The sequence below is a fragment of the Heterodontus francisci genome, chromosome 18 (genome assembly GCF_036365525.1).
Source record: "Heterodontus francisci isolate sHetFra1 chromosome 18, sHetFra1.hap1, whole genome shotgun sequence".
Taxonomy (NCBI): Eukaryota; Metazoa; Chordata; class Chondrichthyes; order Heterodontiformes; family Heterodontidae; genus Heterodontus; species Heterodontus francisci.
The window spans coordinates 70,452,318-70,524,406 of record NC_090388.1 but is presented as its reverse complement, the minus strand read 5'-3'; the positions used below and the strand labels follow the sequence as shown (position 1 = coordinate 70,524,406).

The 72,089-nt window shown below is 43.6% G+C and overlaps 1 protein-coding gene across 1 annotated transcript; it reads left to right on the top strand.

Moving 5' to 3' along the window:
- The first annotated feature begins 38,875 nt into the window (after window positions 1–38,875).
- Window positions 38,876–67,341, top strand: htatsf1 (HIV-1 Tat specific factor 1). The gene is made up of 9 exons (XM_068050950.1): window positions 38,876–39,178; window positions 41,380–41,572; window positions 47,140–47,187; window positions 49,066–49,220; window positions 52,037–52,200; window positions 53,400–53,499; window positions 54,094–54,183; window positions 54,303–54,440; window positions 66,702–67,341. The coding sequence occupies exons 1-9, from the start codon at window positions 38,999–39,001 to the stop codon at window positions 67,110–67,112; spliced, it is 1,479 nt and encodes a 492-aa protein (XP_067907051.1). The 5' UTR covers window positions 38,876–38,998; the 3' UTR covers window positions 67,113–67,341.
- Window positions 67,342–72,089: the final 4,748 nt, after the last annotated feature.

Here is a 72,089-nt window from a genome sequence, read left to right as displayed (position 1 = left end):
GGAACACGTTTTGGCATGTATAATTGGCATGGCACACCAACTTCACGTTAAGGGAGTGAAATTCTTAACTGTTGACATAGTTTATTATATTCTGTGTTAAGCCATGTATGAAAGTGTGCATCATTACCTGTTTTATCTAGCCCATAGACTTTCCTTTTATTATGCCTATTGATTAATATGGCACATGTGTGGCACAAGAACCAGAGGGGAGATGAGAAATGTTTTTACCCAGCAAGTTCTGATTTCGAATACATTGCCTGAAAGGGTTATCAAGAAAACATGCTATGCCAAATGAAGATTTTTAATTTATCCTTTGGAAAGTTACATTAAACTTAAAAAGAGAAGGAAAGCTGGAATATTACAGACAACGTTTACAAAGACTTTGCCACTAAAAACGGCCTCCACCATTTGCATTTGAAAGCCTTTCACATTCCAAGGCATCAAAGTGGAGACACATGTCTGATTAGCCTGGACCCAAAATAATGCTTGCCCTATTGATCGGACTATCTGAGATTGTTTTCATTAGCAAGACATTCAAAGCCATCCTGGGACGTTAGCATCGAAAGGCTGAACCCCTCCAAGGGAGAACATTGGCACCATGAGGCTTGAGAGATGAAATTCCTAAACTTGAATTTCATTAGAAGGTACCAGAGAATACACTGAGGCAGTCATGTGATCATCTGTCCATCTCTGTGAAAGCAGGGCGTTTCCCTTGGACAAGCAGACACGCCAGTGACTCATTCTGTGCAGAAGCCAGAAGAGCTGTCTTTTTCTCTTTCTCGCTCCAGAAGGGCTGGTGGGGCATATGAAGCCTAGCTGCCAGCTGCTAGATCCAAGACAAAGAAGGAAGCCCTCTGCTCAACTGTCTCCAAGAACAACTATCAACACAGAACTTCAGGACCACAAATTCAACCGGAAGACCACTAAAGCTGTCAGACCACAGACTTCATTATTTTTATTTGTTCTGGATTCTAATCCAACACAAAGCTATTCCTCATCACTCTGTAATCTATTTGTGTGTGTGATTCTCGTGTGTGTGTCTGTGAAAGTGGCATAATTTTATTATTTTATCTAGATCGGTTTTAGTTTTTTTTAAGTACAATAAACTCACCTCTTGTTTAAACTCAAGAAAACCTGTCCAATTATGATCACAACAAAGGGAAAAGGTAAAATACTCACTGAAGTGGTAGGCACATCCACTGTTTAAAAAGGAAAAAACCCTGTTGCAGTCAAACAAGAGAAAGGGCAAGAGTGAAGCCTTGCAACCCCTCCTCACCTGATCATAACAGGTGACTTTCAAAGGGGAATTGGATATATATTTGAAAAGGAAACATTTGCTGTGCTATGGGGAAAATCAGGGGAGTGGGTATAATTGGATAGCTCTTTCAGCAAGCTGGCATGGGTACAATGGGCCTAATGGCCACCTTCTGTGTCTTATGATGCTGTTCCATGATTCTGTGTCATCCCCCAATGTTCCCAAAAAGGAAACTACAGAGGAGATGTGGAGTGCCATTGTGATTTGCACTGCTACTGGCAGTGCAGTTGCTTGGGTTGGTGGAGACTCCAGGCCCAGGGCAAAAAGCTGGCAAAACTTTATGATAGCCTGTAGTGTGAAGCAGAGACTTTGAAGGCCATGCCATCCTGAGGAGTTCAGATAGCAATGTCTGGGTCATTGGGAAGGCTCAGTGGGCATTTGTGGGTGGGTGGGTGCCAATTGGTACCTGTACTACCAGTCTTGTCTCCCTCAGTTCTTCCTCTGACCAGTCCCATCAAAACAGTGATAAAGGGAAAGGTCACAGGGGAACAGGGTAATTAATGGCTGCAAAGTTTCAAAAATCAGGGTTTCAATCCTCCAAGTCATGCACCATCCAGACTTTGACATATATCCCTATCATTTCATCATTGCTGGGCCAATATTCTGGAATTCCTTACCTAGCACCATTGTGGGAACACCATCACCAGGATAATATAGGGGCTTAACAAGTTAAATTATGAAGGCATGTTGTACAAACTTGGTTTGTATTCCTTTGAATTTAATCGAGGTGATAAAGTGATTCGATGGGGAAGATACAGAAAAACTATTTCCTCTGGAGGGGGAATCCAAAACAAGGGGCTGTAATGAAATTAGAGCCAGGCCATTTAGGAGTGAAATCAGAAAGCACTTCTTCAGACAAAAGCTAATGGAAATCTGGAGCTCTCTCCCCAAAAGCCTGTAGATCTGGGGCAATTGAAATTTTCAATACTGAGACTGATAAATGTTCATTCAGTGAGGGATTCAGAAATATGAAGCAAAGGCACTTTAAATGGAGTTGAGCTACCTATCAGCCATGATCTAATAATGAGGCAGAAAAGGCTCAATGAGTTATCCCTGTTCCTATGTCCCTATGTGCTACAAGGGTTGCAATGGCTCAAGAGGAAGGACCACAATAAGGGATAGGAAATATGAGACCTTTTCAGCATCACTCACATCTCAAGAACAAATAAAAAAGAGAGCAAGGATCCATCTGTATTATTAGGGAAACAAAGCTGAGGGTCAAAAAGCAAACTGCAGCAACACTTCAGCAGTGGGCCCCAGACAACTGAGTGCTACACATGATGTACTCATTGCATGGGTGGTCTTCTGGTGGATACTGAGGATCACCAGTATCGAGGGAGAGGGTGGGTGGGGATATTGGGGGGATAGAGTGGTGATGGTCTTCAAAACTAGTAGAAAGTTGAATCTAGGCTGCTGCTCCACCTTTTCCTCACTCTACCACCCCGAATCCACTCAAAACATGGCTTAAATCTGAAGAAGATCTAGCCAATGGCTCCCATATTTACTCGAGGCTAGGAAGAGATCTGAGGGGGAGGATTTTCCGATGGGAAATCCAGGAGGTATGGGCTTCCTCCATGTTCTGCAGAAATTAACTGCAGGGCATCTTTTCGATTTTCTTCAAGAGGTTTCCCACCCAATGGCCAGCCTAATTTATAGGCTGGCTGTCTGCCAGGCAGGAAGGCAGCCGGGGAGCTTGAGGCCGGGTGCAATTGGGACACAGGATGGACATTGTATTGGGGGCAGAGGAGCGAATAGGACATTGCCGAGGGAGAGATGGACATCATGGGGGGGGGTGGGGGTTGGTCCATTAGAGGGGTCAGCTGCTCACGTGGAGGGAAGCTTGTTTGGCCTGGGGAAAACAATCCTACTCCTCCTGACCTACAGACAGTGCAGAAAAGGCACTTACTTAATGGATCTGGCCCTTCTCACTTCATTTTACCTGCCAGGATTCCTGAGGCCCAGGAATCCCTGTCTCCATGTTAAAAATAAAATTCCTGTTAAAATGGAGACACGTGGCCTCTTTAAAACATTTCAGTAACTGACCTGCCTCCTGAGAGAGGATGGATCACCCGTTACCTCCCCTCCCACCACCCGCCCTCGACCCACCTCTGTTAAAATTATAAGTGGCAGGCTGGAGTCGGGTTTGAAATTTAAAACATTTTAAACATTTTTACCTTCGCAACTGTCCTTGGGGGTTAAAATAATCCCTACTGACTTTCCTTTTTGCTTCTGTCTTGTTAAATATTGCTGGAGCATCACTGTGCCGTATGCATTGATGAAAGCTGGCATTTTCAGTCCTGTGTTATTGTTGGCATGGTGCCAGAATGGCTCCACCATCCTCGTGGTTCAAAAGGGATTAAAAAGGAGAATGACAACACAGTAGTTATCTGCTATGTGTTTAAAAGCAGCCGCTACATAAAAATAAAGCCAAAGAAATGCATTGCCTTTGTGCAGTTGACAATGGCTTGAGTTGTCTTTTGTAACGTCATCTTGGCACAGGATTTGTGATTAACAGCCTGAGAAGGTTATGGCTGTGGGCTCCTTGTTAGACTTACTGCCTTAGAACAAAGCCATCATTCTACTTGACAGTTCCATAAGCTGTAATGAACTGAACTACAGCAGCGTGCTAAAGTGGTGAGATACAGGCACTCTGCTGGAAGCTGAAGCCATAAAAATAATGAGTACCTTTTCCAACCCATTCCTTTCCATTAAATTTTATCTTTGTTTTGCATCACAACAACTTCCCATCCATGCTCTTTGCTTGGTTTTTGCAGAGACCTTGCATGCATTGTAAAGGGTTTATTCAGCGTTATTTGTCTTCTTTCCTTTTGTTTTGCAGTTTCCAAGAATTTTTATTAAAATGGTCTTTCAGGCCTACCTTACAATTTCAACAGTTAGATATCAGGTGTTCCCTTCTGGGGGACAGGATTGCACAGCGGGTGCAAGCAGACATTATTGATTGTAAAATCAGCCCAGTCCTCAATTTTCTCCCCTTATCCCTCACCCCAAGAAAAGTGCTTATGGTATTAAATTCTAAAGGGCAGAAATTTGATTGCAGTCAGAAATCCAAGTTGGCTACAAATTTCCAGCAGACGACTTTGACAGTGATTTCAAATGAAGTACAATTAAATACAATGAATTAGGGACAGCTTTAATTGATAAAAATGTACATTATAAGGTGTATTTTCTGATCTTCATGATGTTGGTGTGGGAATCGAGCACTGTAGGCTTCATCAGCTTTGTACCAGACCTTCCGCGATTCAGTGAGTAAGAAAGTGCCAGGCCTTCACCGGGCCTCCTTTTGGAAGCACACTCCTTGAGCTTGAAATTTCCAGTGCTGCTGCAGCTTTTGAAAGTTTGCAGTTGGCATTTCAAGGATGATTTTTTCTGAAGGCAAAATTGTTCATTGTCTGGAAATATGAGGAAACAATGACATAGCACCTGAAAAAAGAGGCACCGTTCATTGCTACAGCATAGGGATTGTTCCTTGATATATTGGGTGAAAGGAGAATTGCTCAGTGTGAGATGACAGCAGGAATCAAGATGGTGCCCAGCCTTCAGCCTACCTGAGAGAAGATGAGGGAGACGTTTGTCAGTCTCAGAAATGAGTACCTAGCTATTCCCTAAACCAAGTGCATCGGCAAAGTACAAGGACTACAAAGTGAATCTTCTCCACCTACTGAATGAGGGCACATACAAAGCAATTGGACAATTTTACAGCTGTTTCTTAGCTTCCCAAACATGCCCATACACCAGGTTGAAAATGGTGACATTAGCATCTTTAGAGGTGATCCCACAAAGTAAGCTTCCTACGAGACCTGAGTGCATGACATACACTCGTTTACTCATCCCCATGTTGGAATGCGAAGTGCATGCTTCAATGTCACGGTATGTTCTCTTCAAACTTCAAATCTCAACACTGCTTCTCTGCTCACAAAACAAGATGGCCCTTAATAGGGGAGAACAAAGCTGTTTAAGATGAGAGCCTCATAACTTTAAGCCCTTGAAAAGAGCATTCTCCAAATCCTGAGGGCTGAGATTGTAGAAGGATCATGGAAGGGTGAAACTGGTGGTCTACCACAAGCTCAGGGCTAGAACCATCATTTTCCTTCTGCTTCTCCTCCCTTAATAATTTTCTCCAAAAAACTGAGGGATGTGGAGGCGGGAAAGCAACTCATGGATGCACTCTGTATGGACCTGAGCTGCTCACTGCTTTCCTCTGGCCAGTTTAATGGAGGGGAAGGAAGCTCAATATGGGGATGAGGAGGAGGGAAGGGGTGGGCCATTGAGGGGAAGGGGAGGAGAGGAACGTGAAGTGGGGAGGGTTCCTTGTGGAATTCTTTCCAAAAATCCCTCCACCTCTCCACTTTTCTTTCTACCTTCAAAAACCTTCTCTCAAGTTCATCTTTTCCACCTAGTTTTCGCTTGGCCCTCTTAACTTGCACCATGGTGTCCCATTTCTTATTTGACTTATTTCAACTTCTGCCTCTTTAAGGTATTTGGGACATTTTCTTTGTTAAAAGTGCTCTATATAAATGCAAGTCATTGCTGTTACTGAACTTGCTACATAAAGTGCTTGGTTCTGAAGACCACTATTATAATGATGGGTGGTGTGTATGATGATTAGAAGATGAAAGATAAGAAATGAATGGGCTTGTTCAAGAGCATTGCAGGCAATAGCACGAGGAAACCTTTAAAATGCTCCCTTGAGTTCTGATAACTTCCCCATAGAGTCTGTAACTCTTGAAAGGTTATTAAAATTGAAGACAAATTACCTGTAACTTAATGGCAGTAATGAAGTCAAGAGTGTGTGTTTACTTAGGTTGGAATATCCCAAGGTCTACTTTAGAACTCTGCACTACCTTATGTCAAAATGGTCCTTATTGTGCTTAACATAATCCCCTTGATAGATGCAAAACTTCTGATTCATTAATCATTATTGTGTAATTGAAGTAAAAATAAACCTACAGAATAATAGTGAATGAACTAAAATGCCACTGGTAATTATGTCTTTTTCAAAGGTGTTAGTGTGGCTGTGAATGGAAACTATTTTGCCTGCTTCCTACATCACATTGCCACAGAGTGATTGCATGTGAGTTTGCATATCCGGTTCCCCAAATTGCAAATTTTAAATCTAGTTTGGGTCATTGGGAGGCAAGGGAGTGTTGTACGCAGACTGGGTGCTTCCATATGGAGATGAAGGAAAAATAAGAGAATGATTCATCCAGGACACATCTCTCAAACCCCCAATTATAAAGTACTATTGACACATTCCTGGGAACAGGTAATCTGACTGCCCCTCATATATATAATAAGGTTCGGGGATGCCAAAGAACGGGAAAGTTCCTACATCTGTGCTGAAATTTCTAATGTCAGCTGTGTTGATGGTGACAATTGGCCTTAGCACATTGGATTAAAGAGTGGAAAAAGCAGCCTGGATTCAAGTGCAAAATTGGGATACCTCCCAAACCAACATTAATCAGTTTGGTTTCCACATGAAAGAAGACCACTTAGGTGAAATGCATTGTTTTGTCCATTTCTAAGAGTGCCGGGTTGGGGTTTGGGGACTGCGGGGAACATTCTTTGCATCTGAATGTTGAGGCCTGGGACACCCCTGACATTGGGTCTTGGGCCTCATTTCCACGAAGGTGGCAAACTGCTGAGATTTACATGCAACTGGATGACAAAATGGGTTTGAAAATTGGGCCTCTGTGATGCTAGCAACGGCCCTCAGGTAAGCAAAGAAGCAGGGCCACCAGGTCAGGGGATAGTGGTGTCTGTGAATGGGGAGGTCAGTAGTTGGTGGGGGCAGGGGGAGGGTCTTCATATCGCTGGTTGGGAAGGCATCACAGCTAGTGGGGATGATCAACAGCTGGGGAATTGGTAGCTGGTGAGGGGGTGGGATTGGAATTGGAAGCCTGGAGAAAGGGAATGGGGGGGGAGGGAGGGTGATTGGTAGCTAAGAAGGGAGGTTGGTAGCTTGGAGGTGGGAGTTGGTAACTGGGAGGGAGTATCGGTGGTTGGAAGTGTCAGTAGCTGGGAGGGGGTATCGCTAGCTGGTGAGGGCGGATCAGTAGCTAGGAGAGGGAATTGGTATCTGGTGAGGGGCGATCATTAGCTTGGAGGGGGGATTAGTAGCTATTCAGGGTGTATCATTAGCTGGGGTGGGGGTCAGTAGCTGGAAGATCAGTAGCTGGGAAGGGGGGGTTGGTAGCTGGTGGGAGGGGGCATGCCAGTAGCTGGTTAGGGGAGGGGGGTCGGTTGCTGGAGGATTGGTAGTTGGGAAGGGGGATCGTCGGCTGGTGGAGTGGGGGGATGTCAGTAGCTGGTGAGGGGAGGAATCAGTTGCTGGAGGATCGGTAGCTGGGAAGGGGGATCGGTGGCTGGTGGGGTGGGGGGGTTGGTAGCTGGTGAGGGGGGGTTGGTTACTGGTGAGGAATGGGGGGGGTTGAATTGGTAGCCAAGATCTTATTTAAACATTCCTAGTGACTGCATCTTGGGCACTGAATGGAGGAAATAGGGTGAAAAAAGTGGCACAGACATACTGCTGGCAGGTCTCCCCCGCTGACCCTCCCCCCACCCAAAAAACAGTGCAGCTCAGCAAGTATTTAGACCACCTTGTAAGAGAGCCAATCAAAAAATATGACACCAGCAATTCTGGAATCGTTCAGGCCATGACCTTGGCTCTAAAATGATCCAGCTGCCTGTTTCTTCCTGGTTTCCAGAATACTGGACAAAAAGAAACAGGAAGCAGTGGGAATTCCAGCAGCAGAAACTCTTCTGCTGGTCCGCCTCCTTGTGACATCAGGGACCTTATATGGGCACCCTTGTACCTCACTGGAAACTGTCTATAGAAGCATTTCTAGGTGGATACCTTGTGCTTCTGAGACTCCTGCTGGGCCTGTTGTGGCTGCTTTAACCCTCCCAACTCCCCTCTGCTTCTCAGGACCTGAGATGATTTGGGGCCTGAGTATCTTTTCCCTGTATTACAATAATCATAGCAGTGCCTGAACTAAAAGCTACCTACTCAGGATGTATTCCTTTATGGAGCCAAGGCATTCTGCCTTTACTGGAAATTCCATCCATCAGCTTATGCAGGATCTTGTGCGTTACATCAGCTCTGTGCTTCCTTCCTTCCTAAATGCATCAACAAGGGTCGTTGATGCATTGAGCATCTTTCATCAGCACTTACACAGCAGCCTGAGATTTCCACTGCAATTGACAGTTTTTCAGTTAACATTTTTCATACAGTCTTACATGGGAATCATTAAATAATCAGAGCATTTAATCATTTTAATTTCCTGTGAGTGGTGTTGGAGGAACATGAAACAGGAGCTCTCTCCTTTTTCCCTGTCCTTAAAAATGATCTTTCTTCCCTGAGCCAAGACTTGGAGGCAAGTGCCATCCTTGGCTCAGTGATAGTACTCTTGTCTTAGAATCAGAAGGTTGTGGGTTTAAGTCCCACTCCAGTGACTTGAGCACACAATCCAGACTGACACTCCAAACCAGTATAGAGGGAGTGCTGCAGTACTGGAGGTGCTGCCTTTTGGGGACGCATTAAACTGATGTCATGTTCACACTCTTAGATGGATGTAAAAGATCCCATGGCATAATTTACAGACTAGGGGAGCTTTCTCTATGTCCCGGCCAAAATTTATCACTCAATCAACACCACTAAAAACAGATTATCTGGTCATTTATCCGATTGCTGTTTGTGGGATCTTCCTGTGTGCAAATTGGTTGCTGCATTTTCTTATATTACAACAATAACTGCACTTCAACTGTATTTAATTAGTTGTAAAGTCTTTTGGGATGCCCTGAAGACATGAAATGCACTAGAGAAATGCAAGCCCTTTCTTCTTTCTTCCCAGTTTATAACAACTATGCCATACCTCATTGCTCCAGTAAGTGAGGAGGTAATGAACCTGTTTACAAGGTTTACTAAACTCATTCTACACCAGCCTTTAAAAGTCTCTGACTTAGTGTTGCTTTCATCACGATGATCCCAGTGGCATGCTGATAGCACCTTGCCACTGGTGAGGGCTGTAATATGAGGAGTTTATGAGAGCTGTGGTACATTTTGTGGATGATTTTGAGTATTTGTTTCATTATATGCTGCTAAGGTCAATGTTGCTTTCTTTTCTCCGTTCTTTTCTCAGATCTTGTTTTCAGTCTTGTTTGAGGCCTTTTAAGCTCTCTGCTGCCATAAAATAACTTCTCTTTTGCTTTCTTTCCAATTTTCTCCCTTCCTCTCCTGAAAACACATGAAAAGTGGGCCCTTTGGTCCCAAGAGCTACCTCTAGTTCCTCAGACAGGACTATATGCTCCGCATGTGAGCATAGACAGCGATGAGGGTAACTTCACTTGGGAATTCTCCCCATCGGCTGCTATAACGCAACAGAAGATCAATGGAAACCCCGTTAAAGGTGTAAACAGGTCTCCAATTACTTTTTGTTGAAGTTACAGGAGAAACCTCAAGGAAAATCCCCATGCGAGTGCCAGCAGGCTTAATAAGATGTTAAACCAAGGCCCTGTCTGCTCTCTCAGGTGGATGTAAAAGATCCTGTAGCACTATTTCAAAGAAGATCAGGGGAGCACTGCCCAGTATCCTGATTAATATTTATTCCTCACTCCTGGCGAGGCTGACAATGGGCACTGAATGCAGCTGCTGGATGTTAAAATGGCATCAGGACTGAGTTACAGCTTCAGACCCTAACTTTCGAATGCCAATGATGTGCCCACCTGCCTGGGGCGAGGGTCTCACTGACTGCCCATACCAGGCCTGTTACAATGGTGACGGGTGCAAAGACAATGTGAATGAGATTGACTGGCTCATTGCTAGGATTTCAACTCCATGCAGGTCCATTCTTATCAGTTGCTGGAGGTTAAAACTGGATCTTAATTGGCGGAAGGCTGCTCAATCACGAAGGGAGGACATAACAGATGAGCTCGAATCCTATCTTCAGCAGAGATCAACACATTCCAGTAGAAATCATTAGACAGCAATCATGTACAGAAACCCACTCACTCTAGCCTCAGCAAACTAATGCTAACTATAGTTTTCTTACCTAGCTCTTGCCTAGTAACTCTAGCTAATAGCTGGTCCCTGCTGCAAGCCAGGGTGCTGAGGGTTGGATTTAGTTATGTTGTGGATATAGTTGATGGTCCTCTTGGTTTCCTATAGTTCTGCCACTGTGAACAACTGAGCAGATGCTTTCTTATGAGTACATAGGGCCAATTCCATGTGTGGCATTCCCAGCGAGGAGCGCTGCTTGTAAAAAGCCTGAATGCCCAATCCGCATGCCCTGCAAATGCCGTTCCTTGCTGAGAGACTCCATTATGCAAGAACTCTCAGAAGCACACATTCATCTGTGCACTGTATTGTCACTACATGCACTATTACCGGTTGGTACATAAGTACTATCATATAATGTATAATTACATCAGTCTACACTCAATCATTGGCAAAGTGAAGGAAGGTGTCATTGACAGTGCAATCAAGCAGCACCTACTCAGCAATAACCTGCTCACCGATGCTCAGGCTGCATTCCAACAGGACCACTCGGCTCCAGACCTCATCACAGCCTTGGTCCAAATATGGAAAAGAAGAGCTGAATTTCAGAGGTGAGGTGAGGTAAGATTTTTTTTTTATTTGTTCAATGGATGTGGGCATCGCTGGCTGGGCCAGCATTTATGGCCCATCCATAATTGCCATTGAGAAGGTTGTGGTGAGCTGCCTTCTTGAATGCTGCAATCCTTGGATTGTAGGTATACCTACAGTGCTGTTAGGATTTTGACTCAGTGACAGTGACGGAACGGCAATACAGTTCCAAGTCAGGATGGTGTGCATGAGAGCACCATCACCTGCAAGTTCCACTCCAAGCCACACATCATCCTGACTTGGAACTAGATTACTGCTCCTTCACTGTCATTGGGTCACAATCCTGGAACTCACTCCCTAGCAGCACTGTGGGTGTAGCCATTCTGGTAAATCTCCTCTACACCCTCTCTAGGACCCTCACATCCTCCCTGGTGCTTTTTTAACTACTCCGAATGAAATCACATTTTACACAGTCAGGACTTAGAAATGCTATGCTTTCAATAATGTTTTATTAAAGAAAAGTAAGGTTTAATGTCTACTTTCTTTGCAAATCAGTGAACTGGAACTGCAAAATTATTAAAATTACATTTGTAGCATCATGGTCACCAGGAAATGGCTTATATAATATGACACGGAAATGAAGCATAATGGGTTGGGATCTGACAGAGAGCAATGATTATTTTTCGATAAGAAGAGGTTTTGGACCAACTTTAGCTGGTCTTAGGGCTTGGATTGCAGACTAGATCTGATCTTTGCATAACCCTCAATATCAGTAAGGCTTTAGAACATAGTTCTCCACCACAACTAAGAGAACACGAATGAGTGTCCACTTTTACTTATAAAGGTTGTGGGGGAGGAAGAGGAACTGGAAATTGTAACAATAAAAGCAAAATACTGCAGATGCTGGAAATCTGAAATAAAAACAAGAAATGCTGGAAATACCCAGCAGGTCTGGTGGCATCTGTGGAGAGAGAAGCAGAGTTAATGTTTCAGGTCAGTGACCCTTCAGCAGAACTGGCAGATATTAGAAATGTAAAAGGCTTTAAGTAAGTAAAGCAGGGGGTGGGGCAAGAGATAACAAAAGAGAAGGTGTTGCTGGGACAAGGTCACAGAGAATAACTGACCAGAAGGTTATGGAACAAAGGCAAACGGTATGTTAATGGTGTGCTGAAAGACAAAGTGTTAGTACAGAGAGGGTGTGAATAGACTGTAAAGTACTCCAAGCACAACATTAAAATAACAGAAACAGTGGGTAGACACAGTAGAAACAAACTAAACAAACTAAAAAAAGAACGAAAATAAAATAAACAAATAAAAAAGAAAAAATAACTAAACATAAAAAGGGGGGCCTGTCCTGCTCTGAAATTATTGAACTCAATGTTCAGTCCGGCAGGCTGTAGTGCGCCTAATCGGTAAATGAGATGCTGTTCCTTGAGCTTGCGTTGATGTTCACTGGAACACTGCAGCAATCCCAGGACAGAGATGTGAGCATGAGAGTGGTGGTGGATGGTGGGGGGCGTGGTTGGGGGGGGTGTCGAAATGGCCAGCAAGTGGAAGGTCGGGGTCATGCTTACGGACTGAGCGGAGGTGTTCCGCAAAGGGGTCACCCAATCGGCGTTTGGTCTCCCCAGTGTAGAGGAAACCACATTGTGAGCAGTGAATACAGTATACTGTACAACTGCAAATTGTGTTGGGGCTTAGATTAGGTGCCTCAACGTATTTCAAAACTCAGTCATACAGTAGTGGTGATGGTCTTTGAAACCGACTTTTGTCATTGAGACCTTGGACTTGTCATTTTTCCGAAATCAGTTATATGCCTAACATGAAGCAAAAGAATTCAAGCTTACACTTGTTTCAACTCCATCTATGCTGATAATCCTGGATCTGATATAAACACTTACTTTTTATGTTTTGAGAGATCTTTTTTCCTTCAAAAAATGTAATAAAGCATAACCTCCAAGACATTCCATGAAGATATGCACTCTACATTTACAAAATAAATAGAAGATTGTGATCTGCTTACTGTTGTCCTGGTACTTTAGAAAAAGTCTGAAGATAATGAGCTTTGAAGTATGAAAAATATAATTGCTGCACCTACAATTTTCCAGTCAAATGTCAGTCCTTGAAATCTTCTAAAGCATCTAAACATGTTGAGAGAGTCTCTTATAAAGTGCATTGTTGTTCAAATATGATTATGCAACATGGAGATATGGGCACCCACAGCTGAAACAAATCTAACCCTCATCCCCTGAGACAAATATAGAGAATGATGCAAAAGCATCAAGTGAAGACTTGTAAAACACAGTTTAAGCTTTGCAGAAGATACTTTGGCAATGATTTGCAACTAGTCCTCTATAATTCCCTCTGAAAGAACAAGTACAAAATACTTTTCAGTAACAAGTATGTGGAATGTGGGCGACATTTTATTGCACATTTTTCCATAACTCTTGAAATTAACAATAATTTAGTACTTAACTTCTGTCTTCGCCCACCTCCCGAAAGGCAGGATGTAAAATGATCTCCTTTTATTATTTTAGTAGGGTTTATTGAGATCTATCTCATGATTATAGGCTCTGGACTTCTCCTAAGGCAGATCTGCAGGATTCATCTGACGCTTAAAGAATACACCATCCCAATTTAAGAAGCAATAAGCTCAATCTTCATGATATATCCTAGAAATCATGAGATTGTTGGAAGTGCTATCAGTATTCGAGAACTCAAGTAACAAAGAACAAAGAAAATTACAGCACAGGAACAGGCCCTTCGGCCCTCCAAGCCTGCGCCGATCCAGATCCTCTATCTAAACATGTCGCCTATTTTCTAAGGGTCTGTATCTCTTTGCTTCCTGCCCATTCATGTATCTGTCTAGATACATCTTAAAAGACGCTATCGTGCCTGTGTCTACCACCTCCGCTGGCAACGCGTTCCAGGCATCCACCACCCTCTGCGTAAACAACTTTCCACGCATATCCCCCCTAAACTTTTCCCCTCTCACTTTGAACTCGTGACCCCTAGTAATTGAATCCCCCACTCTGGGAAAAAGCTTCTTGCTATCCACCCTGTCAAGACCTCTCATGATTTTGTACACCTCAATCAGGTCCCCCCTCAACCTCCGTCTTTCTAATGAAAATAATCCTAATCTACTCAACCTCTCTTCATAGCTAGCGCCCTCCATACCAGGCAACATTCTGGTGAACCTCCTCTGCACCCTCTCCAAAGCATCCACATCCTTTTGGTAATGTGGCGACCAGAACTGCACGCAGTATTCCAAATGTGGCCGAACCAAAGTCTTATACAACTGTAACATGACCTGCCAACCCTTGTACTCAATACCCCGTCCGATGAAGGAAGGCATGCCGTATGCCTTCTTGACCACTCTATTGACTTGCGTTGCCACCTTCAGGGAACAATGGACCTGAACACCCAAATCTCTCTTTACATCAATTTTCCCCAGGATTTTTCCATTTACTGTATAGTTCACTCTTGAATTGGATCTTCCAAAGTGCGTCACCTCGCATTTGCCCTGATTGAACTCCATCTGCCATTTCTCTGCCCAACTCTCCAATCTATCTATATTCTGCTGTATTCTCTGACAGTCCCCTTCACTATCTGCTACTCCACCAATCTTAATGTAGTCTGCAAACTTGCTAATCAGACCACCTATACTTTCCTCCAAATCATTTATGTATATCACAAACAACAGTGGTCCCAGCACGGATCCCTGTGGAACACCACTGGTCACACGTCTCCATTTTGAGAAACTCCCTTCCACTGCTACTCTCTGTCTCTAGTTGCCCAGCCAGTTCTTTATCCATCTAGCTAGTACACCCTGGACCCCATGAGACTTCACTTTCTCCATCAGCCTACAATAGTGTTGATTTCAGTTTTTCCAGCAGAGTTGCCCTGCATTCTCTTGCACATGGAGGCCAGAATTTTACAGCCCCCTCACAGAAGTGGACTAGTGGTGGTGAGGTCGTATAATTGAGTGGGAGGCAGTGGAGGGGAGAGGGTGCCATTCCTGATGCCTTCCCACCCCTACTGCAATTTTACCGGGGGTGGCGACGGCGTGAAACGGCCAGCCCACCCCAGGCCAATCAAGACCCTTAAGTGGCCAATTAACTGCCACTTAAGGGTCTCCTCCCTCCTCCACTGGTATTTTACCAGCACCCTGTGCCCCACCGTCGGCCCTCCCCATGACACAATAGCTCCCACTGCACAACAATCCCCTCCCCACCCAACTGATTCCCCCCCCCTTGCCTCACTGAGGCCGAGCGATTGTCCCCAGCAAGACCCCAAAAGGTACCTCTCTTCCAGGGCCAACGTCCACGATCTTGCTGGTGGCTGGGTGCAGACCAAGCAGTGACCATCGCTCCTGGTTGTGCTGCTGGGACTGAGAGCTGCCGGCCCTCTGATTGGCTGCCAGCTCCATTAGTCGGGACTTCCTGCCTCAGAGAGGTGGAAGTCCCGCCCAAGTCCAATTAAGGGCCTGGGCCATGTAAAATTGCAGTGTGGCTCCCAGGCCTGGTGCAGGCTGGCTCGCCCCTGGCTTTTTGGCCAGTGGGTGGGGCCTCCTGCCCAGCGTACAATTCCGGCCATGGACTTTCAAAAGGCATTTGCTGAAGCAACCCATAACAGATTTATTTGGAAATTAAGAGCACAAGGTATTAAAGAGATGGTGCTAATGTGGGTATGCTACAGGCTAAGGGATAGGAGGCAAAGAGTAGCGATGAATGAATATTTTCCTGATTGTGGAGTGTGGTCATCCAGGGGTCAGTATTAGGACCATTTTTTAAAATTTGGATAAATGCCATGGTCCTGGATATAGAGAGTACAATTTCGAAGTTTGAGGAGGTTATAAAATTTGCCAATGTAATAAATACTGAGCATAGTAGCAGACTTCAGAAGGACATAGAAAGATTGGTAAAATGAGCAGACACATGATTTAGATTAGATTAGATTAGAGATACAGCACTGAAACGGGCCCTTCGGCCCACCGAGTCTGTGCCGAACATCAACCACCCATTTATACTAATCCTACACTAATCCCATATTCCTACCAAACATCCCCACCTGTCCCTATATTTCCCTACCACCTACCTATACTAGTGACAATTTATAATGGCCAATTTACCTATCAACCTGCAAGTCTATTGAACTGTGGGAGGAAACCGGAGCACCCGGAGAAAACCCACACAGACACAGGGAGAACTTGCAAACTCCACACAGGCAGTACCCAGAATCGAACCTGGGTCCCTGGAGCTGTGAGGCTGCAGTGCTAACCACTGCGCCACTGTGGATAAGTGTGAAATGATGCACTTTGTGAGAAACAACATAGAGACAGAGTGTAATCTAAATGGTACTATTTTGAAGGGTTGGCAAGAGTAGAGGGACCTGGAGTGCATGTTCACAAATCTTGAATGTAGAAGGACAAGTTGATAAGGCAGTTAAGAAAGCATATGGGGTACTTGGCTTTGTAAATTCAGGCATTGAATACAGAGACAAGGAAGTCATGCTAAATCTTAACAAATCATTGATTTGGCCTCAGCTGGAATATCTGGACATCCCACTTAAGGAAGGATGTCAAAGCCTTGTAGAGAGTACGAGGAGGTTTACCAGGATGATACCAGGTTTGGTGGACATCAGTTATGTGGAAAATAGGAAATAGGTGCAGGAATAGGCCATTCAGCCCCTCGAGCCTGCTCCGATTGGGGAAGCTGTGATTGTTCTCCTTATAGCAGTTAAGGGGAGACCAAATAGAGGTATTCAGAATTATAAGGGGTTTTTATAGAGCAAATAGAGAGAAACTGTTTCCTCAGGTAAGTGGGCCGATAATCAGAAATAATAGGTTTAAAATAATTGGTAAAAGAACTCGAGGGGAGATTATTTCACACAGATGGTTGATATGATCTGGAATGCACTACCTGAAAAGGTTGTGGAATCAGATTCAAAAGATAATTGGACATGGATTTGAAGAGAACTAATTTGCAGAGTGATGGTGAGAAAGCTGGGGTGTGAGACTAAATTGGGCAGGTCTTTCAAAGAGCCGGCACAGGCACTAAGGGCCAGAAGACCTCCTTTTGTGCTATAAGATTCTATGATTCTGTTATTGCATTAAACTTGAGGGTGAGAATTTTTTCCAACAATTGATTTTAATTATGACTGCTGATATAAGATGCTTTAAAGTAACCCTCAACTTTGAGTCAGAAGGTTGTGGTCAAGCCTGACTCAAGAGACTTGACACATAATCCAGCTGACACTTCAGTGCAATGCTCCGAGTACTGGTGCCGTCTTTCAGATAAAAAGTTAAACTGAGGCCCTGTCTAACCTCTCATTTGGATATAAAAGATCCCACAATACGATTCAAAGAAGAGTAGGGGAATTCTCCCCAGTGTCCTGGCCAATATTTCTCCCTCAACCAATATCACTAAAACAGATTATCTAGTCATTATTTCATTGCTGCTTGTGGGAGCTTGCTGTGCACAAATTGGCTCCTACTTTTCCCATATTATAACAGTGACTAGACTTCAAAAGTACTTCATTGATTGCAAAGTGTTTTGCAATGTCCTGAGGTCATGAAAGGCACCATGTAAATACAAGTCTTATTTTCTGATTTCAGCCTTCAGTTTCAAAAACATGTGATGATGATTCTCCAGATACACTGAGCATCCAACAGGTAATGGGTAGCGAGGTAAGAATTTGGTCTGAAGGAATTGCCTAGTGCTTGCTGAGCTGTTATATTAACAGTGATAGCTCAGTGTGATGCTAAATGGAATTGTTCCACCACTGCCGCTATAAACCACTTTACAACCTCAGCTCTAATGCTCTGGAGCTTGCTTGTGCTATTGTGTGGTCAGCTGTTCTCTGAAAGTCAACCTTTTTTTTAAAAAAAATATGAGATGAACGACAAAATACTGTCACACTAAACAAATCAGCAGAATCATTGCTGGAGTTTTACACCCCCTATTGGTAAAAGGCAAAGCCACATTCCTCTTTTAAATTCCAAGTAATTATTTAAAACAGTTAAATCAAGGTGAACATTGCAAGGGAAAAATTATATGTTATATTTTTCAGGAGAAAAATTAGAGAGGAAAATTCAATGTTCCAGAAACGATTCCGAAACAATTTCTATACATTCTTCTTTGGTCTCCTTGTCTCGAGAGACAATGGGTAAGCGCCTGCAGGTAGTCAAGTGGTTTGTGAAGCAGCACCTGGAGTGGCTATAAAGGCCAATTCTAGAGTGACAGACTCTTCCACAGGTGCTGCAGATAAAATTGGTTGTCGGGGCTGTTACACAGTTGGCTCTCCCCTTGTGCTTCTGTCTTTTTTCCTGCCAACAGCTAAGTCTCTTCGACTCGCCACTCTTTAGCCCTGCCTTTATGGCTGTCCGCCAGCTCTGGCGATCGCTGGCAACTGACTCCCACAACTTGTGATCAATGTCACAGGACTTCATGTCGCGTTTGCAGACGTCTTTAAAGCGGAGACATGGACGGCCGGTAGGTCTGATGCCACTGACTAGCTCGCTGTACAATGTGTCCTTGGGGATCCTGTCATCTTCCATGCGGCTCACATGGCCAAGCCATCTCAAGCGCCGCTGGCTCAGTAGGGTGTATATGCTGTGGATTTACTAAGTTTATTATTATGATATACTTTTGCTTAATTAGATGATTTAATAAAGAGATTTTGCTTAATTAGATGATTTAATAAAGAGATTATGCAGAAAACTCCACAAACATTTTTTGAGAAAGGAGTAAAATATAATTTCATTCAGGGGAAAGACAAATAAATTTAGCTTGTGTCATCACAAGACCTTTTTCATCCAATTGCTATTTGCTTTGATGCTGTGTTCTATTTTGCAAGTTTTGCACAAAATCAAAGACATTGAACCCAACTTTCATGATTATGAACACATTTGTAACTTGCACAATAATATTTTCACTATTTGCTGGGATCATTTGGAATCTTATTTTTGAAATGCTCTCTACATTCAACTACTGTGCTGAAACATATTGCGCCCATTTGTATAAGAGAGGGAGCACGGGTCAAAGAAAAAGGGAGAAATAAACTGAGACTTCCGTCAATTTACTTCCTTCTGCCAATAGTGGGTAAACCACCTTACATTAGTTTTTTTGAAACTGGTAAACTCTGAAGGAATAGATACGACTTACAAGGAATATAATGTGAGTCTGAACAAAGCAATCAACTAGTGGGGAATTTGATTCAGGAGTAGAATGGCCATTGATTATTAAATAGTATGTTCATAGGTCAAATTAATGTTAAAACATAGTAATACGTTTTTCAGAGATGAACCATAAATATCAAATAACACACTGAAAAATTTATATCTGACCTTTCCTTCAGCTGTATAATTTGAGCTTTAAAAATTATTTGTAAGAAGTTTGCTTCTCTTTTAATACAAGTACCGTAAAGCAGAATTACATCTCTGTATGCCTAGCAATTAAACTGGTCTGCTGCACAGTCGCTAGTGAAAATCTTGACAAGTCATCAAAGTCAGAATTAAATCCTGACATTAAAATATACTAAGTATAAAGGGTAATCCAATAACCTTAAGGGATATTGCACAAATGGGGATAATCTCTTGTAGGCCTGTAATTTACCACCATACAAAAATTATTTTTTTGGCATTGCAAAAGATTAAAAAATTGGCAAAGACTTCATTGCAAGTGAGCTACACCCCCTAGTGTTTGGTTTTCTGCAAAGCAGTGTCAATTAATCCACTGAAATCTGTGGCAAATGGAATTTACACAATACTTCCAAATGTGTTATATTTGCTGCAAGTAACAGTGACTTACAATGCAAAATATTTTAAGGACTTGTTCTGAACTTAAACATTTCAGGTGCTTAGGGATTGCTGAAAGATCTTGGTAATATTTGAATTTAGTAATTTACAATGTGAACATGGGGATGCTGTGAACTATCGGTTATCTGGTGGAGATTCTTCCCACCTTGTTAGCTATGGAATGGAAGGAACCAACTGTCTGAGATGAATGATTTTCTATTCAGAGCTGCATAGTTCTATACTTATTAATCTTCAGAGGATTGACTTCTATATTCCAGTGCATTTCCAGAGCATAGGATTTCAAACTGGGGACCTTATACACATTTGTGGGACAGGAAAATCATCAGGTCCTTGAGGACATTTGGTTAAATTTTTCCATATTTATTGATTTACAACAATATCATTTCAAACACATTTATCAATCATTTTTGTGCAGTTAATATAGCTTTCCATGAAGTTAAGACTGGAATCCCCATCCATAGTATTACTATTTGTAGAATCTGTTCACCACACACAAAGCTGAAATTTGCATTCTCGCCAGTTACAAATAGCTCTTACGGGACCAGTGCCAGGGTCTTGGTACAGATTTTGGGGTGGGGGGGGGGGGGGGGGGGTTGTCAAACATCCAAAATGCTTTAATCCTAACTAAGTGCCAGGATTTGCTTGCCGTTGGCCTCTGGGGCTGACCCTGCTAAAGTCTGAAGAGACATCATTTAAATAATGGTAACAACTTCCATTTATGTAGCACTGTTAACATGGTAAACATCCCAAGGTGCTTTACAGAGGCATAATCAGAAATAAATGGACACCAAGCCAAAGAGAGTTGTTCAAAAACTTGGTCAAAGAGGTGAATTTTAAGGAGCACCATGAAGGAGGAGAAAGAGGCTGAGGATTTTAGGGAGGAGTTTCCAGAGCTTGTGCCTATGCAGCTAAAGGCATGGCCACTAATGGTAGGATGAAGGCATGGGGGTGGGGGATTCCACAAAAGACTAGAGTTAGAGGAACAGAGAGTTTGGGGCATTGTAGGATGAGAGGAAGTTACCGAGATATAGAGGGGCAAGGCCATGAATCACTTTAAACATGAGAATGAAAATTGTAAATTGAAATTGTTGGGGACCCGGAGCCAAAGTGATAGGGGAGCAGGATTTGGTGCAGATACTGAAAACAATGTTTGGCTAAGCTGAAGTTTATAGTGGTTGACAGATGGGAGGCTGACCAGGAGAACTACAGAGTACTTTATTCTGGAGGTAACAGATCCATTGATGAGCGTTTCAGCTGCCGATGTACTAAGGTAGGACCAGAAGCGGGTATTATTATGGCGGGCTTTTCATGGAGAGGATGTGGGGTTGGAAGTTCAGCTTGGGACAAATAGGATGCTAAGGATGATAGCAGTCTGGTTCAAGTTTAGACAATGGCTGAAATTGGTTGTAAGGGTGTGGAGTTTTTAGGGTAGTCGAAGACGAAGGCTCTGGTGTCCTACATGTTAAGGCTGAATGTAGGATAAGCAGTTTAATCCAAGAGGCAGCCGGGGGGGTTGGTGATCAAGAGATGTGGTAGAGGGGTAGAGCTGGATGGTGTCAGTGTACATGTGGAAGCTGATTCCATGGGGGAAATGGTGGGTTGAGAGCTGGTAGGGATTAAAATTTTTTGATTGGGAGCACAACCCAGTTCCAAAGCTCCCCCTCCCGAGTTTAACAGAGGCATTTTTCAATGTCGAGGAGAAACCTACACACTGAAGTAAGGGAGTTAATAATTGCAGGCGGGCAGATGCTTATTGGCACAATTAATGTCCTGAGGACATGTTAATGACGTATTTTTAAATTGTTTTTGGCTCCTAATTTGACTTGAGCAGCATGGGTTCCCGGGTCTCAGGAAACTGACCAGGAAAACAGTTGAGTTTGAGCAGCAGTTCAGGTGAATATTGAACCTGGTATTATCCCACCTGAATAAAAGCTCACTTATTGCAGTTGGTTTCTCAGTTCCCTTTGGCAAATGTTTGGCAGAGTGTGGTTGTGCGGATATGGCTTTTTTCAACCTTGGAGGATTTCAAATTGACAAGATCAGCATGGGAATTGTGCTGGATGGGTTTGACACATAGGAAGAGGAAGAGGAAGATCATCACCATCCAAGTCATTGACAATGTGTTGTGGTGGGATCAGCACCTACACAGGAAAGAGGTGCACGGGAGAGTGAAACATTGGATAGGGGCTGAGGTTGCAGGAGGCACTGCCCACAGTAACAGGGTTTACAGAGGCTCCGTTTTCTTGACTTCGCAGAAGAGCAGTGTTTCCACAGGCTGAAGTTGTCATGTCAGGTGGTGGCACACATCTGCAGCCTCATTCAGGAAATCTGCTCCCTGCTGCAATTGGTGACTGCACATTATCAGTGGCTGCAAAAGTCATCACCATCCTTAACATTTTTACTTTGGATCTTTCCAGGGTGCTAATGACAACATATCCAGGAGCTCTCCATCAGCTGACATAAATGCATAAGGCAGGTGTTGAATGGATTGTTTGTCAGGACTGACAATAGTGTAAATTTCTTCTGTAATGACAAATGCTAGAATGAGGGATTTCCTGCAAGTACAGGGTGTCATTGACTGCACATATATAGCAATTGGAGCACCGCCACAGCAATCAGGAGTTATTATAAACTGCAAGAGATAGTCATCCATCAATCTGCAGTAATAAGGTCAATGCAGGTCTGCTCCACATTACCTGAGAGCTGTCATGATGCTTTTATACTGTGGCAGTCCAACATTCCTGACCTTTGCCTTCCAGGAAACAGATTTAAGAGCTGGCTTGGAGGGGACAAAAGATACCCACTTCAAACTTGGCTCATGACACCTGTGAGAAACCTACCAATGAGGTACAGGAGTGCTAAAAAAGAGCCGCATTAAGTGTATCATAGAGAAAGCCATGTTGAATTTGTGCAGCAGGTGGTTAAATAGGTCTGAAGGTGTCCTTCAGTGCTCGCCAGTGAGGGTGTCCAGAATAATTGTGGTGTGCTGCATCCTGCATAACATGACGCAACAAAGAGGATTGCAAGTGGAGGAGGACAAAGGAGCTCATCACATATCTTCAGATGAGGAGATGTTGGAGGAAGAGGAGGAGGCAGTGGAGCAGGAGATAGGAGGATGAAGATGGGGTACCCATCACCAGACCAACCACTTACTTTGCTGCACATGATGTCAGAGACGCCCCAATATTGCAAAGGTTCACCCAGTGTAAAACATAAGAAATGAAATCCTGCAGTTTGCTCCCATCACTAGGACCATCCCCTTCCCTCCCTTTGCACTAAACAGTCCTCTAGTCAATCATCCTCCAATGGGTTCGGTCATGTATTGGCATTCAGCATGAAACAAGTGATAAGGTAAGTTGATGCTCAGGATGCAGTAATAGGCAATAATTGGAAGTAGTGCTAATCAATAAATTTCAAATCCCTGCTCTGACTGCTGAGATCCTTTTGGCCTACACCCTGTGGGATTTGGTCCTGCCAAAGACAACTCCACCTACACATGTGCAGGGGCAGACTCGGTCATTGGAGACAATGTAGCATGTCAAGTTCTGACTTTGAAGGGTCAGGGTGATAAGTGGTAGTGCTTTAATGAAGTCTCTACTTCCATGTCCCCTTTCACTATCATCACTCAACTGTGCCAGCACCACATCGCTTCTATACTCTGCTGCACACCAACTTGCTGGAGATCAGTTGCACGTTGTAAGGCCACAAGAAAAGTTGGCCTGCAAAGTCTGCACAGCTGTGGTCATAGCTTATAGTTGTAGTACACCTTTAAGTGGGTGTGGTTATGTTTTCTGTCTACATTACTGGAGGAGAAATGATGCAATGTATCATGTGACTCAGGCTCTCAGTCTGATGTGAGGGAGCAACCAGATCAGACATGTGTACAAGTTCTACTTTATAATACTGCTATCAATTATTCAATTCCTTAATAAATGAACCTACATATTTGTGTGTTAACCAATCCCTTATGCGTGGTTTGTGCCTTGATGTTTATTTGTTAGTAATGTTACAATCAGATGAGGAGGGATAGAAAGGCTTCCCTCTTGTCCCTCTCCTTGTTTGACCGCAACAGGGTTTATTTCTTCTAAACTGTAGATATGCTTACCAATTCAGTGAGTGTTTAACCCTTGGAGGTGCTTTGATCATAAAAGAACCAATTGGACAGGTTTTCTTGCGTTTCACCAAGAAAGAGATTAGTTTATTGTACTTAATCTAAGTAAAATAATAATTTACACTCCAACATTTATGCACACACACGCACACACGAGAATCACACACACAAAAATAGGTTATAGAGTGAAGAAGAATAGATTGGTTGGATTAGAGTCCAGAACATATCAAAGAATATACAGTCTATGAGTCTGGTAATTCAGTGGTCTTTGGGATGAACTCGTGGTCCTGAAGTTGCTGGCTGGTAGAGGTAGCCACCTGGGTTCCGGGATTTCTTGGAGACAGTGATGTAGATGGTTTTCTCCCTGGGGTCTGTCTGCCGCAATGATAAACTTGGATGTTTTGCAGCCCACAGGCAGGGTTCAAACTTACAGCATTGCCTGGAGAGAGAGAGACCCCCACTTAGGTCCTGCACGGGTCAAATGCTGTAGTGAAAAAAACTGCAAGTTTTCACACAGATCGAGAGACTGTCATATGATTGTCCAGTGTATTCTCTCTTTTGCATCTTAATTAGTTTAAGTCTAAGAATTCCAATCTCTCTCTTGGGTCCCATTGTTTCAGTGTTTGCCCTTTGAGGTTCGTCTCCACCAGTGTTAATGTTCCACTCTTTCAGGCAGTGAGTTACAGAACCCTACCACCCTCTGGGTGAAAATCTTTTTCGTCATCTTCCCTCTAATATTTCCACCAATCACTTTAAATCTATGCCTCCTAGTCACTGACCTCTGTACTAAGGTAAATAGGCCCTTCACATCCACTCTATCCAGACCCCTCACAATTTTATACATTTCAATCAAATCTCCCCTCAGCCTTTTCTGTTCCAGGGAGAACAACCCCAGCCTATCCAATCTTTCCTCATAGCTGCTTCTTTCCAGTCCTGGCAACATCCTCGTAAATCTCCTCGGTACCCTCTATAGTGCATTTACATCCTTTCTGTAATGAGGTGACCAGAACTGTACACAGTACACAATTTGTGGTCTAACCAATGAGCTATACAGTTCCAGCATAACCTCCCTGCTCTTATATTCTATACCTCAGCTAATAAAGGAAAGGATTCCATATGCCTTCTTAACCACCTTATCAACCTGCATTGCTGTCTTCAGGGACAGTGGACATTCACTCCAAGGACCCTCACTTACTCTACACCTCTCAGTATTCTCCCATTAATCATACATTCCTTTGCCTTGTTTGACCTCCCCAAATACATCACCTCACACTTCTGCAAGTTGAATTCCATTTGCCACTTTTCTGCCCACCTAACCAGTCCATTGATATCTTCCTGCAGTCCCTATGTTTATCACATCCAATACTTCACACTTCTCCTCCTTAACAACAATATCTGCATCGTCCTCTCTTTTATGAAGACAGATGCAAAGTATTCATTAAGAACCATACCAACAACTTCTGCCCCTCACATAGGTTACCTTTTTGGACTTTTATGGGCCCTACTCTATCCTTAGTTATCCTCTTACTCTTAATGTATTGTCATGGAACTTTTTTTTCTCTTCTGATTAGAACAGTGCACCTTTAAGACTCTGTTTAAAAACAATGTGCCTTTAAAAACTAAGAGACACAGTGGGCCTGCTGCACTTGTTTCCTAGGCCACAGCAGGAGAGAGAGGTCACAGGGTGTACTGTAACTTTTGACTGTGTGTAAAAAACAGCGAAAACCACTTTTAACTGAGAGACCAGCGAAGCGTTCTTGCCTTGAAGGAAGAGAATTCTATCAGCAGAAAATTCTACAATGAGCTACAGGCTGTGTTAATTGCCAAAGGAGAAAAAAAAACCCTTTGAAGAGAACATTTGTATTGCTGGAGTAAAGTTTCGACTGCAATTCTACCAATTTTAAAATCCAAATATATTCCTGTCATTATTTTTTTTTATTATTCATTCAGGGATGTGGGCGTCGCTGGCTAGGCCAGCATTTATTGTCCATCCCTAATTGCCCTTGAGAAGGTGGTGGTGAGCTGCCTTCTTGAACCGCTGCAGTCCATTTGGGGTAGGTATACCCACAGTGCTGTTAGGAAGGGAGTTCCAGGATTTTGACCCAGCGACAGTGAAGGAACGGTGATATAGTTCCAAGTCAGGATGGTGTGTGACTTGGAGGGTAACCTGCAGGTGGTGGTGTTCCCATGCATTTGCTGCCCTTGTCCTTCTAGTTGGTAGAGGCCGCGGGTTTGGAAGATGCTGTCTAAGGAGCCTTGGTGCATTGCTGCAGTGCATCTTGTAGATGGTACACACTGCTGCCACTGTGCGTCGGTGGTGGAGGGAGTGAATGTTTGTAGATGGGATGCCAATCAAGCGGGCTGCTTTATCCTGGATGTTGTCGAGCTTCTTGAGTGTTGTTGGAGCTGCACGCATCCAGTCAAGTAGAGTATTCCATCACACTCCTGACTTGTGCCTTGTAGATGGTGGACAGGCTTTGGGGAGTCAGGAGGTGAGTTACTCGCCTCAGGATTCCTAGCCTCTGACTAGGAATATACTCCGTCTTGAAAGAACTGTGTGGCAAAGGAGTGGTCTTGTATCCAGGGTAAGTTCTGGTCAGGAAGAATCTGAATTCAGCCCAGGACCCAGCAAAAAGCTGTTTAAATTCATACAAGCTCTTCCTAAGTTTGAGGAAAGGGACATAGAGGCATTTTTCATATCTTTTGAAAAAATAGCCAAACAAATGAAATGACCAAAGGAAAGCTGGACACTGCTTATGCAAAGTAGGTTGATAGGCAGAGCTCATGAAGTTTATGCCATGCTTCCTGAAGAGGTTTCTGCAGATTATGAGATGGCAAAAAAGGCTATTGTCGCTGCGTATGAGTTAGTCCCTGAAACTTACTGTCAGAGGTTTCGGAACTTACGGAGATTGGTTGGACATACGTATGTAGAATTTGAGAGGGTGAAGTAAATTAATTTTGACCATTGGATACGGGCAGTAAAGATGGAAACCACATATGAGAATCTTTGAGAATTGATTCTCTTGGAAGAGTTTAAAAATTCCATTCCTTCAGTAGTGAGAACTCATGTAGATAACCTGTAAGTTTTGAAAGCTAGGCAAGCAGTGGAAATTGGTGATGATTTTGCACTTGTGAATAAGCTAAAACCTTTTGTCCGTCACCCCCATAAACCCGAAAAGGATAGAAAGTGGGAGAGTGAAAGGAAAGCAAGTAGCCGGGGACAAGAAGGAATAGCTGGGAATGCCCCAGGATCACCTCCTCAGGTCAGAAAGGAAGGTGTTGAGAGTAGAAGTGAGGTTCGCAAGCCGAAGTGTTATCATTGCCACAAAACAGGTCATCTTCGTTCAGAATGAGGAAATTGCAAGATAAACCATACGACCTGTTAGGGTACACAAAACTGATGCAGAGAAAAGAGCTCTGAGAGTTTTGCAGACCAGGCTGTAGCTTTAATGGTGACTGTAAAACCAGATACAAAAACTAAAGTGAGTGTAGAGGTGAAGAATAAGATACCCGAAAGTTATAATGAATTTTTGTCTAAGGGGAAAGTAACTCCATATCCTTTAAGTGAGGCAGGAATACCTATCATTATACTCAGGGATACAGGAGCAACCCAAACACTCTTGCTGGGGAAAGGTATAACGTTTCCACCAGAGCGTGCCTTGACTGCTAAAGTTTTAGTTAATGGAATTGGCGGGGAGTATATACCCATACCTTTATATAAAGCACACTTAGAGAGTGACTTAATATCTGGGATGGTAACTGTAGGAGTTGCCCACAGTTTGCCAGTAGAGGGAATTGATCTACTCCTAGGAAATGATTTGGACAGATCAAAAGTATCAGTTTCTCCTATAATTACAGAGGAACCAAATGAAGTTAGGGAAATGGAACAAGTTCCAGGAATATTTCCTGCATGTGTAGTCACCCGTGCATGGCTAAACAGGTTCCATTGTCGGAGGTAAAAGTCACACCATTAACAGATAGCCAAGTATCTGAAACCTTATTTGGGGATTAAGATAATCCAAATGAGATGTTTAACAGATCTTCTATAATTGCAGAACAGCAAGCTAATCTAGAGATATAGAGAATAGTACAGATGGCTCTGACAGAAACTGAGGTGATAGGAGTTCCAGAAGGCTATTATATGGCGAACGAGGTTTTGAGGAGGAAATGGAGACCGTCTCATAGACCTGTGGTTGAAGACTGGGCAGTTGTTGAACAGATAGTGGTACCACCTAAATATCGCCAGGGATTACTAAGGTTAGCACATGATATTCCTTTTTCAGGACATAGGGGGATTCAGAAGACGAAATCAAGTATAAGCCAACATTATTACTGGCCAGGCCTTACAAAGGACGTAAAGCAGTTTTGTAGGGCTCAGGAACACCTTAAAGCATCCCAAGCCAATATGAAAAAATGGGCAGACAAGAATGCAAAGACCTGCAATTTTCAACCAGGGGATGAAGTATTGGTGTTGTTACCGTTACAGGGGGAATCATTAAAAGAATGGCCCATATAGAGTGATCAAAAGAGTGGGTAAGGTAGATTACTTGATTGACAACCCTGATTGCTGGAAGAAGAACCGGTTGCGTCACATCAATATGTTAAAACAATGTTATCGCAGGGAGAAGGATAAGTCAGTACAGGTATGTCAGGTAATCGGGACCGTTGAGAAGGACAAGAATAGTGAGGATGAGGCAGAAGGAAGTCCAGACAATTCTCAGATTGAATCTCCAACTATCAGATTAGCGAATACAGAATGGCCAAGAAAATTGGACAACATGCTTTTGCACTTAGAGGCAAAACAACGTGAAGACCTAACCAGGATTTTCAAAACATTTAAAAGAGTCTGTAGGGATAATCCAGGATGTACAGCCTTAGCCACATATGATGTGGATATAGGGGGAACCGTTCCTTTAAATCAACATCCTTGCAGTTTAAGGCCAGACAGACAGGCCCAAGTAAAAGTAGAGGTCCAATGCATGCTGGAGGGCAGCTTTGTTGAGTCTAGTCAGAGCAGCTGGAATTCGGCGGTGGTCTTGGTGCCTAAACCTGACAGGACAGCCCGATTTCGCATAGACTACAGAAAAGTCAATGCGGTAATGAAGGCAGGCTCCTACCCAATTTATCATTTAGAAGACTGTATAGACAGAGTGGGCAACACCATGTGTCTACACAGAGATAAATGTGTTGAAGGGATACTGTCAAATTCCTTTGACACCCCAAGATATGAAAAAGCAGTTTTTGTTACACTGGACAGGGTTTTTCAGTATCAAGTGATGCCACACAGGTTAATGGGTACTCGAGAAACTTATCAGAGAATAGTGAACCCAGTAGTGGCCAGTGTTCCTAGCTGTGCAGTTCACCTGGCTGAGGTGATGGTCTATAGGGACACTTGGAAGGAAAACATGAAACAACTGGGAGACTATATTTGGAAGGTTGCAATGGGCTGAATGGGACAACCTTTGAAAAAAATTAAAGTCAAAATATTTAGATGGAGTTTGTTGTTACAGCCTTATCAGTTGAGAATTGAAGATTTAATTTATTAATAAATAGTTAACTTGTTGTTGTTTAAAGATACCTGGTTTGGTCTGTTTTATTCTGGGGGTTACTAAAGTGTTTAATTTGGCTAATTTCCGGTAGGTGGGAAAACCTTAATAATATGCTGCGACCTGTGGAGAATTGGGACTGAATTGACAGTGCATTATTCCCGCCTTGGTCGTAACAGTATTGATAAAACATCTTTAGGTTCACCTTGATTTTGCTTGCCAATATTCTTTCATGCCCTCTCTTTGCTTTCCTAATTTCTTTTTTGATTTCACCCCTCCACTTTCTATAATCCTCTCGGCTTTCTGTGGTATTGACTTTTCAGTGTCGGTCTTAAGCTTTCTTTTTCTGCCTTACCTTACTCTGCAAGCTCCTTGACATGCATGCTGCTCCAGATTTGGCTATCCCACCCTTTTTTTTGTGGGAACATGTTTACTCTGAACCCCTTGAATCTCCCCTTTGAATGCCTCCCACTGCTCTGACACTGATTTAACTTCACGTAGCTGTTTCCAGTCCACTTTCACTAAATCACTCCTCAGCTTAGTAAAATTGGCCGTGCCCCAATTTAGAACTCTAACTCTTGTTCTATCCTTGTTCTTTTCCACAATTATGCTAAAACTGACTGAAATATGACCACTACTACCAAAATGCTCTCCCACTACCACTCCTTCCACCTGTCCAGCTTCATTTCCTAACATTAATCTAAAATTGTGCCCTCTCTTGTAGGACTTGCTACACACAGGCCAAAAAGGTTCTCCTGAATGCACCTCAAGAATTCTGCTCACTCAATTCCTTTCACACTGGCGCAGTGGTTAGCACCGCAGCCTCACAGCTCCAGCAACCCAGGTTCAATTCTGGGTACTGCCTGTGTGGAGTTTGCAAGTTCTCCCTGTGACCACGTGGGTTTCTGTCGGGTGCTCTGGTTTCCTCCCACAGCCAAAGACTTGCAGGTTGATAGGTAAATTGGTCATTGTAAATTGCCCCTAGTGTAGGTAGGTGGTAGAAGAATTGAGGGGATGTGGTAGGGAATATGGGATTAATGTAGGATTAGTATAAATGGGTGGTTGATGGTCAGCATAGACTGGGTGGGCCAAAGGGCCAGTTTCAGTGCTGTATCTCTCTAAATAGTTAAAAAATCTCCTACTATTCCTGCCCTATAGTTCTTGCACCCTCAGAGATTTGCCTACATATCTGCTCTTCTAGTTCCCCCTGATTGGGGGTCTATTGTACACTCCCAGCAGAGTGATTATCCCTTTTTTGTTCCTTAGCTCAATCTATATGCCCTCATTTGATGACTCTTCTAACATATCATCCCTCCACACAACTGCAATTGTTTCTTTGATCAAAATTGCCACCTGTTCTCATTTTTTATCGCCCTCTCTAACATGCCTGAAAATCCTGTAACCAGGAACGTTGAGCTGCCATTCCTGTCCCTCCTTATGCCGTGTTTCTGTCATAGCTATGATATCATACTACCATGTGTCTATCTATGCCCTCAGCTTGTCTACATTAATTGCTATATTCCTTACATTGAAGTAGATACCCTTGAGCACTGCCAAACTCTTTTTTTAATTTTCTAACCTTTTTTTCCCTCTGCCTTCCAGACTCATCCACTAATTTTCTGCCTTCCATTTTAATTTTTAATTTCGACCCAACTGAGTCTACCCTCAGGTCCCCATCACCCTGCCAAACTAGTTTAAACCCTCCCCAACAGCACTAGCAAAACGTCCTGCAAACAACTCAGTCCCGGCTCTGTTCAGGTGCAACCCGTCCGGCCTGTACAGGTTCCATCTTGCCCAGAGCTGGTCCCAATGGCCCAAGAATCTAAAGCCTTCCCTCCTTCACCAACTTTCCAGCCACGCATTCATCTGTACTATCCTCCTATTCTTGTACTCACTTGCACGTGGCACTGGGAGTAATCTGGAGATGACTACTTTTGAGGTCCAGCTTGCTAATTTCTTACCTAGCTCAATAAACCCTTTCTGCAGGACCATCCCTCTTTCTACCTATGTCGTTGGTACCAATGTGGACCACGACTACTGGCTGTTCACCCTCCCCATTCAGGATGCTCTGCAGCCGCTCAGTGACATCCTTGACTCTGGCACCAGGGAGACAACACACCATCCTAGATTCAGGTCTGCGGCCACAGTCTGTCTGTTCCCCTGACTATCGAATCTCCTATCACTATCACTCTTCCAGTCTTCCTTGTGATGCCCTGTGTAGCTGAGCCACCGGTGGTACCATGGCTTTGGCTCTGGCTGCAATCCCCAGGTGCAGCATCACTTTCCTCAGTATTCAAAACTGAATACCTGTTGGAGAGTGAGACGCACTCAGGGGTCTCCTGTAGTACCTGTCTGTTTCTTCTTGACTGTCTGATGGTCACCTATTCCCTCTTTCCTTGCATACTCTTAAGCTGTGGGGTGACCACATCTATAAACGTGCTATCCATGAAGTTTCATCCTCATAGATGCAACGCTGTGTCACCAGCTGCTGCTCAAGTTCCAAAACCCGGAGCTCAACCCTCAACTCTTTTAAAAGGTGTCCAGATATGCACCTCAAGTGCCATAACCTGCAGGGCTAAGGACCAAATGCTGGAAGATGGGATTAGGCTATGTGGCTCGTTTTTGGCCGGCACAGACATTATGGGCCAAGTATCCTTTTTCTGCGCCGTAAGCTTTCTATGATTCTATAAGATGGCTTTGAATGTCTTATTAATGGAGGTGTGGCAGGTAGCTCATTCAAAATTTGCATGCCATTGCTCTGGTGGGAAATTAACCAGACATTCATCTCCACCTCGATACCTTGGTATCTGAGATATTTCAATGCAAATTGCAGTGGCCATTTTAGCTGCTTTCTTTTTAAAAGTTTAATTCAAGTTCTTTGTCTCCTGCTTTCTTTTTAAAGTTCAATTTAGGTTTCCAACTGATGGATTAAAAAAAAATCATTCGGCAGAGCCTGTGTTCATAACAGTAATCACAAGGAGAAGGAAACACAACAGACTGCATTGAAAGTCTTGTTTGAAATTTCATAAAGGTGGCCTCTCTCTCAATCGCAGCTATTATTGCACTTATCTACACCACCAATCCACTAGCTATTGAGTTGGACTCCTCCACCCTCTCCGCAATTGTGCAGAGCACGCGCTGCATGTCCGTCAGGACCTAAGTTGCTGATGCACTTCTAGCATTTTCTTTCTCAATGCCACTCCCGGGGGTCAGCATCTGTGTCCAGCTGAGCAATGCTTGGAGAGGATTGTATCCTTCGACCAAGACTCTTCACAGCTGTTCGTGCCACCAATGTCTGCTCATGCTTACTTGTGAGGTATGAATCACCAGGTGGAAACTCAACTAACTGACCCACTGAAGTGCGATATCTGCACTGGCACATAGCTGTGCGGTATGTGATGGGCACCCTCAGAAGTAATGGGGTGCTCTGAGAAATCATCATTATTCTTGTCCTGTGATGCTTTCAGTACATGCGAAGGCCCTGGAAGACAAAAGAAAGGGATATAATTTAGTCATGACAAAGTCACAATCACTATGTTCAGTCATCTCATGATTCAGCCACTAATGAAATAAAGTCACCATAGGGGTGTCAGAGCTATTTGTAATTCTGTCACCAGTTAACTGTGATTTCTGTATCTTTCCATCTCCGATTGAGAGAGACACAGATGTACTTATCTCCGTGGCATCCTCCTCTGCATCTGTGAGCTCCACTATTTGTGACAGCCCACCTCCATTCCGCTCCCTTTCCCTTGCATTTTGTGCTCTTTTCTCCTACAAGGAAGAAGGAGTAGCCCTGGGAGTCCTCAACAATAACTCCAAATGCTATCAAGTCTCATGGACTTACACCCACCCTCAGATGATGAATCAGTACTCCTCCATGCTAAACACCACCTGGCAGAAGCACTGTGGGTAGTAAGGGCATTGAATGCACTTTGTGTGGGGCACTACAATGCCCATCACTAAGAGTGATTTGGTAGCACCACCTCTGACCCAGCAGGCTGTGACCTGAAGTACACATCTGCAAGACTTGTGAGAGAATCAACATGAGTGAAAAATCTACTTGACCTCATCCTTACCAATCTACCCATGCATCTGTCTATGACAATCTTGGTAGCAGTGATCATAGCATGGTCCCTGTGGAGACAAAGTCCCGTCTTCACACTGAGGAACCCTCCATTATGTTATGTGGCATTACCAACGTGCTAAATGGGATGGATTCAGAACAGACCTGGGCATCCATGAGACTGTGGGTCATCATCAGCAGCAGAATTGTATACCACCACAATCTTTTACCTCAAGGCCCAGTATATCCTCATTCTAGCATCACCATCAAGCCAGGGGACCAACCTTGGTTCAATGAGGTGCATAGAAGAGCATGCCAGGAACAGTATCAGGTGTACCTGAACATGAGGTGCCAACTTCGTGAAGCTACAACATGCTAAACAGCAACAGACAGAGTTAAGCGATCCCACAACCAACAGATCAGATCAAAGCTCTGCAGTCCTGCCACAACCAGTCGTGAATGGTGGTGGACAATTAAACAGCTTACAGGAGGAGGAGGCTCCAAAAACAGAGTTAACGTTTCAGGTGTGTGACCTTTCATCAGGACAGATTTAATTTAACAATTTACTTGTACTTCTTTCAATTTAGTATTCTGTATTCACTGCTCATGATGTGGTCTCCTTTATATTGGGAAAGCCAAATGCCGATTGGATGATCGCTTTGCGGAACACTCCGTTCAATCCGCAAGCATGACCCTGAGTTTGCAGTTGGCTGTCATTTTAATTCTCTGCCCCACTCCCATTCTGTTCTCAGCCTCCTATACTGTTCCAATGAAATTCAACGTAAGCTCGAGAAACAGCACCTCACCTTTCGATTAGGCACTTTACAGCCTCTGGACTCGACACGGAGTTCAACAATTTCAGACCATAACCAGTGCTCCCATTTTATTGGAAAGCAGCTGTTAGTAATGATTCTGCTATTCCCATGCATCTGCTCAAGAGCCCTCTTTTGTTTCTTTACTTATTCCATTATCTTCTCCTTTTGCCTTGCACCATCATCCCTTTTGGCATTTCGGCCTTCCATCCTATCGCAGACCTTCCCTTTTGTTCTTTCCCACACACCTCCAACTCCTTTCTCTGCCTCTGTACTTGCTTAAAACCTGTTACATCTCTAACTTTTTCCAGTTCTGATGAAAGCTGATCAACCTGAAACCTTAACTCTGTTCCTCTCTCCAGACATGCTGCTTGATCTGCTGACTGTTTCCAGCATTTTCTGTTTTTATGTTAACAGCTGAATCTGATGTAATAGTGTAATACTCATGTTTAATACTAATCAGTTTCTGAAGCAATGAAAAGCAGTGGAAGTTTAACATGCCAACCAGTAACAATAAATAGGTTAACTGTCTTCTCAGAGCATCCCAAATTACTTCTTGCATTAGTTCATGCTTCTGTTGATGTGGTATGAGGGAGCTCATCTACAGGAGTAGACTTTTATATTGGACACAAGTGTCTAGACTGAGCTGAATCATAACACAAACATCTTGAGTTATTCCCCAGCTGAAAATGTATCAGTAAAAATAATATTGATTACATAAACCTGTAACAATTAAGCATTCTGAATTTTAAAAAATATTCTTACTCACCCCCAGTGCCTACATTCCAACCCTGTATATGTTAGGAGAGCCAACTGTGCAACAGCCCCAACAAACAAATTTCTCTGCAGCACCTGTGGAAGAGCCTGTCACTCCAGAATTGGCCTTTATAGCCACTCCAGGCGCTGCTTCACAAACCACTGACCACCTCCAGGCGCGTATCCATTGTCTCTCGAGATAAGGAGGCCCAAAAGAAAAAGAAAAAAGAAGAAAAAAAAAGAATTATCTTCCTGCATACCATCAACATTAAAAAGGCAAGAGTTGGATACAGGGTATTATCAGAAAAGGAACATGTATTAGGGCCTCTGAGAAATCCAAGAGACAGGGAAGACAGAAGGGAAGAAGGACAGACAGAATGAGCAAGACAGAAATAATAAGAAAGAATCAGAGTTATAGACGTCACGATGAGAAAATATGCCGTAGCCATACAGACTTAGAGACAGGGGAAAACAAAACGAACACAAGAGAGGGAAAGATGTAGCGAGAGAGTTACAGGAGGAGAAAGATATATTACTTTTATCTGTGAATATCATGAGGATCAACTATTTTATAATAAATAGTAAGGGCTGTTGTCATTTTAATTAGGATATTCTCCAACTTTGAGCAATGCCCACAAGAGATCTGCCAACATAGAATAGTAGAATAGTGTCCACTTCCTATCCATCATGCCACAACCTCTGCACCATATTCTGGTATCACACTCTGAATGCCTCCTATTTCATATTCATAAAACAGCAACAAATTAGACCTCAACTTGTAGAAACTGTACCAATTAAAAGCAAGCAAAGAGGTGAGAAACCTACACATGAGGAAGTACTAACCATATATGAAAACAATAAAACAAGAATAAACAGTGAAGACGAACTGCTAAACTTAAAACAATGGGGAAGCTGAAACGATCAAATCACTGACAAAGTTTTGTAATGCTGCTTTAGGTTTCCACCAACTGGAACATTGCCAGGAAATGTAACATTCCATATAAGGCTTCTCAATAGCACGCTTTTAATTACTCACATCATTACCTTACAGTGTTGGTAAAACCTAAAAAATGTTTTTTGAGACCTAGACTTGTGTTGAGAGCTTAAATTATTAGGTTGGTCTTTGCTGACAATGCCTTGGTTTTCCCTATTTGGCTGATGTTCATTTGAATCATAAACAAGCTCCCACCTACTTCAGCTCGAGTACAGTCCCTCCTTAGTCTAATAAACCATGTGAGCCCCTTTCTGCCAAGTGGAAAAGTCCAGAAGGGTTGTCCTGTGAAGAGAGGCTGAGTAAATTGGATCTATATTCTCTGGAGTTTAGAAGAATGAGAAGTGATGTCATTGAAACATACAAGATTTTGAAGGGGCTTGACGGGGTAGACACTGAGAGGTTGTTACGCCTGGCTGGGGAATATAGAACAAGGGAGCACAGTTTCAGGATAAGGGACCAATCATTTAGGACTGAGATGAGGAGAAATTTCTTCACTCAAAGGGTTGTGGATCTTCGGAATTCTCTACCCCAAAGGGTTGTGAATGCTCCATCATTGAATATATTTAAGGCTCAGATAGACAGATCTTTGGTCTTTCAGGGAAACAATGATATATGTTCAGCACCATTCGCGATTCCTCAGATACTGAAGCAGTCTGTGTAGAAATGCAGCAAGACCTGAACGATATCCAGGCTTGGGCTGATAAGTGGCAAGTAACATTCGCGCCACCCAAGTACCAGGCAATGATCATCTCCAACGAGAGAGAATCTAACCATCTCCCCATGACATTCAGTGGCATTACAATCACTGAATCCGCCACTATCAACATCCTAGGGGTTACCATTGACCAGAAACTGAACTGGAGTAGCCATATAAATCCTGTGGCTACAAGAGCAGGTCAGAGGCTAGGAATCCTGAGGCAAATAACTCACCTCCCAACTCCCCAAAGCCTGTCCACCATCTACAAGGCACAAGTCAGGAGTGTGATGGAATACTCTCCACTTGCCTGGATGGGTGCAGCTCCAACAACACTCAAGAAGCTCTACACCATACAGGACAAAGCAGCCCGCTTGATTTGCACCCCATCCACAAACATTCACTCCCTCCACCACCGATGCACAGTGGCAGCAGTGTGTACCATCTACAAGATGCACTGCAGCAACGCACCAAGGCTTTTTAGACAGCACCTTTCAAACCCGCAACCTCTACCAACTGGAAGGACAAGGGCAGCAAATGCGTGGGGACACCACCACCTGCAAGTTTGCCTCCTAGTCACAAACTATCCTGACTTGGAACTATATCGCCGTTCCTTCACTGGGTCAAAATCCTGGAACTCCTTTCCTAACAGCACTGTGGGTGTACCTACCTCACCTGGACTGTAGTGGTTCAAGGAGGCAGCTCAACACCACCTTCTCAAGGGCAATAAGGGTTGGGCAATAAATGCTGGCCTGGCCAGCTATGCCCACATCCCATGAATGAATAAAAATATAAGGAGCAGGTGGGAAAGTGAAGCTGAAGATCAGTCCTGATTATACTCAATGGCAGAGCAGGCTCAACAGGCCATATGGTCTATTCCTGCTCCCATTGTTTTCTGTTATGTTTAGTTTAGAGATACAGCACTGAAACAGGCCCTTCGGCCCACCGAGTCTGTGCCGACCATCAACCACCCATATATACTAATCCTACACTAATCCCATATTCCTACCACATCCCTACCTGTCCCTATATTTCCCTACCACCTACTTATACTAGGGGCAATTTATAATGGCCAATTTATCTACCAACCTGCAAGTCTTTTGGCAGGAAACCGGAGCACCCGGAGAAAACCCACGCAGACACAGGGAGAACTTGCAAACTCCACACAGGCAGTACCCAGAATCGAACCCGGGTCGCTGGAGCTGTGAGGCTGCGGTGCTAACCACTGCACCACCCCAAATTGCTCTAGGTGTCTGGAATTTGTGCTCAGGTTCAACTCAGTGAGTGAGCATGGTATGTTATTTTAAAAATATGGCTCTGAAGACATATTTTGGGACACTGGGAGAATTCGACCCTAACAAAGAGCACTGGTGTAATTATGAACAAAGGTTACACATTTGGCTGCAAGCTAATTAAAGAGGAGACGAGGATAAAGTGAATGTTTTCCTTAACATGAAGCCAGATGCTTTTGAGGTGGTGTTTAACCAATGTTGCCGTGAGACCCATTACTTTGGATTATTCTAAAATTATTGAGATTCTGGACTCATATTATGGCACGGCTAAGAATGAAATTGCACTGCGAGTTGCATTCCATGAAAGGAAGCAAGTGAGTCTGTTGCTGATTATATTCTCCAATTAAAGAAACTCATCGCTACATTTTAGTTGGTTTCTGGAACATTTGAGCATATTTTTAAATTACACAGTACTTGTCATGTATTGCCAGTGAATCACCTGTTGTGTTGCTCATGGAAGAAATAGCAGGGTAAATTTCCCTCTGCCCTGCAACTGGGAAATGTACGGATCAGAGGAAAAATGGACAGAGACTCGTAAAGTCAGTCCGCACCCCTCCCCCACTGCACTGCTTTAGGATGTAACTGCTTTTACCCTCAATGATCGGCATTTAATTGTACTAAGGATGTGTCTCTCAAAGGCAGTTCAATATAGGCAAGTACATTAAAGGCAATGGTTGGGTTAAAGCTCAATGACAGCAACTACAACATTCCCACTGTGCTGACATGACATCGAATGTCTGCATCATAAACACCTCCAATCTCCTGCCTATGTGACAGGTCACAACCTGCACCGTAGGTCTCTTGTTGCCAGGGTCAGCCCCGCCCACCGCTTGCTCCCGGAAATTACGTAAGGGAGGGGGGTGGAGTTAGAGTTCAGCGGGCCTGCGCACTGCCGGTTCGATGCGACGTGCTTTAAGGCTACTTTAACAGAGGCGCTGTTGATTTTATTTATTTTTCGCCGATTTATTTTCCCCCTTCCTTTCAGCCGAAAGCAAGATGAGCGCGGCGGGCGGACAGGATTCGAACGCCGACTTTCACGAGCAGCTCCGCCTGCAGCAGCTGCTGGAGCGGGAGGGAGGTGTTGGCGATGCCGGCCTGAGCCGCTCCAGCACCTTCGTGGATGCGGATGGCACCGAGTTCGAGTGGGACTGCGAGAAAAAAGCCTGGTTCCCCAAGGTAGAACTGCAGGCCCTCAGGCCCGGTGAGCCCCGGGCTCCAGCTCATTACCCCCGGCCCGGTAAACCCGGAGAGCCCCAGCCCCCCTCCCCCACTTCCCCCCCACTTTCCTCCCGGATCGCCCCCCCCCCCCCCACTTTCCTCCCGGATCGCCCCCCCCCCCCCACTTACCTCCCGGATGACCCCCCCCCCACTTACCTCCCGGATGACCCCCCCCCCACTTCCCTCCCGGATGACGCCCCCCCCACTTCCCTCCCGGATGACCCCCCCCCCCACTTCCCTCCCGGATGACCCCCCCCCCCTTCCCTCCCGGATGACCCCCCCCCCCCCCCTTCCCTCCCGGATGACCCCCCCCCCACTTCCCTCCCGGATGACCCCCCCCCCCCTTCCCTCCCGGATGACCCCCCCCCCACTTCCCTCCCGGATGACCCCCCCCCCCCCACTTCCCTCCCGGATGACCCCCCCCCCCCCACTTCCCTCCCGGATGACCCCCCCCCCCCCACTTCCCTCCCGGATGACCCCCCCCCCCCCACTTCCCTCCCGGATGACCCCCCCCTCCCGGATGACCCCCCCCCCCCCACTTCCCTCCCGGATGACCCCCCCCCCCACTTCCCTCCCGGATGACCCCCCCCCCCCCTTCCCTCCCGGATGACCCCCCCCCCCCTTCCCTCCCGGATCGCGCCCCCCTCCACTTCCCTCCCGGATCGCGCCCCCCTCCACTTCCCTCCCGGATGACCCCCCCCCCCCCCCCCCACTTCCCTCCCGGATGACCCCCCCCCCCCCCACTTCCCTCCCGGATGACCCCCCCCCCCCCCCCCACTTCCCTCCCGGATGACCCCCCCCCACTTCCCTCCCGGATGACCCCCCCCCCCCACTTCCCTCCCGGATGACCCCCCCCCCACTTCCCTCCTGGATCGCGCCCCCCCCCCCCCACTTCCCTCCCGGATCGCGCCCCCCCCCCCCCCCCCACTTCCCTCCCGGATCGCCCCCCCCCCCCCACTTCCCTCCCGGATGACCCCCCCCCACTTCCCTCCCGGATCGCGCCCCCCCCCCCCACTTCCCTCCCGGATCGCGCCCCCCCCCCCCACTTCCCTCCCGGATCGCGCCCCCCCCCCCCACTTCCCTCCCGGATCGCCCCCCCCCCCCCCACTTCCCTCCCGGATCGCCCCCCCCCCCACTTCCCTCCCGGATCGCCCCCCCCCCCACTTCCCTCCCGGATCGCCCCCCCCCCCCCACTTCCCTCCCGGATCGCCCCCCCCCCCCCCCCACTTCCCTCCCGGATCGCCCCCCCCCACTTCCCTCCCGGATCGCGCCCCCCCCCCCCCCGCTTCCCTCCCGGATCGCCCCCCCCCCGCTTCCCTCCCGGATCCCCCCCCCCCCCCCCCCCCCCCCCCCCTCGGCCTCCCTCCCGGATCGCCCCCCTTCCCCTCCACCTCCCTCCCAGATGGCCCCAGCTCCACCTCCCTCCCGGATCGCCCACCCCACCCCACTTCCCTCCCGGATCGCCGGCTCCCACTTCCCTCCCTCCCTCCCGGATCGCGCCCCCCTCCACTTCCCTCCCGGATCGCGCCCCCCTCCACTTCCCTCCCGGATCGCGCCCCCCTCCACTTCCCTCCCGGATCGCGCCCCCCTCCACTTCCCTCCCGGATCGCGCCCCCCTCCACTTCCCTCCCGGATCGCGCCCCCCTCCACTTCCCTCCCGGATCGCGCCCCCCTCCACTTCCCTCCCGGATCGCGCCCCCCTCCACTTCCCTCCCGGATCGCGCCCCCCTCCACTTCCCTCCCGGATCGCGCCCCCCTCCACTTCCCTCCCGGATCGCGCCCCCTTCCACTTCCCTCCTGGATCTTCTCCCCCCGACTTCCCTCCCTCCTTCCCGGATCGCCCCCACTTCTCTCCCTCCATCCTGGATTCCCCCCACCACTTTCTCCCCCTGCCCACTTCATTCCCCCCCCCCTCCCAGACCGCCCCCTCCTCCCTCCCGGACCGCCCCCTCCCCGGGCTGCCTTCCCCCATCTCCCCCTGCATCATCCGTCCCACTCCAACTCCTCTCCTTTCCTCAATCCCAACTCTCTACTTCTCCATATTTCTCATCTCCACGCCACCCATCCACTTGCTTATCTCTCCAACCACAATCACCCCCACACACTCAACCCCACCTTGTTGAAAGCAATTGCATATCTAATATGATAATTTTTTTCAGATAACTGAAGATTTTTTGGCAACGTATCATGCAAACTATGGTTACATTGAAGAAAGCTCTGACAATACTGAGAATTCTGGCACTGAAACCCAGAAGATGACAAATGTTCTACAGCAGTCTTCAGGGAGTAATGCAGCTCAACTTGATCCGAAAGAAACAAAGCAAAAAGGAGAAAAGAGGAAAGCTGATGCAGGTGATGCCATCCTGTCAATTTATTTAGTCTGTTATTTTAGAAATCGTTACTATATCCACAGGTTTGAGTAAACTCCATTTTTCCAATGACTAGACAAGTACCTGCTTGAAGAGACTATTGGGTGTACCAGCATGGGCATAGTATAGTCGGTTAGTTGATACTTTGAGTGGTCAGAAGTATTCTGGAACTTGTCTTGGCGAGTTGGCAAAAATGTTCCTCGAATTGTTCCTGAAGCATGTTTTCTGTTTTTTTTCCCCTGCTCCACCTGCAGGATCATTAGTTTAGTGTGTGAGTGTCAGCGGATAATTCATTCAAATGCAATTTAGGTAGATTTCTTTCTGAAAAATAGTATTTTGGCTTACAGTATAGGAGTAATTTGAGGTGCAAACTCCATCCCTCTCCTTGGCAACTGTCTGAGGCTGAACTAGACTGTTTGCAACCTTGACGTCACATTTGACCCTGAGATCAGCTTCCTGCCACACATTCACACCATCACTAAGACTGTCTATTTCCACCTTCGTAATGCTGCCCAAGTCCACCCTGCCTCAGCTCATCTGTTGAAGCCGTCATCCATGCCTTTGTTGCCTTTAGTCTTGAGTATTCCAGTGCGCTCCTGCCCTGCCTCCCATAATATCTCTTAATGTGGCTCAGTGTCAAATTTTGTTTTACAGTGCTCTAGTGAAGCAGTTTGCTATGTTATAGTAGTTAAGGCACTATATAAATTCGAATTAGAATATTACAGCGCAGTACAGGCCCTTTGGCCCTCGATGTTGCGCCGACCTGTGAAACCATCTGACCTACACTATTCCATTTTCATCCATATGTCTATCCAATGACCACTTAAATGCCCTTAAAGTTGGCGAGTCTACTACTGTTGCAGGCAGGGCGTTCCACGCCCCTACTACTCTCTGCGTAAAGAAACTACCTCTGACATCTGTCCTATATCTTTCACCCCTCAACTTAAAGCTATGTCCCCTCGTGTTTGCCATCATCATCCGAGGAAAAAGACTCTCACTATCCACCCTATCTAACCCTCTGATTATCTTGTATGTCTCTATTAAGTCACCTCTCCTCCTCCTCCTCTCTAACGAAAACAACCCCAAGTCCCTCAGCCTTTCCTCATAAGACCTTCCCTCCATACCAGGCAACATCCTAGTAAATCTCCTCTGCACCCTTTCCAAAGCTTCCACATCCTTCCTATAATGCGGTGACCAGAACTGCATGCAATACTCAAGGTGCGGCCTCACCAGAGTTTTGTACAGCTGCATCATGACCTCGTGGCTCCGAAACTCGATCCCCCTACTAATAAAAGCTAACACACCATATGCCTTCTTAACAGCCCTATTAACCTGGGTAGCAACTTTCAGGGATTTATGTACCTGGACACCAAGATCTCTCTGCTCATCTACACTACCAAGAATCTTCCCATTAGCCCAGTACTCTGCATTGCTGTTACTCCTTCCAAAGTGAATCACCTCACACTTCTCCGCATTAAACTCCATTTGCCATCTCTCAGCCTAGCTCTGCAGCCTATCTATGTCCCTCTGTACCCTACAACATCCTTCGACACTATCCACAACTCCACCGACCTTCGTGTCATCAGCAAATCTACTAACCCACCCTTCTACACCCTCATCCAGGTCATTTATAAAAATGACAAACAGCAGTGGCCCCAAAACAGAACCTTGCGGTACACCACTAGTAACTAAACTCCAGGATGAACATTTGCCATCAACCACCACCCCCTGTCTTCTTTCAGCTAGCCAATTTCTGATCCAAAGCTCTAAATAACCTTCAACCCCATACTTCCGTATTTTCTGCAATAGCCTACCGTGGGGAATTGTTGGTGTATGATGCATGGTAAGTGTAATATGCCTGGGAGCGATCTATGTTTAAAAGTTTTCGATCACTCGGGGATTTCCTTGTCTCATACCTAGGTCTGTTGCAGTCGGACTGAGATTGATTGCTGTGATTAGTCAACAATTCCACTATCTTCATATGTGATTACCAGGGTGATGGAAGGTGAACTAGATGGACCTCGGTCTTTTTTTAAATTTGACTAGCAATTCTTGTGTTCCTGTAAAAATAACAAGCTCACCTTGTGGTGAATAATGGATACCTTGGAATATTTTCAGACAGTTTTCTAATTGAGAGTTTCAAATGGAGATATTGAGCAGTTCATAATCATCTGAAAAGTATGCATGTTTCAGCTTTAGATGTAATTTTTATTCATTTTTTTACGCATCTTCCTAATGTCAACTGTTGGTGCACCACATTGATGTGTTTTGGCCCAACCACAAGTTAGGGGTTATATCTTTCTACGTTTTCTTTTGCAATTCTTCTGAAAATGGAAACTCTGTGCATGTGTCAGGCATGTGGTTCAGTGATGGCACTTTCAATTTAGTCTGAAGGTGGGTTCAAGTCCTATTGCAGAAACTTGAGAATGTAATTTACCTTGATACTGCATTGCAGTACTGAGGGAGTGCTGTACTGTCGGAGATGCCATCTTTTGGATGAGGCATTGAACTGAGACTGTCTGCATCCTCAGGTCGACATAAAAGATTCCGTGTCCCTATTCAAAGATGATCAGGGGAGCTCTTCCTAGTGTCCTTGCCAGTATTTATCCGTCAATCATCACTAAAACAGATTATCTGGTTATTTATTTTATTGGCCCGAATTTTGTGGTATTAATTAAAGGCCTGCTTGGGTCTGCAAATGAAACCAGACTCGAGCCCGACAGAACCGCGTCCCTCCCTGAGTCCAACCTGGCCCGAGTCCTTTCATCTTTTTCCGTGCCTGACCCAACCCGACCACCGGAATATAATCAACTTGATTGAAAAGGTTGTGCTCTACCTTGGATGGAATCGCTCACTGCAGACTAGTGCGGAGTGTTTCCCGCCTTGACGTCCTGGCTGTCACTGTGTCCAACCCGAGCCCGAATGCCGGACCCAGAAGAGTGACCCGACCCGTGTTATTGGGTTCAGGTCGGGTAGCCATGCTGTAGTAGTAATGGCAGCGAAACTGTCAGTACGCAATGTCATTACTGCTGTGAAACTGACAGCAACTTCTAGAGTCTGCACCTGTGCAGTTAATCGTGGCAATCTAGAAGTTGCTGTTCGGGATTCTATACTTCTCCAGAGTGTGTCCTGTTGAGGTCCCTTCTGCAATCAATTAGAAATCATTGAACTGACGGGAACTTGCACTCATATGCCCTTATTCAAGGGTTTTTACAGTGAGACTAAGTTACAACTTGCAAACTGAGGTATAATTGGGTTTTTAACTACAGCTAAACGGCTTCATTGGCCCTCATATCTAAATGACAAATTTCTCCATTATGATAAAATCCACATTTAAAACATTTTTTTTTACAATTTGTATATTTATATTTTATCTTGTACCTTAATCCCATTCATATGTCCCAGTCATTTATTTTGCTGTCTATAAAATTTAAAATTAAATGAATAGGATTCAATGTTTTTAACTTCTGGGTTTTCTGTCTGAGAATACGTAAATGTGACTTGGCTGTTTACCCTGCTTGATAATATCACTGCTGCTGAACGCCTGGGGATCCCCTTGGCATGGTGCCAGATTTTAAACTGCTGTCAGGAAAGGGGAAATCCATGCCACAGAGATCACTAGATCTTTGTGGGCAGCTTTCTTTTGAGGTCAGTGGCAAGCGGCATTGCTTCAGCACTGACAGAAAAGTCTGGCCCATTGCTATTGTGGGACGTTGCTATGCGCAAAGTAGCTGCCACATTTCGTTACAACAGCGACTATACCTCCAAACTGCTGAATTGTCTGTAAAATACCAGAGTGTCGTGAAGCGTGCCATATTAATGCACGTTCTTTCTTATGTGCTTGAGGATGGATTATCCCATTTGTATTCCAGTCATCTCTGTTTGGCATCTTCTTCATGCCCCTGACCTTCACCTTCCCTACAGATATGGAAGGAGTCTACTTGCACACTAGGCCGGATGGCAAGCTCTACAATCTATCAAGGCTGAAAGCAAAGACAAAAACACCATGTCCGAATCAGAGAACTCCTCTTCGCTGATGATGCTGCGCTAGTCGCTCACACAGAAACTCGGCTACAAAGACTCCTGGACTGTCTCTCCCATACCTGTAACTTGTTCTCCTTGTCTGTAAGCGTCAAGAAAACTGTTACTTATGGGACAAGGTGTTGCATCTCTGTCCCTGATCACACTAAATAACGCCCCACTGGAAATGGTTAACAAATTCTGCTACCTTGGCTCTACGGTGACAGACAATTTGTCCCTTGATGCAGAGCTCAATATGTGCATAGGGAAAGCAGCTACCACCTTTGGCTGAAATATGCATGGGGTAACATCAAGCTGACCCTTAGGGCCAAGCTGATGGTTTATACGGCCTGTGTTCTCAGCACCTTACTGTATGGCTGTAAAACAAGCTCAATAATTTCCATCTTTGCTGCCTGCAGTGCATTATGGGTATATCTTAGCAGGACAAAATCACAAATGTGGCAGTACTCTCAAAGGCAAAGCTCCCAAGTGTGTTGGCACTAATTGAACAGGAGTGGCTTCAGTGGATCAGACACGTCTGCACGATGGAAGACGGTTGCATAACCTAGGACCACCTTTATGGTGAGGTAACCGGGGCTAGATGACCAGTGGGGTGCCCAAAGCTCCGCTTCAAGGATGCTTGCAAATGTGACATGGAGGCCCTAAATGTCGACTATCGCACCTGGGAGTCACTAGCTGGCGAAAGAGGGAAATGACGACACATCCTGTAGACTGGTGTGCACTACCACGATGACAAATGGCTAAAGCAGCTTGGCAACAGGCACCAACGCTGAAAACAACTCACAGCGTCACCTGGCAGCTTCATGTGTGGCACTTATGGCAGAACCTGCCTCAAAGATTGGTCTTCACAGCCATCAGCAAAGGTGCATCAAGAGAAGACACCCCACCTAAATGGATTGTTTGCTGCATGTCCATCATCTTTCATAGAAGCGTGCCAACCAACTATCTCTGTTGACATTACTGATGATGTATTGAACTTACAAAACTTTTGGAGCAGCGACTTGGTAATTATTTTAGTAGTGGTAATATTTTTAGAAAAACACACAATGGCAAATCATTTTGAGGCTGGCTTGTCACATTTTGTGTTGCTGTCTTTTAAGTTATCACTTGACCTTGGATGCAGGTTTAATTGAACAACCTCTGCAAAGCAACAGGCAAATACATTGTCTACCAGCATGTAATATTTCATACTGTTAAATAAATGGAATTTGCTCACCTAGAGCAATTTGAAAAACAAAAAATAATTGTTTTGATGTTGTAACCAATATTGTGCAAGTGAAGTGACCAAAGCTGGTCACTGACGAAACATTTATTCTACTGAACATCTCAATTAATGGATTTTATGTTTTTAAATTGTAGAGCTGCTAAATTAATACTGTTGAGTCTCATGCTACTCTGGTCTTTAGGAAACTTGTGCTAGTAAAAAAATACTTGTAGCTGAGATATACAAAATGTTATTATGCAGTCTCATTCGTATTTAACAATGTGAAAATGCATTTATTTTAAAAGGTTGGATTGACGTCGAGCAACAGAAGAACACAAGTGTGTATGTGTCTGGTAAGTACTGGGCTGGGAAATGTACGTCAGTTGACTAAAAATCTTGTATGATTGATTTCACCGTAATGAGATGATGATGATTTGTGTAAATTCCAGATACTTTTAACGTGTCCAGCTCAAAGGTCCACTTCCCAGGCAAGCCCCCATTCCATGTGAGCTGCAGTATGGCCCTCTATACAAAGTAGTCTTGGATAAAAGACAACAGAGTGAACACTGGGTACTTTTTGTTTTACTGGGTACCCACTAGCAATATCATGGGTACACTGTTCTGACTGATGAACAGGTAACCCTCTGACAGACTCTATACCTCAGGCTTCAAATTGATTGTATTAACAAACAAAATTACAAGCAAAAATAAGAACACATTGTGTTTCTTAGCTATAAGAAAATGTAGAATATATTCCATAGCAAAGTGCCTTTAGGTTTTTAGTTTTTCACTTTGATTTTGGACTAATGTCCACTGTACGAAATTTAAATAGGGTGTTCAGTGTTGTAGCAGCAGCTAGCATTAGAGCTGTCTCTAAAACTAGTGATCTGGTCGGACCATACTTTGAGCACTTGCTCCTATTTCTTATGTTTTATTTGGAATTCTCTGCCCCAGAGGGCTGTGGAGACTCTGTTAGAAACATAGAAAATAGGAGCAGGAGTAGGCCATTCGGCCCGTTGGGCCTGCTCCGCCATTCAATAAAGATCATGGCTGATCGTCTAATCAAGTACCCTGTTCCTGCTTTCTCCCCATATCCCTTGATCCCTTTGGCATTAAGAAATATATCTATCTCCTTCTTGAATATGTTTAATGACGTTGCCTCCACTGCCTTCTGCGTTAGAGAATTCCACAGTTTCACCACCCTCTGAGTGAAGAAACTTCTCCTCATCTCGGTTCTAAATGACATATCCCATTTCCTGAGACTGTGACTCCTGGTTCTGGACTCCCCAGCTATCGGGAACATCCTCCCTGCATCTAGCCTGTCTAGTCCTGTTAGAATTTTATAGGTTTCTATGAGATTCCCTCTCATTCTTCTAAACTCTAGTGGATGTAGGCCTAGTCGACCCAATCTCTCCTCATACATCAATCCTGCCATCCCAGGAATCAGCCTAGTAAATCTTCTTTGCACTCCCTCCATGGCAAGAACATCCTTCCTCAAATAAGGAGACCAAAACTGCACAAAATACTCCAGATGTGGTCTCACCAAGGTCCTGTATAACTGCAGTAAGACATCCTACCATGGAACAGCAATGTGATAGTGAAAAGACAATGTGATTTTAATGATGGTTGAAGCATACATTTTGTCCAGAACATCGGGGCACCCTTGCAGTTCTTCATAATAGTGCTACGAGTACATTTTGTCTATCTGAGAGGGCAGATGAGGCCTCTTTAGTATATCATCAAAAATGACACCTCCAACAATGCAGTGCTCCCTTTTAGTATGGATTTGGAGTGTGAACCTAGATTTTGTTCTCCAGTTTGGAGTGGATTTTTAATCCACGGCTTCTTGACTCAGTGCTATTTCTGGTATGTTTCAGCAGAGTTTTTCCTGTATATTCCATAAGCTGCTTTTAAGGGAAGAGGTGGTCATCCATTATCTTCCTCGCTGTTTTTACCTTGGGAGTACCTTCTAGATGGGCTGCAAACTACAACTGATGATTATTCTTGATTAATGATAATGTGATTACTTGCAAGAAGTATTTTTGTACAATGTTTACCTCAAAACTGTTGGCATGATTGCTTTTTATTCATAGCGCTTAAATATATTGCCATTTGGTGGAAGGGAAATGCTCTTGGACAGTTAACACCTTCATTCCCACCTGAAGTTCTGAAGTAGTAGTTTGATGCTTTGGATATTTGTTATGTTTAAGTTAGTTATTTCTGATTTGCAGGGTTACCGCCAGACATTACAAATGATGAATTTGTGGAGCTTATGTCAAAATTTGGGATCATCATGCAAAACCCTGAAACAGAAGAGTATAAGATTAAATTGTACAAGGACAAAGATGGAAATCTCAAGGGAGATGGTCTCTGCTGCTACCTAAAGGTACACAACTATTTGACCATTGACTGGAAATTTAATTTAGTTGTGATATTTGCTGCTACGGTATTTAAAATGTGACTCTTCCTGATTTGAATTATCTAGTTTAAACTAACTCATTATTTCCACCAAGTATTTACAAGGAAGTCATTAGCAAGACTGGTGATCAAATTAGGACTTTTACCATAAATCAGATGGAGATCCTAACCAGGCAAATGCAGTCCCTTTATTAAAACTGGTGAGGGATTTAAAAAAAGATCCAGTGGACCTGTTGATTTCAATTCAGAAAACATAGTCAAATCAGAAATCAGTACTGGGTATGTAAATGATAGTTAATTACTAGGAGTAAACTTGAGTTTACATGTATGCTAAACTAGTAAAGATTAAATAACCTGGATGGAGAACAGGAAGGTCCTGCCAGGTGGCATTTTTGAGGAAGTGGCATCCAGTACTTTATGACATGTATATAGATTTACAAAATGTCTTTCATGAAATTCCATGCAAAAGGTTGTTATATTGAGCCAGAAATGATGGGGAGTAAAGGCAGACCTGGATAATTAATTGGCTGAATGGTAAGTTGGGTTGGATTGAATCTCTGAATGGAGTACCACAGAGGTTGATGCTAGCTAGACCCCTACTGTTTCTAAATTTAAACTTTAAAGACTTTGACTCGGAAGCTCAAAGCAAACTGGTCAGATTTGAAAATAATAAATTGGTTTGGTGGGGAGATGGAATCTGAGCAAAATATGCAAGCAGGTGGAAAGATAGCAGATGAGATTTAATACAAGTGTAAAATGCTGCACACAGGAAGAGAAAATGGTCACAAATATTGTATGAATAGTCATGGCTGGAATAGGCAGTCAACATGTTTGATCAGTGTGCAGCAGACCAAGAGAATTCTGAACTATGTAGCCAGGGCAGAATACAGGGCAAAGAAAGTGATGGTTAAAACTGTTAGAATATTTGGGACTGCACTTGGAGTAGTGTGACTGTTTCTGGCCACACAAGCAAGGTGCCCGAGGATGGTGCAGAGATGAGTCTCCATTCCCATCTATGGTATCAGAAGGCTAAAGTCTGCTTAAAACATGGAAAAACTTAGGCTTTACAGACATGAAAAGAGGTGAGAGAGGGGTCATCTGGTGGGATAATCTAGTAAATGGTGTAGAAAAGGTAAATCTATAACATTACATCAAATTAAACCATGTGGGTGGCTTGAGAAATTCAGGTTAAACGTATTGAAAACAAATTTAATACTGACGTTAGGTTCTTCACAAGGGAGATAAACATGGTCTGAACTTCTGGGTAGGGTAGTGGAAGCAAAACTCTTGGAATCATTTGAGAAACAGTTCGATACTGTAACTTTCCAGCTATGATTGGAACTGGAGTGCGTGAGAAATTTCAAGCAGAAATGTGTGTTTGAATGAAGAGGTGTACTATTGCACCAACAATCTACACCTGATTTCTTTGTAAATATTGTCAAACCTGAAAATGACTGAATTAAACCAGCTTCAGACTAAACTGAATTTGTGATATTTCAGATAATCAGACTTACAGATGAGAAACATTTATATTAATAAAAAGCCAGTTATCTTATGACCTTGGGTAGCAACCAGACATTCACTACCTGCCAATCTAATTGGCCTCAGGATGTCTCTGCAATTAGGCTGCAGTGGGCCTCAGCTTTTACAAGTTGACTTTAAAGGGACACAGCTTCCCTGTATCTACTTTGTGCATCATTTGGTACAATGCTTTTGATATTAAATGAGCATTTTCTGACTTAGTGAGCAATGTCCTGGGATATCAGATATCAGCTAGTAATCTGTTGAAACCCTTGTTTAGTTGCAGACTTTCGATATTTGTTGGAACAAACATGCTTTTGTTGATTTGACAAATTTAAAATCCAAAGGCAGCCATTAAATCTACTTGTATTGATTAGGTTAGATAAAAAAAATCAAAATCCATTTCACTGGATTTCTCGAACTTCTACCATATCCAAAGATTCAGTGTCAATAATGTTGCAAGAAATCCACTTGTTATTTATGTCTAGCATTATCATTGAATGCAATATTTGAGACTATCTCTAATCTCCACCAGGCCTACAACCCATAGATCTCTGTGCTGCATCTAATTCTGGACTCTTGTGCATCCTCGATTGTAATCGCTCCACCATTAGCAGCCTTTCCTTCATCTGTATACGCCCTAAGAATTCCCTCTCGAAGTCGCTTTGTCTTGCTCTCCTTTAAGAACATAAATAGAAGCAGGAGTCAGCCATTTGACCCTTTGAGCCAGTTCCACCATTCAAAAAGATCATGGCTGATCTTCTGCCTCAACTCCTGTATTATCCCCATATCGCTTAATTCCCTTAGTACACAAAAATCTATCGATCTTTCTTGAATATGCTGAACAACTGAGCATCCACTGCTCTCTCATCCTCATCTCACTTCAATGGCCAACCCCTTAATTTAAGACTATGACCCACCAGCCCCCAGTTCGAGACTCCTCAGCCAGTGGAAACATCCCCACAGCATCTACCCTGTCAAGCCCTTTAGGAATTTTATATACTTTTAATTAGATCATCTCTCATTCTTTTAAATTCTAAATATAGGCCTAGCCTACTCAATCTCTCCTCATAGGACAATCCTCTGATTCTAGGAATCAGCCTAGTGAACCTTCGCTGCAAGCCCTCTAAGGCAATTCTTGGGTAAGGAGACAAAAATCATACACAGTACTCCAGGTGTAGTCTCATCAAGACTTTATCCCTTTATAATAAAAGGCTAACATACAATTTGCATTCTTGTTACAATTTTTTTTTTGTATTCCAGAAAGAATCTATTGACCTTGCTCTCAAATTTTTGGATGAAACTGAAGTGAGGGGATACAAGCTGCATGTAGAAGTTGCCAAATTTGAAATGAAAGGGCAATATGATGCCAGCAAAAAGAAGAAAAAAAGCAAAGATTACAAGAAGAAGCTGCTTCTGCAAAAGAAGTATGTTAAAATCCAATTGTGCCTGATAGGGGCAACTTTATTTTCATTTTTAAAATTTGATAATATGAAACTAAATTACTGTAGTAGCCATCTGAGGTTTGCTGCTGAATGTTATCAACACCCAGAGTTCCAAGTCAGCCATATAGCCGTAAAAGGTGCTTTATCCTTCAGAAATGTGCCCGTACTATCTAATATTTAATTGTATGATAGTTTTACCGGGGAATGTAAAAATAGGAACCCTTATGCTCCAGGTCGAATATTGTCTTTCTGATCTGCTCCCTTGTGTGCTTCTCCAGTCTCTCCAAAGACAGAGAAATACTTTAGTGAGATAAGATCAGATACATGTTGAGTTGTTTACAGACAACAGTTCAACCTCATGAATCATCGAATCAGATCTAACCTTAATTCTAATAATCCTGTTTGAGAACAAAATAATAATTTGCTACACTAACCTTATTAACGAGCTGACTTAATGTTTCCTAGTCAGCTGTTTAATCTTATAGGTCCTGGGCTCAAAATGAATGAATTCCCTCTCATTTGGTTAGACCTAACTGGCTAGTTAACAAACTGCAATGTATCTCTGTCCCTTTTCCCTGTGTGCGTAGCCAGTGCAAAGCGCTTGCTCTGACTCATTCCCTAAATTGTCAGCAGGCCTGCCAATATAACCATTTAACTCACTGTACCCCCCCATCCCTCCGCTCTTCCCTGTGTGTAGGTTTAAAGATAGCACCTCTTGCTGCACTCAATGAATAAGCAGCATTCAAGCTTAATGGGCATTGAATCAGTTTGAAATAGAAATTTCCTCCAGGTTTCCTCTGGCTTTGGGAAAGAGCTGGGAATTTATAAGAGGTTGCCAATCTACAGAGAAACATTTCCAGTGTTATCCTTTGACTCACTTCACCATGTGCCTATTTATAGCAAATAGCTTGGTCTTAAAGTTAGTAACAAATGCACAGCAGCAGAATAATAAACTGTGCGTTGATATAATACTCCAGTTCTTATAAAATGTCACCCTCCAATTTACCAAGAACACCACCAAAGAAGATCTGCCAGTAAATGTTTATCATTCTTTGTCTCAAATAACATATGTTTCACATAAAGTTAGTCTGGAGTGTGGATTCCTGTGGATACAGAACACTGCCTGTTTATAGGCTTTTAATTTAAAGGGAGCTTTCTGTTGACAACCTCCTTGTTGTTAGGCAGCTGGATTGGAGACCAGAAAGAAAACCTGGCAGCTCGCGATTACGATGCGAACGGGTTGTAATTCTTAAGAACATGTTTCATCCAAAGGATTTTGAGGTAAGTCAAGGCACAGAGGGTCTGCGCATTGATGTATTGTTCACATTTATTCTTTGTATTGTTCAAAGCCATCAGTACCATTTCTGAATCAGGATTAAATCATAATTATGTTTTGCTTTAACCACATTATGATCTAATTGTTTCAAAGGTTATCTTAAAATTATCTACACGAGAATAGGCACAGCAAATCTCCCCTACTGTTTCAACAGCTGTAAAATTTGTGCATCTGCAAAGGAGCGTCTGTAGTCTTAAAGACTCAGAATTTTGTGTTTTTTGCAGCTGTTTTTATCCGAATTTTCATCCCAAACTGGTTCAGTTTGAATCTGTCTTACACTAATCTTTGGCTAATAGAATAAGTTGGTGACAACAGGAGAATTCGTCATATCCAATGTCAATTCTACTTATCTAATCAAATGGTCTGGTTAGGAGACTGAAAGTTTAACCATCTCAAATTGCCAAACCAGGAACTGTACGATTCTTTGTCAACTTTGGTATGTACACATGCATGTTGTTAATGCTCTTCAAACTAGCATGACAAAATGTTACACTCTGAATAATATGGCTCATATATGGCTTAATAAACTTTTACTATAGGAGGATCCGTTGATTTTGAATGAGATCAGAGATGATGTTCGTCTGGAATGTGAAAAATTTGGTCAAGTCAAAAAAGTACTTCTATTTGATGTAAGAATTTTTACTGTTCAAAAAAAGTCAGATTTATTTTCTGTATAACATGGGTCATTTATGCGGATTATTAAAGTACAGAAGCGTTTTAACGCTGATCTGTTCTCTCTAATTTCCAGAGACACCCGAATGGAGTGGCCTCTGTGGCATTTAAAGAACCAGAGCAAGCAGATTTGTGTATATTGATGCTTAATGGAAGATGGTTTGGTGGACGCCAAATAACTGCTGAAGCATGGGATGGTATCATAGATTACCAGGTATGAAAGAAGGATTGGAATGAAATGGTTCTTGGGAACATATTTTCAATCATTTCTGTTGAGCTGTTATTGATTTGAATGATGCAGTAAATGTACTTTCTTCATTGGATCAGGTAATTTGTCATCTTGTAAACATAATTGGGCAACATTTAGAGTATTGCTCCAAACCCAATCACTGCAACTTCTAAGCATCTAAAACATTTCTGTGCAGTCTTCCCATAGGATTAAAAACTCTTAAGCTGATTAATAAATGATAGAAAGATGAGTTCCATGGCACCACATCAGAATTGCTGAGCTTTTTTTCAGTTACTTTGAGACTTAACTATCCTGTACACTATTTTACATCCAAGATACTTTCCATTTTTGCCTATTGACTTAAGCAAATAGGCTTGGATTTTAAATGAAGATAAAAATATTTTCATGTAGAGATGCATGGTTGACTTGGCAATATAGATAACAGTGAGAATGATGGGTTTCAAGAGAGCACAGACTGACAGACACAGAAGAAACTAAATCTAGAAATGTGTAAAATGAAACATTTGAGAAGAAAAATTAGGAAAGTTGCACGTCACTCCACTATTTAAGCATAAGGCAAGAAGGGGAAACCAGAGAATTATAGACCAGTTCACCTAATATCTGTTGTCAGAAAATTTAGATTCATAATTAAGGATGGAATGGTGAACACTGAGGAAATTTTCAGCTGATCAGAGAGTCAGCATGAATTTGTAGTGGGTAGGTCATGCCTGATGAATTTGATTTTTTTTTGAAATGGTGACTAAAGTAGCAGGCAGAGAATATTGATGGATGTTATTTGTATGGACTTCCAGAAACCATTTGATAAAGTCCCTCATAAGACACTATTAGCCAAAGTTGAATCACATGGAATTGAAGGCAAATTATTGACCTGGTTTGGAGATTGGCTGTGCAGCAGGACACAAGAGTGGGGATAATTGTAGGTACTCTAATTGGCAAGATGTAACAAGTGATGTCCTGTAAGGATCTGTGTTGGAGCCTCAACTATTCACTCTATTTATTAACAACTTGGATGGTGGGATAGCAAGGCACATATATATGTTTGCCGATGACAAAGATGGTAGCATTGTAAGCAATGTCAATGGAAGCATAAAATTACAAAGATAATAAATTAAGTTGAAGGGACAAAACGGTCGTAAATGTAGGTCATTCATTTTGGACCTAAAAAGGATGGTTCATAGTATTTCCTAAATTGTGAAAAGCAAGAAGCAATGAAGGGGTTGGGGGGGTGGGGGTGGAGGTGTCCACATGTATAGATTAATAAAATGTCATGGAGAGGTGCAGAAAATAATCAAACATCTAATGGAATGCTGGTCTTCATATCTAGAGGACGAGGACACAAGGGGGTAGCAGTCATGTTCAGCTGTACAAAGCCCTGATTAGACCACATGTGAAATACTGTGTGGCGCCTGAGGCAGGGTTGGAGGCAAGGGGGTCACAGAGTATCGTGATGGGGGGAGCAGTGGGGTGGAGGGCCTGTCGCCAAGTAATCTTCCCATAGGTGCAGTAGGCCAACAATAGCCTTCCCTCCCAGAGGCCAATTGATGCCCTTGAGTGGCCAATTAAGGGCCTCGTCCTGCAGCTGCTGGGATCTCAGCAGCTGCGGGGAGGGGCCTCCGCCGATGCGGAGGCTGCCTTGTTATAGGAGGCTTTGGAAAGTCGGGGGGTTCCCTCCTCCGTGGGCAATCCGGGAACCAGTTTACCCCCGGTACCCCCTCCCCCTGGCCTGCAGCTCCTCGCTGGGGTCTTCCAGACTGGCCCCAGCAACCCCACCTCACCTACCTCTTGTCCGGTGTTCCAGTGCTGGGCCTGGGTCCGAGGCCTTTGCAGTACCAGCAGTGGCCACCGCTCCTGGTGGTGCTGCTGAGCTGCCGGCCCTCTGATTGGCCAGAAGCTCATGGAGGCGGGATCCCTGTATTGAAAGCGACGGGGATCCCAGCTTGTGATTCTTTAGTTTAAAAAGACCGGAGGATTGCTCCAGGTCGGTGGCATGCAAAGGCAGAGGCGGGGTTCCCCACGGCTTTTTGACCCAGCACCGGAAGCCCCGCCTTCTACACAAAATTCAGCCCACTGTGTTCAGTTTTGGGTACTACACCATTGGAAGGATATATTGGCCTCGGAGGGAGTGCAGCATAGATTTAGAACATAGAACATTACAGCGCAGTACAGGCCCTTCGGCCCTCGATGTTGCGCCGACCTGTGAAACCATCTGACCTACGCTATTATTTATTAGAATGATACCTGAACTCCAAGGGTTAAATTACAAGGAGAGATTACGCAAACTATGGTTGTATTCCCTGGAATTTAGAAGATTAAGGGGTGATTTGATCATTTTTTCAAAATATGAAGGGGAACTGAAAAGGTATATAGACAGAAACTATTTCCACTGATCGGGAATTTTCTGACTAGGGGAATATCCTAAAAATTAGAGGCAGACCTTTTAGGAGTTGGGAAACGCTTCTGTACGCAAAGGGTGGTAGAGTTTGGAACTCTCTTCAGCAAAACAGCAGTTGATGTTGGGTCATTTGTTAATTTTAAATCTGAGATTGGTAGATTTCTGTTATTCAAAGGTATTAAGGGACATGGGCAAAGGTGAGTATATGGAGTTGGGTATATGGAGCTGGGTCACTAATCACCCATGATCTCATTGAACAACAGAACAGGCTCATGGAGCTAAATAGTCTAAACTGTTCCTATATGGCGATATAAACTCGATGGTACAATTTTAAGGGGGTGCAAGAACAAAGGGACTTGGGGTGTACATACACAGATCTTTGAAGGTGACAGGATAAGTTGAACCTCAGCATCATAAATAGGAGCAAGAATAGGCCTGCTCCGTCATGCGACACGATTTGTGGCTAAGCTTCTACATCAGCTCCCAACTTTACATCCCTCTCACCATATCCCTTGATTCCCTTAGTGCCCAAAAACCTATCTGTCTCAATCTTGAATATACTTAATTAAGCATCCACAACTCTGCGATGGAAAATTCCAAAGATTCATAACCCTCTGAGTGAAGAATTTTTCTCCTTATCTCAGTCCAAAATGGCTGTCCCCTTATCCTGAGATTCTGCCCCCTATTTCTAGACTCACTCGCCAAGGGAACAATTTCTTAGCTGATCAAGCCTTTTAAGAATTTTATATGTTTCAATGAGCTCACCTCTCATTGTTCTAAACTCCAGAGAACATAGGCCCCTTCTACTCAATCTTTCCTCATTGAACAGTTCTCTCATCCCAAGAATCAAGCTAGTGAACCTTTGTTGCATCCCCTCCAAGCTAAGTCTGTCCATCCTTTGGTAAGGGTAGTACTGCAGGTGTGGTCTCTTCAAACCCCTATATAGTTGCAGCAAGATTTCCTTACTGTTGGCCTTTATTGCAAAGGGTTAGAGTATAACATACGATTTTCCTTCCTAATTGCTTCTTTTACCTGCATGTTTATGTACAAGGACCCCCAAATTCCTCTGCATACCAACGTTTGCTTGTCACTTGCCTTCTAAAAATATTCTATTTTTCCATTCTTCCTACCAAACTTGATAATTTCACAATTCCCCAGATTGTACTTCATCTTCCCAACTTCTTTTCCCTCTTAGTTTTGTATTGTCAGCAAAGTTGGATACATTACACTTAGATCCCTCATCTAACTCATTGATACAGATTGTAAATAGCACAGGCTCAAGCACTGCTCTTTGTGGCACTCCATTCGTTCACAGCCTGACATCTGGAAAATGATTTTTCTGTCTGTTTATCCAATCCTCAATCAATGCCAATATTGCCTGCAATCCCTTGAGTCCTTATCTTGTGTAACAATCTTTTGTGTAGCACCTTATCGAATGCGTTTTGAACATCCAAGTTTACTACATCCACTGGTTCTCCCTTAACTACCATGCTAGTTACACTCTCAAAAAAAAACTCTTAATAGTTTTGTCAATCACTGTTTCACTTTCATAAAACTGTGTTGACTGCGTCGACTCATATTTTGATTTTCCAAGTGTCCTGTTACCATACACTTAATAGATTCTGGCATTTTCTCTACTACTGATGTCAGACTAACTGGCTTAGAGTACCTTGTTTACTCTCTCCCACCTTCTTGAACACTGGTATTACATTGCTACCTTCGAGGCCATGGGGTTCATTCTAGAATCTAGGGAATTCAGGAAGGTCAAAACCACTATCTTTGCAGCTACCTCTTTTAAAACCCTAGGATGCAGACCATCAGGTCTGGGGATTTGTTGGCTTTCAGTCCCATTACTTTTTCTTTGCCAATATTACTTTAAGTTCCTCACTCTCATTAGACTCTTGGTTCCCACAATTTCTGATGTGTTCTTTGTGTCTTCTACTTGAAGCCAGGCAGAATATTTCTCTCTCCACAGATACTGCCAGACCTGCTGAGTATTTCCAGCATTTCTTATTTTTATTTCAGATTTCCAGCATCCACAGTATTTTGCTTTTATTGCAATATTTCTTTTAATGTCTCTGCCATTTCCTTATTGCCCATTATAATTTCTCGTGTCCCTGCCTCCTTATTAAGTTTGCTAATCTCTTCCTTTTTAAAACCTTGTAAAACCCTGACAATCTGTTTTTATATTTCTTGCTCGTCTGTACTCATTTTTCCCCTCTTAATCAATTTTGTGTCATTGTTTAGGAGGGCTTTTTTAAAAAAAAGTCAGCAATCCTCAGGTTTACTACTGTTCTTGGCAACATTGTAAGTCTCTTCCTTTAATCTAATATAATTACTTTGATTTTTATATTCATTCATGGGATGTGGGCGTCACTGGCTAGGCCAGCATTTATTGCCCATTCCTAATTGCCATTGAGAAGATGGTGGTGAGCTGCCTCCTTAAACTGCTGCAGACCCTGTGAGGTAGGTACACCTACAGTGCTCTTAGGGAGGGAGTTTCAGAATTTTGATCCAGCGACAGTGAAGGAACAGCGATGTAGTTCCAAGTCAGGATGGTGTGTGGCTTGGAGGGGAACTTGCAGGTGGTGGTGTTCCCATGCATCTGTTGCCTTTTTCCTTCTAGGTGATATAGGTCGCGGGTTTGGGAGGTGCTGTCTAAGGAGTCTTGGTGCATTGCTGCAGTGCATCTTGTAGATGGTACACACTGCTGCCACTGTGCATCGGTGGCGGAGGAAGTGAATGTTTGTGGATGGGGTGCCAATCAAGCAGGCTGCTTTGTCCTGGATTGTGTCGAGCTTCTTAAGTGTTGTTGGAGCTGCACCCATCCAGGCAAGTGGAGAGTATTCCATCACATTCCTGACTTGTGCCTTTGTAGATGGTGGGCAGGCTTTGAGGAGTTGGGAGTTTTTACTTGCTGCTGGATTCCTAGCCTCTGACCTGTTATAGCCACAGTATTTATATGGCTACTCCAGTTCAGTTTCTGGTCAATTGTAACCCCCAGGATGTTGATAGTGGGGGATTCACTGATCGTAATGCCATTGAATGTCATGGGGAGATGGTTAGATTCTCATCTTGTTGGGGATGGTCATTGCCTGGCACTTGTGTGGCGCGAATGTTACTTGCCATTTATCAAACCAAGCCTGGATATTGTCCAGGTCTTGCTGCATTTCTACACTGCTTCGGTATCTGAGGGGTTGCGAATGGTGCTGAACATTGCGAAATCATCAGCGAACATCCCCACTTCTGACCTCCTGATTGAAGGAAGGTCATTGATGAAGCAGCTGAAGATGATTGGGCCTAGGACACTACCCTGAGGAGCTCCTGCAGTGATGTCCTGGAGCGGAGATGATTGACCTTCAACAACCACAACCATCTTCCTTTGCTCTAGGTACGACACCAGCCAGCCGAGAGTTTTCCCCTTGATTCCCATTGACCTCAGTTTTGCTAGGGCTCCTTGATGCCATACTCAGTCAAATGCTGCCTTGATTCAAGGACAGTCACTCTCACCTCACCTCTGGAGTTCAGCTCTTTTGTCCATGTTTGAATCAAGGCTGTACTGAGGTCTGGAGCTGAGCGGCCCTGCTGGAACCCAAACTGAGCATCAGCAAGCAGGTTATTGCTAAGCAAGTGCCGCTTGATAGCACTGTTGACGACACCTACCATCACTTTACTGATGCTTGAGAGTAGACTGATGGGGCGGTAATTGGCTGGGTTAGACTTGTCTTGCTGTTTGTGTACAGGACATACATGGGCAATTTTCCACATTGCCGGGTAGGTGCCTGTGTTGTAGCTGTAATGGAACAATTTGGCTAGGGGCTCGGTAAGTTCTGGAGCATAGGTTTTCAGTACTATTGCCATAGTCTTGTTTGACAACAAACCTATACTGGATATCAGATGCCTTAAGCTTAATAAACAACTGAAAGCTTTGTGACTTGGGGAAAATGTTTACAGGGAAGTGACATGTCCAGAGTTATGAGGGTCAGGAATTGGTTTTGCTTCTAAGATATTGTTTTGATTCAGTTGGGTGTGGACAGTGTTGAAAAGCAGTTAGTTTTTTTGTACCCTGCTAAAAAGAAACCCCCACCTCATCTTTCCTGCACCTCTGAGACCCTGAGAAATCCAGAGTGTCAGCTCCTCTTTCTCTACCTCTTTGGGGAAAAATACCCTGTGAATCCAGTGTGTGATAACTGAAACCCCTGATAACACATTTCTCCTGGAAAGCCTACCAGACGAATTCTGGACAGCTCCAGAACGAACTGCTTTTGAAAAGATCCCAGTGACCCGTTTCCGTGTACCCAGACGTCGGACCAAAAGGGACAACTGACCTCCTTAAAGATCTTTTTTTTTTCTTCTAGAATTAGCAAGTATTTGCCCAAAGTATTCTTTTTTGTCTTTTCTAAAGGCCTCTGCAGAGAGAATTTTTTTATTTTTTTTCAGTATGTGAGAGAGTTTGTGTGTGGGGTATTTAAAAAAGGAATTTTCATATTTCAATCTGTTAATGCTTTGCTTCGTTACTGGATCAGTCTTGTTTTTATTATAATCTGTTAATTTTGCTGTTTATTAAAGAAACCTGGTTCGTGTATCTTATTCTGGGATATAGGGTATATGATTGACTGCATCGGTAACTGGGTAAGCATTTAATATATATGTTGTGACCTGTAGAGAAGTGGAACTAGAAAAGACCGTGCACACCTCCCGCCTCAGTCATAACAGCACCAAGACCCGCTCACCCATCTCTCCTGTACTCACTTGGCCTTCGTTGGCTCCCGGTCAAGTAATGCCTGAACATTAAATTAAAATTTTCATCCTTGTTTTCAAATTTCTTCATCTCTGCTATTGACGGCTGTGCTTTCAGCTACCTAGGCCCTAAGCTCCAGAGTTCCCTCCCTATTTCTCTCCGCACCTCTTCCCTCCTTTTAAGTCGCTCTTTAAAACTTCCTTCTTTGACCAATCGTTTCATTATCTGGCTTAATACCTCCTCTTATGACTTGGTGCCTGTTTTGTTCCGTAATGCTCCTGTGAAGCACCTTAGGATGTCTTATTATGTTAAAGCCCCCCTATAAATGCAAGTTGTTGTAGTTTTTCTCAATATTTCTATTTAGCCAAGATGGGACCACTTTTCCAGTTGAGATTTTATTTGTCAAGGGAGTGAATATTCATTGGGAATTATGAGCTATTTCTTTTAAATGTTTGCAATAGTTTATATATTGTCATATCTTTTTATGTAATTGCCCAATGTAACTGAGCTAACTCGCCCTTGTTTCTCCGTAATTGACCTTGTTTTTGAAAAGGCAATTAGAAAACCTTCTGGGATCCTTGTTTTATAAACCACAGCAGATAGTTTTTTTTTAAAAAAAGGAAGTTATGCTAAACCTTTATAAATCACTGGTTAGGCCCTAGCTGGAGAATTGTTTTCAATTCTGGGCATCACAGTATAGGAACGATGCTGAGATCTTAGGGTACAGAGTAGAGTTACTAGAATGGTACCAGGGAGGCAAGGCTTCAGTTATATAGGGAGACTGGAGAGGTTGGGGTGGTTCTGCTCAGAACAAAGAAGATTAAGGGGAGATTTTAATTGTTCAAAAGGGTTTTGATGGAGTAAATACATTATTTCCAGTGGCAGAAAGATTGGTAACCAAAGGACTCAGTTTTAAGATAATTCGCAAAAGAACTAGGGAGAGATGAGTTTTTTTTTTATGCAGCAAGTTGTGATCTGGAATGCACTGAAAGGTTGGTGGAAGCAGATTCAATAACTTTTAAAAAGGAATAGGGTATATACTTGAAAAGGAAAAAATTGCAGAGCTATGAGGAAGAGCAGTAGAGTGGGACTAATTGGATAGCTCTACCAAAGAGCCGGCACAGGGACGATAACCAAATGCTCTACTTCTGTGTTGTAAAATTCTATGATCCAATTAATTCTTAAAAGAGAATCAAAGCCCAGGGAAGTGCCATTCCACTAGTTCTGTTGTGCACCCCTGAACTCTGCCATTAAGCAGCTTGGTGAAAGATTTTTCCATGGACTATAAAAACGATTGCTATGGTTTGGCACTGTTATGTTTCTGAACATATCGGTTGTCTACTGTAGCTCAGCTTATGGCTATATTTTCTTCTCTCAGTTCTGTATCTGGTATAGTTGATGACTCATCCTCTGACTCTCCTCAACTCAGCTTTTACAGTGATTTTTTTTTTTAGAGATACAGCACTGAAACAGGCCCTTCGGCCCACTGAGTCGGCCATCAACCACCCATTTATACTAATCCTACACTAATTCCATATTCCTACCACATCCCCACCAGTCCCTATATTTCCCTACCACCTACCTATACTAGGGGCAATTTATAATGGCCAATTGACCTATCAACCTGCAAGTCTTTGGCATGTGGGAGGAAACCGGAGCACCCGGAGGAAACCCATGCAGACACAGAGAGAACTTGCAAACTCCACACAGGCAGTACCCAGAATTGAACCCAGGTCGCTGGAGCTGTGAGGCTGCGGTGCTAACCACTGTGCCGCCCTCTGGCCTTTTTTTCTAGATCTTCATATAAGTGATCAACCTTTGTGATAAATTGAAAGAAATTGTGTTTTCAAAGTCCAAGCATTAGCCACCACCACTTTGGTTTCATGTTGGTCTTCAGTTCTATTCTGAGTGATCCACTGTTGAAATTTCAATGAAATACAATTTTTAGCTTTTTCAAAGTAGTTCAGCGTGGAGAACATTTTCTTTTTAATTTCACACACTGGAACTGCAGCCTAGTTTGAATAATGGCATCTGGTTTCCTCAAACCTAGACATGCATTAAAGTGTTGTTATCCTTCGCTGAAAAATCGTTCTGCCTCGTTTTATTACAAGCAAGTCACAAAGTTCCAGGACCTGTGCCATTGTTCAAATTTATTTTGCCCCAGTAGTGGTTTAATGCCCTAAACTCGACAGTGCAATCCATAACTTCTGGTGTAATAGCTCTATCATGGAAACTGTAGGAGTAGTTATTATGACAACCCTTCAAACAGGAAAGGTATTTTTGTCTGGAAGCCTTCAAGAAAAACTAGCAGAATATGTGCTATGACGGGGATGGCTATGAAAAGCAAGACCACTGTCACTCAATCAGCATGCTATCCCCAAGTACAGGGCTGGTCCCAGTTCTTTTCAGAGCATTGTAGTCAGTTGCAAGAAGCCCCAGCTACAATCCAAACAGGAGTTACTATTTTTAGAGGCAACTGAAAGGAGAGCAATCTGTAACTCCAACTTATTACTGTACTCCAGAATCTGATATTCTCTTTATATGCAGGCAGTTGTACAAGTGAAAGGTTATTTAAGAATTTTAGATCTAATTTCTGTAGCTATGTTTGTAGTTCACAATACCCAAGTTTTTATGCAGACTTCAGCTCGACCTGCTAAGCGAGTTATCCCGTTTAGAGCTCCCCATTCCTCAGGAAAACAGAGTACTACAAAGTAATACCTTCTTGACAACCTATTAGCTGGAGTACTGTGTACAGTTATGGTCGCCACACTTTAGGAAGGATGTGATTGCATTGGAGAGGGTGCAGAGGAGAATCACCAGGATATTGCCTGGGCTGAAGCATTTCAGCTATGAAGAGAGACTGGATAGGCTAGGGTTGTTTTCCTTCGAGCAGAGAAGGCTGAGGGGAGACCTGGTAGAGGTATACAAAATTATGAGGGGCATAGCTAGGTTAGATAGGAAGAAACTTTTTCCCTTAGTGGAGGTGTCAATAACCAGGGGGCATAGATTTAAGGTAAGGGGCAGGGGATTTGAGGAAAACTTTTTTTCACCCAAAGGGTGGTTGGAATCTGGAACACACTGCCTGAAGGGGTGGTAGAGACAGGAACCCTCACAACATCTAAGAAGTATCTAGATGAGCACTTGAAACGCCATAACATACAAAGCTAGGGGCCAAGTGCTGGAAAATGGGATTAGAATAGATAGGCTTGATGGCTGCACAGACACAGTGGGCCAAAGGGCCTGTTTCTGTGCTGTAGAACTCTGACTCTAACCTCCCCCACAATTAAGTGCTGCCTGTGACAGATGAGATACCCATCTGCAGGGGAAGGAGCTGGTAGAGCAGCCTACCTAGCACTTCAGTCGATCAAAATTTAAATTTGTAAGGTTAAGCATGTGTGTGGTCTGATAACACGCTAGTAATCTGCTGCATCAACAAGTACCCTTTGTCTCGATGCATTCCTGCTCATAAAGTGGTGATCAGCTTGTATCAAGGGTGTAGGCACACTCTTAATTTCCACTTGAGGTAGTTCTGGAGTTTTTCCAAGAGCTGGAGGTGAAGACAACTTGATTTATTTTGCAGGACAACAGTTAACTCTTGTGGCCTCTGTTCAAAAGTACACATCAATCTAGGGAGTGGACAGTGTCTCCTTTCCTTTGACACACACGTTTTATTATGTGTTTTCCTCTGATCCTATTAATAGTCAGAAGACAGACTTTTTTTTTACACTGTCCCAACATGTTTCCTGAGGGCGGGGTTTTTGTAAAATAGCAGCTCAGTGCTTTGTCTTGGAAGTATTTAAGTGGGCAGTGGGAGCTAATAGAACAAAGATGACCACTGCCATTGAGGGACCAGCTGCAGCATTGGAACTAGTTGATCTCCTGTGGCATTGCTGCCCAGGTGACTCGGTTGCAATAGTAGCCTAATGTTCAGGTGGTAGATACGGAGAATGTTCACTGGCTGCTTTGGTAGAGAGGGTACTGGTCGCAAAGCCAGCAGTAGTTGGAAGTGGAGGGTTGGTTTGGAAAGCTAGTAACTAGATAACAATCGATTGAGGAAGTCACTATTTAGCAGAGCATCAGGAAATTTCAAAAATGGTTATGGTGGGAAGGAGCAAAGGTATTTACTCAGTTGTAGTGAGTGCGCTAGAGATTGCAGGTTGAATGAGTAGTGTTGGATAGGCCAGAAGAATTAAGATGGCATACCCCAATATAAAATCAGTTTAAATGTTGAAAGAGCATAATTTAAATAAATTGCATTGCTGTTGATGTACCAATCCAAAGAAATTGCAGGTATATTGGTGCAGTCACTTCATCCCTCTGTGGAGCTGCACGTAGACCGTAACTTCCAATGTAAAATAGCAGCTTAGGGTGTTAGTACAGTTCAGTGTGAGCTAAGCATCAACACAGAACACCACCATCAGTGGCACTTGTAGGTATTGTAAGCAAATCTTGTATAAAGATGTAATTAAGATATTTGATGTAGGGACTTTCAATGCATTTTGAAATGAACATTGTGACCTATCTGCCAGTGTTTTAACAATAGGTACTCGAGGGTAAGTATAACTTATTCTCGGGTATTACTTTGTGAACAGAAAGTGGAACTTGGTGGCCCATTATGGTGATTTCATGATTTTGAATGAGTGCAGGTGTAAGATTAAAGTCAGTTGCTAATATGCCACAAGTGGAATTCAAGCGGTAACATGTTTAAAATTGTTATAGATAAAAACTTCATGTGTTTGGGAGTGCTGCTCTTGGGTTAAACTAATGACAAGAGGGAGACAAACTTTATTCAAAGACTGAGGATTACTTTGCTCAAGAAGGGTATTTGGGCCTTTCTAGTCAAAACATTTACTTGCACAGCACATTGTAGAACATGTTTGTCCAAATAAAGGGATATAATACACTGATCCTTTTACATACATGGATTGAAGCATCTTGCAGTAAAACTACCTATCCTAGAAAGGTGTAGGACTACTGTTTCTGTCTGATCCAAGCAACAAAATGTTTAGTCTTATTTCTAACAGGACAGTATGCTTATGAACTACTGTGTATAAAGAAAAAAACTTGTTTAAATATAATTTTGAATTCCTAGATTGAAGAAACTGTAAAAGAAAGAGAGGATCGATTAAAATCATGGGAGTCATTTTTGGAAGTTGACTCATCCACAGTTAAATCTACAGATGGGCAGAAGACGACACAGGCAAGCAGCCAAGCTTCTGTGGAAATCTCATCTCCTCCAGAGGATAGTACAAAACTGTCAGAGGACAATGGAACGCCATCAGTGGACAGTGTAATGCCTTCAGAGGACAATAGAAAACCATCAGTGGACAGTGTAGTGCCTTCAGAGGACAATAGAAAATCATCAGTGAACAGTTTAGTGCCTTCAGAGGAAAGTAAACCACAAGATATGATTGATTCTGTGTCTGAAGTGAAAGAAGCTGAAGAAAATGTATCAACAGACAGCAGCATCGAGGGAAGTGATGATGAACCAGAAGAGCCATGAGTTAGTGGGACCTTGCTTTTAAATGACTGCTTTAAAAACCCTTTTTTTCTGAGATATTATGGTGGCTGAAATTCAGATGTGCAATTTTTTAAATTGCCAAGTTGACAGATGCTGTAAATTGAAAGATGTTTCTTTACTATGGTTAACATTTGATGGAAAATATGTATTTGTAAAGAATTGTACTGTTGTATGCTCGGAGTATATTTGAGATAAACTCTTAACCATTCTATTACCATCTCATCCAACTGATTCAATAACCATTCACCTTTGTTAGAAATGCATTCTGGAGTGAAATCTCTCAAACAGTTCTCGATTTTATTTCCTTCTTGCAGTCTTTTCTTTCTTTCTCCCTTGCTGCCTGAAAAAGTGGTGTCTCGTCTCGGTGTACAGTTCACAGGGTGCAGGCGGTTGTCAGCTATGTTATCCAGGTGACCATTTTTCATACAATTTTGAACAGCAAATTTAACAAACTCTAATTGTGTGGGATGCCACAGCAGCATGCAAAACTGACTGCGTGGCATTCGCCTCAGTCTATCAGTGACAGTCTCTATTGGCATAGGGCAAATAAGATTTGATAAATTAATGCGTGGCTCAAAGACTGGTTTGGTAGCAGTGGGTTCTGGTTCATGGGGCACTGGCACCAGTACTGGGGAAAGTGGTGGCTGTACCGTTGGGATGGTTTACACCTGAACCGAGCTGGAGCCGGTGTGCTAGTAAGCCGCATAACTAGGGAAGTAGAGAGGGCTTTAAACTGAATAGTGGGGGCAAGGGATCAAATTTGGGAAGATATGGTAAATCAAGGAGTAGAGACAAGGCAAGAGAGAAAGGTATTAATATGGGAAATGATAGACTGTGACAGGAAGGGACAGAGTGTACAAATCTAAGAGTAAATCAACTGATAAGGCTAGAGATTACAAAATTAATAAAAGGACACAGCTAAAAGCTCTGTATCTGAATGCACGTAGCATTTGAAACAAAACAGATGAACAGAGGGCGCAAATAGAAATAAATAAGTACGATCAGATAGCCATTCCAGAGACATGGCTGCAGGACGACATAGATGGGACCTGAATATTGAAGGGTACATGGCATTTAGGGGGGACAGGAATCTGGGAAAAGGTGGAGGGGTACCTCTGTTAATTAATGATGGTATTAGTACAATAAAGAGGGATGATCTAAGTTCAGGAGACCAGGATGTAGAAGTAGTTTTGGTAGAGATGAGAAATCATAAAGGCAAGCAGTCACTTGTGGGAGTGGTGTACAGGCCACCTAACCACACTGTAGGATGTGGTATAAAGGAAGAAATAAAGGCAGCTTGTCAGAAAGGTCCAGCAATAATTATGGGGGATTTTAACCTACATATAGCCTGGAAAAATCAGATGGGCAGAGGTAGCCTAGATGAGTACATAGAATGTTTTCAGGATAATTTCTTGAAACAATAGGTTCTGGAGCCAACCAGAGAGCAGGCTATACTACACCTGGTATTGTGCAATGAGACAGGATTAATTAATGACCTCATAGTTAAGGCGCCCCTAGGTAGCAGCGATCATAATATGATTGAACTTTACATTCAGTTTGAGGGAGAGAAGAGTGGGTCCAAGACTAGTATTTTAAACTTAAATGAGGGCAATTATGAGGGCATGAAAGCAGAGCTAGCTGAAGTGAACTAGCAAATCAGGTTAAGGGATAGGTCAATAGAGATACAGTGGCAGACATTTAAGGGGATATTTCAGCCTCACAGCTCCAGCGACCCGGGTTCAATTCTGGGTACTGCCTGTGTGGAGTTTGCAAGTTCTCCCTGTGTCTGCGTGGGTTTTCTCCGGGTGCTTCGATTTCCTCCCACAGCCAAAAGACTTGCAGGTTGGTAGGTAAATTGGCCATTATAAATTGTCCCTAGTATAGGTAGGTGGTAGGGAAATATAGGGACAGGTGGGGATGTGGTAGAAATATGGGATTAGTGTAGGATGAGGATAAATGGGTGGTTGATGGTCGGCACAGACTCGGTGGGCCGAAGGGCCTGTTTCAGTGCTGTATCTCTAAACTAAACTAAAATACACAGAATAAATACATTTCAACGAGAAAGAAAAATTCCAAAAATGGGACCCACCATCCGTGGTTAACTAAAACAGTAAAAGATAGTATCAAACTTAAAGAAAAGGCCTATAATTGTGCAAAGATGGGAGGCAGGTCAGAAGATTGGACAGAATATAAAAAACAGCAAATAATGACTAAAAGATTGATAAAGAAAGTAAAATTAGAGTACGAGAGAAAGCTGGCTAGAAATATAAAGACATAGTAAGAGTTTCTATAGATATTTCAAAAAGAAAAGTTAGCAAAGTAAGCGTTTGTCCTATAAAAAGTGAGTTTGGGGAATTAATAATGGATAATAAGGAGATGGCAGATGAATTGAACAGGTATTTTGCATCGGTCTTCACTATTGAGGATACAGGTAACATCCCAGTATTAGCTGTAAGTCAGGAAATGGATGGAAGGGAGGATCTCAAGAAAATTACAATCACCAGGGAAGTGGTACTGAACAAATTGTTGGAGCTGTGGGCTGACAAGTCCCTCGATCCTGATGGACTTCATTCGAGGGTCTTAAAAGAAGTGGCGAGTGAGATAGTTGATGCGCTAGTTTTAATTTTCCAAAATTCCCTAGTTTCGGGGAAGGTTCCGTTAGATTGGAAAATAGCGAATGTAACTCCTTTATTCAAAAAGGGAGGGAGACAGAAAGCAGGAATCTGACTTACGGAAAATGTTAGAAGCTATGGTTGATGGTCGGCACGGACACGGTGGGCCAAAGGGCCTGTTTCAGTGCTGTATCTCTAAACTAAACTAAACTATTATTAAAGACATTATAGCAGGGCATTTAGAAAAATTCAAGGTAATCAGGCAGAGTCAACATGGTTTTGTGAAAGGGAAATCCTGTTTAACCGATTTATTTGAGAGGTTACATGTGCTGTGGATAAAGGGGAACCGGTGGATGTACTGTACTTAGATTTTCAGAAGGCATTGATAAGGTGCCACATCAAAGGTTATTGCAGAAAATAAAAGCTCATGGCGTGGGGGTATTGGCATGGATAGAAAATTGGCTCGCTAACAGGAAGCAGAGAGTAGGCTTAAATGGGTCATTTTCTGGTTGTCAGGATGTAACAAGTGGTGTGCCACAGGGATCTGTGCTGAGACCTCAACTTTTTACAATTTGTATAAATGACTTGAATGAAGGTGCCGAAGGTATGCTTGTTAAATTTGCTGATGACACAAAGGTAGGTAGGAAAATAACTTGTGAAGAGGACATAAAGGGGCTACATAGGGATATAGATAAGTTAAGTGAGTGGGCAAAGATCTGGCAAATGGAGTATGATGTGGGAAATAGTCCACTTTGGCAGGAAGAATAAAAAAGAAGCATATTATCTAAATGGTGAGAGATCTGGGTGTCCTTGTGCATGAATTGCAAAAGGTTAATGTGCAGATACAGCATGTAATTAGGAAAGCTAATAGAATGTTATCATTTACCGCGAGGGGAATTGAATACAGAAGTAGGGAGGTTATGCTTCAGCTATACAGGGCATTGGTGAGACCACATTTGGAATACTATGCACAGTACTGGTCTCCTCATTTAAGGATGGATGTAAATGCGTTGGAGGCAGTACAGAGAAGGTTTACTAGACTAATGGGCGGGCTGTCTTACAAGGAAACATTGCACAGGTTAGGCTTGATTGAAACTTATAATATCCTGAGGGGTCTTGACAGAGTGGATGTGGAAGGGATATTTCCCCTTGTGGGAGAATTTAGAACTAGAGGTCACTGTTTAAAAATAAGTGTCTATTTAAGACAGCGATGAGAAATTTTTTCTCTGAGGGTCATGAGTCTTTGGAATTCTCTTCCTCAAAAGGCGGTGGAAGCAGAGTCTTTGAATATTTTTAAGGCAGCGGTAGATTCATTCTCGATAAGCAAGGGGGTGGAAGGTTATCGGGGGTAGGTGGTAATGTGGGGAAATTAGTTCAGCCATAAACTTATTTAACGGCAGAGCAGACTCGAATTGCCGAGTGGCCTACTCCTGCTCCTAATTCGTATGTATGTTCATAGTAGCAGTAAGAATCAGGAACCTGGGTGATATTGTACCCTTTACTTTCTCTCTCCTGCTCCCACCCTCACCAAAAAAGTTGAGTTTATTGAGCTCTTAATGCTATAAATGTATGGAAATGACAGCCAGGAAATGACCCGCTGGTACATCCAGCCTGTCGCAGAATATGTATTCTCCCCATCCCTCCCAGAGCCATTTAATGTCCTGGAAGAGGAAATAAATTTTTAAAAACCCAGGCCAATTTAGGAGGGGAAATGGGGAGATTTACTCATCAAGCTAACAGTAACACTTTCTCCCTTGGCTGACGAGCAAGGTGCTGGGGCTCACTTTGTGGCACAAAACTTATTGGAGGGGGAATTGTGGAATGTCGTTGAAGCTACAGCTATCAACCACTTGGTAGGATTGCTTCTAACTTGAAAAGGTAGTGGCTTTGACTCTCAACTGGTGAAATTGTTCTCTTTAAGATACATCGATATGTTTTAACATTACACATCAGGGTTGTCCAACATATGGCCTGCGGGCCAAGATCGGCCCGTGGTTGTAAACTGTACCTGGGGCCGTTCCTCGTACTCACCAGGGCTCCGTGACTGGAGATGGGAAATTTCCCTTTGTCATCTTCCTGCAGAGCGGCCTTTTTAAAAATATTTCACTGTCAGTTTCACCACAAACAGCTGCTGAAGCAAGAATGCGCTTCCCAACATGGACAGATTCGGGGTTTTCCAACTTGGTTTAAAAAGTCTGCTGGAAAAGCCTGAATCTGTCAAAGTTGTGGGGTGATGTTTTTAAACAAACTGAGCGCTCCCGTTCAGTGCAACAATTGGTGGGAGGGGGAGAGGAGAGAGAGGCGAGGGCAGAGAGTGAGAGCGAGAGAGAGAGGCGAGGGCAGAGAG

What these genes read in the sequence shown, in the direction of transcription:
- htatsf1 (XM_068050950.1), top strand. Translation starts at nt 38,999, where the DNA reads ATGAGCGCGGCGGGCGGACAGGATTCGAACGCCGACTTTCACGAGCAG. An exon ending in AAAAAGCCTGGTTCCCCAAG is followed by an intron (nt 39,179 to 41,379) that starts GTAGAACTGCAG and finishes AATTTTTTTCAG; the next exon opens with ATAACTGAAGATTTTTTGGC. An exon ending in CACAAGTGTGTATGTGTCTG is followed by an intron (nt 47,188 to 49,065) that starts GTAAGTACTGGG and finishes TCTGATTTGCAG; the next exon opens with GGTTACCGCCAGACATTACA.